The following is a 72,089-nucleotide window of genomic DNA, read 5'->3' as shown; positions in this document are numbered from 1 at the left end:
TTTCCATCCAAGTCGACTTTTTTGTGTTTTCTTCCTATAAATTCTTTTTTTAAAAACAAAAAGCTTTTACTCTGAGACTTTGAGCTTTTCTGAAGCTAGAGGGGTGGGGTGGGTAGACATCTTTGGCCTGAATTTTGTTGATGTGCTTTCAAAAATTCTAATTATAACTCTCTGGGGAGTTGCTCTGCACAGGGCTATAGAAGAGCTGGACGGGTGGCCAGACACACTGGTAGGGATTAAACAGATATGTCACTTTGGGGCTGGATGCAGCTACCACAGCTAGCACCCCAACCAACAACCCTGGGGGCAAAAGTTTACTAGGATACACTGTTGTGTTTTCCTGCGTGCTTGGAAGGAGACCTGTGCAAGGAAGGAGATGGCAGGACCATTGATTTGGGGAAAGTTGGCTGCCTCTCCCAGCTGATTTAGGGGCACCAAAGAGTCCCCTGAAATAATTCCCCTATCTCGTTCTCTGAAAATGGTCCAAGCCTTTCATTCCATAATTAAAAGGTCAAGTGTAGAATCTAAACACCCCTGCTAAAGTCACAGTGTGTGTTTTGCACTTTAAAGTCAGAGCCTGACCTACTAATCAGGGGACTGTCATCGGAGACAGCACGGTCTTAGAAGCCCCCTTAGAAGGAAAAGCTTTGGAGAAGGGAATTTATGAATGTGTTTTTCCTGGGCCAGATCAATGAAGTTAAAATAGATTTTCATCAAGGACATCCATGGAGGAGTCTCAGGACAGTTACTCCCGCTGCTCAACTCCCACCACCCCTGCTTTACAATCCACCAAGAACACCCAGCCCTTTGGGATAAGCATTGTCTATTTCCCTGAGTGTATAGGTTCAATTGTTGTTTGCAAATGTAAGGGCTTGCAGGGAGGTGAGGAGAGCACCAGATTGCTTGTATCTTCACTTCACAAACTTTGGCTGTGTACCGGCAACATCAGCGTCACATGGGAGGCTGATGAAAAATGAAATATTGATGATTCGGAATTACAGTCTGTATTTTCACAAGATCCACAGACAACAAATCTGCATATTAAAGTTTAAGCAGCACTGACTCACACCTTATTGTAGACCTACTTATTCTAGGTTTGCAAGTTGGAAAGGCAACCGACAGTCTCTGGATGTTGAAAGGGGATAAGACGACACAGGAAAGTGGGCCTCATTCTATCCCCTGGTAGATTTACCTGAATGTCTCCATGGTCCATCAGCTTGGCCATCTTAGGCAAAACTCTCTCCCAGTTTGTCCCCGTGCCTGCTGGATCCGCATCTTCCACCCACCAGTGTCAGGGTCCCAGGCACTCCTCATTCTTGTGTCTGTCTTGAGGGTCCTGGAAAGGAGAGGGGTTCCCTCACAGACACTCTACCTGCCGCTCCAGCTGCTGCTTGGCTCTCTTTGTGTCCAATCCCTGAAGCTTTAATGCTGCTGCAGACATGTCTCCAACCACCCTCAGAGAAAGCGGATGTGTTCTGGACCTCTGAGCCCAGAGCGGCGGCTCTCTGTTGTACTGTCAACCTGGAGAGCCTTACCATCTGCTTTGTGGTCTCAGATACTCACCTTTTTTTCAGGTAAAGAACATCTTCCTCCAAGTGGCCACCTCTTTTCTGGAGAGGAGGCCAGTGACTGAGAAGGGTGGGAGAAGAAAGGAGCCTCGTGCAAGATGGTGGAGAATGTGGTTCAGCTCAGCCCCAGGTGATGCTCGGCAGTGGTGCTGAAGAAGACAGTCAGCATAGACTAGAGTTCAGCATGAAGGTGTTTTCCTGAGCCAGGCCATAGTATGAGCCTCCCTCCATTTCTCCAAGCAAATCTTTGGTAAAGTCTTCTGTGTCCAGCTCTTTGTCAGGAGAGCTGAGGTTTGAAGGACCATGTATAGACAGAGGTCAGGGTGGGGTGGGTATAGCCAGAGGTCAGGGGCAACGGGGTGGGAGTGGTGTTGAAAGGAGGCATCACTGGCCTGAGAAGGCAGAAGAGATGAACCTTTCAGTGGAAGCCAAACATGTAAGAGAGCAGTAACTATGAAAGTGTCAGCATTCCAGATCCATGGAAATCTTGGGGACATCACTGGATGTCACTGAATAGGGGATGGGAGCACTGAAAAACTGATGCTTTCAAACTGTGGTGCTGGAGAAGACTCTTGAGAGTCCCTTGGACTACAAGGAGATCAAACCAGTCAATCCTGAAAGAAATCAACCCTGAATATTCACTGGAAGGACTGATACTGAAGCTGAAGTGCCAACACTTTGGCCATCTGATGCAAAGAACTGACTCATTGGAAAAGACCCTGATGCTGGGAAGAAAGATTGAAGGCAGGATGAGAAGAGAACGACAGAGAATGAGATGGTTGGATGGCATCAATGGACATGAACTTGGGCAAACTCCGGGAGATGGTGACGGACAGGGAAGCTTGGCATGCTGCAGTCCAAGGGATTGCAAAGAGCTGGATATGACTTGGCAACTGAACAACAACACTGGGATGGGAAAGCCTGGAACAATTACTTTTTTAATTAAAGGAATGAGTGTCCCCCAAACAGACTTGGATCACCTAGGAAACAGTTACACACTGAGTATCCTTGGGCCCTTTCCTTCCAGAACACAAAGGGGCAGGTGAGTGAGAGAGATCAGGTTGAGTTGAGGCCAAGAAAGGCCACTGCTACCTGCCTGCATCTGCCCTTGAGGACTCCCTTTCTCACCCCCTGAAATTCAGCTTCTGCCCCTGTCAAGCATGTGTGTGTCTGAACCCAAAGTCTGGATAAAGTTCAAATTCCTTTTCATGGGTCTTTAGGGCCCCAGAATTATCAGTGATACTGAGTAACCCCTGACTCACAGGAAGGCTTGGAGCACATGGGGAAGATCTCCATGGGGAGGCAACCTGTCCCGACAGCTGCAGAATTCAGCTGCGCTGCGGCCGAGAGACCTGGGCACGAGAGACCCTGGGTTCATGTTAGCTGCCGCCAAGAAAACAGGGCTGGCCTTTTCTGTTTCTGGAAGTTCTCCTTTCTCCTCATCCCCAGCTCACTGCCAGCCAGCACAAACAGATGTTTCCAGGGAATGACTGAGCCTTGCTTGGCGCAGTGTTGACCCATGTGAACACGGACGGGAGGTTAGGTCACACCATGGCCAGCTTCTTTGGCTCAGGCTTATGGCGTGCATCCGTTACCCAGAAGTCCCCAAATCTCTTGCCATATCACTCTTGGTCTGTAGGCTTTTCCATCATCTCCAAGTGTCCTCAACATTTGGAGGGCGTATGAACCACCCGGGGGGACAGTCAAGGATGCAGGTCCTGGGTCCTGGGTGTGGCTGGGGTTCTGAGGCTGTGGACACCGTGGGAGAGGCTCAGCTCTAGCGCCTGGTCTTGGTCATCCGGTGTGTGAGCCCAAGCTCTCCACCCTCCAGGGTCTTCTGGAGGGAGCCATTCAGTTTTCCTTCTACATGGCCTTCGGCTCCTTAACCCCCCTCCAGGTTCCTCCCTTTTGCTTCTCCCTTTTATTGTTTGGGGCTTTCCTGATGGATCAGTGGTAGAGAATTGGTCTGCTAATGCAGGAGACCAAGGGGTGTGGAAGATCCCTTAGAGAAGGGAATGGCAACCCATTATGGTATTCTTGCCTGGAGAATCCCATGGACCGAGGAGCCTGGCAGGTACAGTCCACACGGTCACAAAGAGTTGGACACAACTGAACGACTAAACTTTATTTCATCAGCTCAGCCAGGGCCCTCTTCTTTAGTTTCCCTGATCCCTTCATTTCTTTCCCCTAAAACCCTCTTCTAGTTTTTCATAATTCCACCCTTCCACCTGCTTCCTCTCTCCACTTAACTTTCTAGAAAAAAAATCACCTTCATAATAGTCCCCTTAATATAGACCAAAAAAGCCAAAAAAAAACCCCGAAATAACACAAAACACAATTACATTTTAAAGCAAACTTCTCTTTGTCATCATTAGAATTTTTAAAACACCAGAAACTCCATGTTTATATGATTAACTTATGGGCCAGGAAAGAGCAGTGAGACGCAGCCTAGTTCAGAATTGTTGCTGGAGCCAAACCACGTTCTCTGTCAAGGTGGTGGGGGCAGGGGGACCGCTCTCAAATTGCTCTCATTGTGAGACTAAGAACCTTAAAGGTGTTGTCACTGTTCTCAGTTACTGATGGTGACTGGAAATGAAATGAGATTTCACTCAGTGAAGAAAGGAAATGTTTTGAAGATCTATATTTACTAAATGAAATTTCATTCAGTGAAAGGAGTCTGCTCTAGTAGTTTAACAGTTAACATGTAGTAAAAAAAAAAAAAAAGATTTCTGCTTTAGCAGTTTGCCACCTACATGCTTTATTTTAAATGAAAAATGAAATGTTTTGAAGATTTATATTTACTAAATGAGGGGGGAAGTAAGTTCTTAAAATATTTTGTAATCGCAGGGACAAAAATCATTTTGAGATAAAACCTGAAATGTTAGATTCAAATCACTTTTTACTCATTCAAATCCTTTTGGTAAAGGTCAGAACGCTTCAAAGGAAAGGAGAGCAGAATTAAGAATTCGACCGTTTAAAGCTTGATGAGACACACAGTGAACGATACTTGAATCATTTAACAGTTTTTAATCATCTTTTACAAATGAGGTGTTGGGTAGTAGTCCTTAAATTCGGCTTCTTTAAGAAAGAGCTATACTCGCTTTTCCTACTTTCTTTATACCTGCTTTTATAGATGAAGGAAAGCAATGGAGCTAATCTTCACTCTGAATAAAGTAGCAGAGCCCCTTAACTGGAGCTTCCCTGGTGGCTCAGATGGTAAAGCTTCTGCCCGCACGGGTTTGATCCCTGGATCGGGAAGATCCTCTGGAAAACGAAATGGCAACCCACTCCAGTACTCTCGCCCGAAAGTTCCATGGACCAAGGAGCCTGGTAGGCTGCAGTCCATGGGGTCGCAAAGTGTCGGACATGACTAAGAGATTTCGCTTTCTTTCCCTTAACCAGTGCGGTATGAATGCCACCTAGTGGCAGAATATCCTCATCACAGGCGTCCTGCCAAGCGGACGGCGAGGAAGTTGGGTGCTGAAAGCTCCCTGACTGCAGCGCTGATCTGCAAGCTAAAAGCATCAGGTGACTACAGTAAAGTTAAACTTTCTACCATGTCAACTCTTACAGCTTCTATCTGAAGGTCTATTTTTAAGAAATACGTCTTTATTGATCTAGTTTTAAAGGGAGTTATGTAAAGACATGTAAACCTTGATTTTCATTCTTAGAAAGTTTATCTTATTTCATACAGGCTCCAAATGGACAAATAATATATATCATATATATACGTGTGTGTATGTATAATATATACATTTATAAAATATAAATCCCTATGAATTTAATTCTAGCCCAGAAGGCACTCTGCGTCTTAAAAAAAAGCCCTGAAGTTTGCTGACTTTTGTATCCCTGGAATGGGTAAGGAGAGAACTATGAGCTAAGTCAGATCCACTCAGCTCCACCACTGACCTCAGGCTGGACTGAGGCAAGACTGCTCAGGTCTGATGGCTGGACCTCAGGCAAGAACTTTACCATGTGCCAACCCACTTGCCCAGCCTGTTCAACAGGGGAGTTGACGTAGGCTCTCTCCTAAGATGCTCTCCATGAAATTTCCAAGACCTCTCCTGTTGATTCCTTTCCTCCCTAAGTGATACCAAACATTTTGAAATTTTAGCTGACCTGCTCCACTCCCTCTGCATGCTCCACCCCCATCTTAATTATGGGTGATTTCAAGGCTGACCCATTTTCATAACCTAGTTCTATCCTGGAGCCTCCAGGGAAATGAGAGTATCTCAGAAATATCTAAGCTGGCCAGCTGGTTCAACAATTTTTCCTCTTTGCTATTTGCATCTATTGGTTCATACAGTAATCTTTTCAGGTAAACTCAGACCAAGAAGACAAAAAGGATTAAAATAAGGCCCACAAGATTTGAAGGTGTGTAACCTGACATGGTTTCATTTTGTTGAGTTAGCAGCTAATTTTGCAAACTGAAAAACAAAAGCTTATGTGTTCAAGGTTTCATTTCAGTTGTGCTTTCACTATTCAGCAATCAATGGAAAGACAATTAAGCATGACCTTTCTGTACAGATGGCGCCACCCTTCACAAGCAAATAGCACCATCACATTAACTCTCAAATGCAGATGTTTGCTTATTTTTGAGATTTTAATAAGGTACAGTGAGTGCTAAAGTAAAGGCATTGCAGAAGAAAGCTTAATATCATTTAATCGGCCTATATCACTTGTGAAAAAGATCGTACTGCAGTTCTAGGAAATCAGGAGACACGCAAAACAAAGCACTATTCTTAAACCACACGGACATGTGCTTTCTTCAAATTATTACAAACACTGCTCTATCTGAAGGTATGTTGATCCCTGTGATAAGCAGTGTTTGGTTCAATGCAATGGTCCCTGACTTCAATGCAAAGCATGATATGTACTGTGCGTGGGCAGGAGAGTTTCAGCAACTCTGTGGGACTGTGGGAAAGTCACAAAATCTCAAAGTTCAAACGAATCTTAAAAGCAATTTTCTCCAAACATTAAGAATCGTTTTATCAGTAGCTACAAAGTCAGAGTAAAGGAGAGAGTGAGAGTGATCTAACCCCAAGGATAAAAATTGAGAAACAGTGATAAACCAGAGTGAGAGACTTTATTTGGGGGGGCTCCAAAATCACTGCAGATGGTGACTGCAGCCATGAAATTAAAAGACACTTGCTCCTTGGAAGAAAAGCTATGACCAACCTAGATAGCATATTAAAAAGCAGAAACATTACTTTGCCCACAAGGTTCATCTAGTCAAAGCTATGGTTTTCCCAGTAGTCATGTATGGATGTGAGAGATGGACCATCAAGAAAGCGGAGCACCAAAGAACTGATGCTTTTGAACTGTGGTGTTGGAGATGACTCTTGAGAGTCCCTTGGACTGCAAGGAGATTCAACCAGTCAATCCTAAAGGAAATCAGTCCTGAATATTCTTTGGAAGGACTGATGCTGAAGCTGAAACTCCAGTACTTTGGCCCCCTGATGCAATCAGAACTGACTCCTTGGAAAAGACCCTAGTGCTGGGAAGGATTGAAGGCAGGAGAAGGGGACGACAGAGCGTGAGAGAGTTGGATGGCTTCACTGACTCGATGAACAGAAGTTTGAGCAAGCTTCAGGAATTGGTGATGGACAGGGAAGCCTGGCATGTTGCAGTTCATGGGGTTGCAAAGAGTCAGACACGACTGAGCGACTGAACTGAACTGAAGAGCACATGTATACCTGCTCAGTCACTAAGTCATCTGACTCTTTGCAACCCCATGGACTGTAGCCCACCAGGCGCCTCTGTCCACGGGATTCTCCAGGAAAGTATGCTGGAGTGGGTCACTACTTCCTTCTCCAGGGAATCTTTCTGACCCAGGGGTGGAACCTCTGCTTGGCAGGAGGATTCTTTACCGCTGAGCCACCAGGGAGGTCCGAATAAGAGCACACTTCTTTCTAATTTTTTAAAAACGGGTTTTCAACTTCCTATTTCCTAATTATTAAAGTGGTATTTTATATCTTAGAAGATATACAAACAATATTAAGAAGGATTTAAGAAATTGTATGTAATTTCACATATTCATAGCTGTTTCCAGCCTACCTTTTGGAAAATTTCCTACATTTCCTTCTATCAAGTTTTTCTTTGAATGATTAGTATTATTTGTATATCTATTCTAAAGACTCCCTTGAAAACTGCATTTTTAAAGACTATATAAAAATCCACTCCATGGCTGGGCCATACGTTTCTTAACTATTCTGTTAATAATAGGCGTTTAGGCCTGTCAGTCTTATAAGCTGAAGATTACTGTATTATTATTATATTTGTCTATTGTATACTGGAGTGGGTTGCCATGCTTTCCTCCAGGGGAATCTTCCCAACCCAAGAACTGAACCCAGGTCTCCCTCATTGCAGGTAGATTCTTTATCATCTGAGCCACCAGGGAAGCCCAAGAATACTGGAGTGGGTAATCTATCCCTTCTCCAGGGGATCTTCCCGACCCAGGAATCGAGCCAGGGTCTCCTGTGTTGCAGGCAGATTCTTTACCAGCTGAGCTTGGAAATTGAAAATAAACTGCTAAATGGCCAGTTTTCATACCCAGAGCCGTGCATAAAAATGTTCCTTTATACCAGAGACATTGAACGTTGGCTTCCTGTAACCATGCAGAGCTGATGAAACACCGGGAATGGGCTTAGGCGGAGAACACAGGGCAGACACAAAGGAAGAGTGGGTGCAGCATCCCGGGTGAGCGCTCCCCGACGTCTACTCACTCTGATCACTCACTCCTCCTGGAAGAGGCGGGGCCTTAGCCTCTATCCCTCGCATCCTCCACGGTTATTTCTGACTTTCCAGAAACATTGGCTTACACGTGCAAAACCAAGTCTCCTGATCCACTCTTGGAGCCAAGGGTTTTGCCAAAGCCCTTTAGCCCTCGTCCTCCTTAAGGTTGCTCTATGTAGCACAGGACTCCACCTGCTCCCCAGAGCACCACTTTTGGCTAAGCCAGTCTGGCTCTTTGAAGGCAGTTAGTAAAGTGGACAAAAGCAGGTGAGAGGGCTGGCTTTTGGATGCTTTTTAGCTTTCTTGTTAGGTAAGTGACTTTGCATAACTACCTTCAGTGGATCTGTGGTATCATTGTTTATTGGATACTCTTGATACGAGGAAAAAACAAGCTTGAGGTAGACCAGATGGACCCTTTTGATGTTTTGGTGAGACAACATTTTGTTGTGTGTTGTGTGTGTGTTGTGGGGGGGGTGTGTCTCATGCACTAATGCTCACTAGATGCCAGTAGTTCCCCAAGTTGTGAAACCAAACCATGTCTAGATGCTGCCAAACTGGATGACAAAATTGCCCCTGTTGAGAACCATAGTTTTAAGGCCTATGGACCCTGTATTAGGATTCTCCAGAGAGTCAATAGCATATGTATGTATATATCTACATATCTGTCTATATCAGTATCTATTTATCTATCAAACTATCTATCTATCTATCTATCTATCTATCTATCTATATATATGAAGAGATTTATTTTAAGGAATTGGCTCACCTGATATTGGAGGCTGGAAAATAAAAATCTGTAGGATGAGCTGGCAGGCTGGAGACTCCAGAAAATTGATGTTCCAGTTTGAGTTTCAAGATTGTCTGCTGTGGAATCAGGGAGAATGATGTTATGGATGAAGTCTGAGGGTAGTCAGCTGGAGAATAGTCTTGATTTTGTTCTGTGCAGACCTTCAGCTGATTAGAAGAGGCCCCCCAAATTCTGAAAGCACTGTACTTTACTCAAAATCCACCAATTTAAATGTTAATCTCTCTTTAAAAAATGCACTCACTAAAATACTCAGAATAATATTTGACCAAATATCTGAGCAACTTGTTGCCCAGTCATGCTGACACAATCAATTAACCATCATAGATATATAGCTCACATGCATATGAAGACAGAGATCACATTCTGGGCAGTGACCCAGAGGGTAAACAGCGGTTTCAGTTATTGATCAGTGGGTAGCACACCACCCCAAACTTAAAACAGCAGCCACCTTATCATGTGTGTATGTCCTTAGATCTGAAATTCAAACGGGGAGTAGAGGGGAGGGCTTATCTCTGTTCTTCAGTGTCTGGGACTCAATTAGTAAGACACAGATCCCTGAGACTGATAGCTGGATGGAGGCTGGGGTCATCTGGAGGTTCTTCAATACTGTTTGGAACTGGGACTGAGATAGCTTGAGTTGGGTCTCCTGGGACTATAAACAGAGCACAGTCAGGAAGCATGGCTTCTCCCAGCGTTACTGCTGGGCTCCACAAGGGAACACTCTGGAAGGAATGTCTGGAGATTGGGTGTTCGACGAGACCAGGCTGAAGCTGTGAGGCTTCTGATGACCTCCCCTCGAAAGTCAAGCAGTGTCACCCCATCCCATGCCTAGCTGACATCTTCACTTGTCTGCTTTGTAATTCTCAACAACTAAAATTTATCTCTATGTAATATTTCCCAAGCAACTTGGAGCCCACACCATGGGTCTACTGATCTTATTTTTTCAGAATTTTAAGTTACCCAGGAAACCATGTTTTCTCTAGGAGTGCACTAGGAAAGTAAAATCCAACATGTTTATATTCTTCCTTTCCCTTTCAAGAGAAAGCTCCTTTTGTTTGTTTCTGGCTTCCTGCTCTCCTGAGAAAGGAAAGGGATAGAGTGAATTTTATACCTTGATGTTGGTGAGTTATGGCTACATGCTTGTGTGCGTCAGTCGTATCTGACTCTTTGTGACCCCATGGACTATAGCCTGCCAGGCTCCTATGTCCGTGGGGATTGTCCAGGCAAGACTACTGAGTGAGGTTGCCATGCCTTCCTCCAGGGGAATCTTCCTGACCCAGGGATCGAACCCACGTCTCCTATGCCTCATGCATTGAGGTGGGGCTGAGCCAGTAAGGAAGCCCAAGTTATAGCCACTTACAGACAGCTTTATCCAACAAAGAATCTGGTACTGCTTATCTAGACAAGAGAAGAAAATGAAAGGGTCCCAGTTAATTCACATGACGTTTGATATTGATCACACAGTTGTGGCACAGAACACAGAGATGGTGGCTTGAAATAAAACTCCAACTGACATAGTTTTAAAAGCAATGTGGCAGCTCTGAGCTTGCCACGGGGTTAGAAAGAGAATGAGAAGCCTTCCTTTTGGAAAGCTGGCCTGCAGCCGAAAATCAATGGTTAGTTCTTTCTTCCTCTACTGTTCCTCTCTTCCAACTTTATATGAAAACAATACTTTCTTCTTTTTCATGAGTGGAAAGAACAGCCAGTAATAAATAGAGGGAGGGTCCCTCAAGCCCAAGCTATGGTAACCTCAGTCCATGGTAATCCCATATATTGTTCCCTTTTCCAGAATGTGTCATTTACTTCCCACCAACATAAATGATGGAGAAGAGATCATGCTTGTGTAACAGTTAATCAACCAAAGGAACCAAAGGACCATTCCCCTAGCACTCTGAAGAGCATGGGTAGAGTTGCCATTGCCAGGTAACCAGGTGCAAAGCAGCATTGTGACATTTGAGCTTTCCATAGAAAAAAATAGATTAGGAAAAGATTTAAAAGTTTCTTCAACCACATGGAGTCATTTTTTTTGAAAAACTTCAGAGTAGTCCCAAATGTTAGAAATCTATTTTTCTAGTAAATAAATTCAAATCTGGACAAAATAACTCCCTGAATCCTCTTAATGAAAACATTGATGATTAAAACGTGATAGTCATCCCGACGAAGGTTGATAAAGAAAATAATTTTCCGTTGAAGAATAAGATGTTCCAAAATTGTCAAAACAGCTCAAGACTGTTTGTGCCCATTTCTATGTCCAATACAGTGTGGAAAGAACTCAGTTCTATGAATCAGCATCATTGAAAAGAGAATAATGAAATAAATATGAAGTGAGCTATGTGCTTTTCAAAAATATTCTTTGTGCCTGTTTGGAAGGTGTTTGAAAGCAAAAGTTACAGTTTCTTTAATAAATATATATACATGTTGTTGCTATTATTTAGTTGCTAAATCATATCTAACTCTTTTGTGACCCCATGGACTATAGCCCATCAGGCTCCTCTGTCCATGGGATTTCCCAGGCAAGAATGCAGGAGGGGGTTGCCATTTCCTTCTCCAATGCATGAAAGTGAAAAGTGAAAGTGAAGTCGTTCAGTCGTGTCCGACTCTTAGCGACCCCATGGACTGCAGCCTACCAGGCTCCTCTGTCCATGGGATTTTCTAGGCAGGAGTACTGGAGTGGCTTGCCATTGCCTTCTCTGATATATATTTTTATATATTTATAATATATAATTATATATATAATATATTAATATATAAAAATATGCATATATATAAATATACAAATATATGTAAGCCAATATGTAAATTGGCATGTGGCCAATTTAATATAAAAAATTACAAATATTTTATGACTGTTCAGCTTTTCATTGAAACCATCTAGTGATGCTGTGGGAACTGGTCTCCCTACAATGCTTAATGCCAACTCAGTGGAGCATGGGGATGGTAGGGATGAGAGAGGGTCCTGGAGAACATGGGATACGGGACCCAAAAAAGTATGATACAAAGTCAAAAGCAACGGATGGGACAGCAAGATGAGAAAGGGAGAGGGGAAGGAAGAGTGAAAAGGGGAAGACAGGCATCTTAGTGAAGGCTACTACTTTCCTAAAAATTAAAAAGATTAAGCGAAAGGAAAACCAGAACTTGCTAAAATGGGATCAGAATAGATACTAAAACCCTGAACAAAGAGCAGTAGAAAGAGAACAGGAACTCTGCCCGACTGTCGCCCTGTCTCTGCAGTGTTCACATTCAGCGGCTCCCTGCCCAGGACGGGCCTCTGTTCCAAGTGGACACTGTGCTTCTCTCTGAACAAGCTGTAGCTAAAAGAATTTTAACTATGGATGTACCACTCATTCCTGTGTGTTATCAGAGCTTACCAGGCCATCTCTAGACACACAGGAATCCCTCCCCAGCAGGCAGGGTAAGTCACGATCTCACACAATGGGGATGAGTAGAGGCCGGAGGGAAGGCCCAGGGGAAAACTAGAATAATGTCAGGTACAGACTGACCTCTTCTTGCTGGTGGTGGTTTATTCACTCAGTTGTGTCCGGACTCTTTACAACTCATGGACTGTTGTCTTTCAGGCTCCTCTGTCCATGGAATTTTCCAGGAAAGAATACTGGAGTGGGTTGTCATGGCCTTCCCCAGGGGATCGGGGTCTTTTCAACCGAGGGATGGAACCTGGGTCTCCTGCATTGCAGGCAGATTTTTTAAACAATTTAATTAATTTATTTGTGGCTGTGCAGGGTCTTCGTTGCTGCCTGGGCTTTGTCTAGTGGCAGTGAGTGGGGGCTACTCGAGTCGCGGGGCACTGGCTTCTCCCTGCAGTGGCCTCTCTCGGGGTGCAGCGCAGGCTTGGGGTGCAGCGCAGGCTTGGGGTGCCAGGCCTTCAGTCGTTGCAGTGCATGGCTTTAGCCGTTCTGCAGCACGTGGGATTTTCCTGGATTAGGGATTGAACCTGCGTCTCCTACATTGGCAAGTGAATTCTCTACCAACTGAGCCACCAGGGAAGCCCTTCTTGCTATCTTGATTTCCTATAAAGCAGTCTCCTCAACCTTTAAAGCACTACAGAGTCAGCTTAGGGATATTGTTCAAATGTAGATACCGGTTCAGAAGCGCTGGGATGAATCCAAATGCTACATTCTTAGAAGCTTCTGGTGATGCTGCTGGTCTTCAGACAGCACTGGGAGGAGTGATTTATAGAGCACCCTGACGAACCCTGATTGAGTTGGGTGTCACAAGAGGAAGGGAGAGAATGAGAGAGAGACTCTTTCCTGCAGGTTCCTACAGAGAGTATGCGGGAAGCAACATATGTTCTTTGTCCCCTTATTACAGTACTCTGTCCACTTCCCCAGGATTCAGAGTGATGACAGTTTCCCTTTCGAACTTTTAGGGAGCTGGCATGCTCTACCCATGAGACTGGACACAGAGCAATACCAGGTGTGAGTCACCCAGGGAAGGAAGCGGAACTCAACGATTCTGGGAGCTCTAACCTGTCCTCTGAGCTGGGCACCTGGCTGCCCCCCTGCAGCTTCTCTACTTTGTTTGAACTTAATCCTTCTTCCCTGGAGGAACAATAATTATCTCTGAATCATGCTCAACCTGAACATCAAGCATATGTTGAAAAGCTTGAATGATGGAAGCAGCAATATTGAGAAAGTGATAAAAATCAGACTTCAGGACAGAGGCTAGACTTCAGGACAGAGGCTAGACTTCAGGACAGAGGCTAGTGGTTCAAGTCTGATTTCTTTACCTCCTTGAAAGATGTTTCTGACCTAGAAGCTACCTCCATGCTCCTGTGTGTGAGACAGAAGCAGGGGTGATGGAATGCATCCCCTCCAAACAAGAGGCAAACAGCATTAAGAAAAATGATGGTTTGGCCTCCTGAGGAGAGTCGGAATTAATACTCAATCTCAGTTGGAGTACTTTCATCTTTATTTCCTTTGACAGTAACTGCGTGTTGCGTGAGGCAGTGTGGGTGTCCTCAGGGGTGGCTACCTAACTTTGCATGTTTCCTGACTGACACAACACTCCTGCCAGTGCCTAGGGGCCGGGGTGGTGAGTGTCAGTGGGAGGAGTAACCAAGTTTCACTTCCTTGCTGGTTGGAGACTTGCAGCCACAGCCGGCTTGGGTCTCACCAAGGAGGGGAGACTGTGAGGAACAGCAGAGCCGTCCCTCTCTGCCGCTTACCCAGAGCACCTTGGCAGGGGCTTTGTGGACGTGAGGGGCGTGAATGGGCAGAGCAGACTATCTAGAAGGGAAGATGAGCACCCAGGATCCTTCAGATCTGTGGAGCAGGTCGGATGGAGAAGCGGAGCTGCTCCAGGACTTGGGGTAAGAGGGCAGGTCCCCTTCTCCAGGAGGTTCTTGGGGGAACCTTAACTCATGGCTCTGACCTGAATGCTCAGCTTGATGAGTGATTACCTTAGTACTGTCTCTCTCTGCCTGCCAGTCTTCCATCCTTTTTACTCAAAGGACCGTAGATACTCATCTCTGTGTGGGGCCAGTCCCACTGTGAAAGCATGTATCATCTTTGCAGATCTAAAAATAAGGAGGTGGAGAAAATGGGACAAAAATAAAATATTGGAAATTCTTTGAGATTATGGACAGAATTGGACTGTGGTCACTGATGTTGCTGGGTTTCCTTGTTGTTATTGATCTGGTTTATAAATAAATGTGCTGTTAAACAGTTCTGAGCTCCAAGCTGTGAAATAAACAGAAAGCCTAGACCCTGCCATAAGGGAGAGGGACTTTTTCAAAAGAGAAAGAATGAGGAAGTGTGTGCAGCCGTGTCCCATATGTGTTTCTTTCTCCCGACACTACACTTGTGACCTCTTGTATGCATGCATGTCTGGAAGGACAACTTTGACCCTTTCAAATACTAACAAGTCAGGAAGGGGATAAACTTTCTGCCCCAAACAGGCTGTACATTTAGGTAGGTGAAGTCATCGTAGTCCTGTCTTTAGAAAGGGACCAGACGAGACAGTTCCTCAGGATACTTAATAAAAGAAGCAAGTATTGCACAAGAGAAGGGCAGGGGATTTCCTAGAGAAACTGCTCCTTTCCCCGGATGCACCAGGAATAGACGGCAAGGCTGGTTTTGACACCTGTGATTCCAGAGAGGCAAGCCTTGCACCTGCTGTCCTACTAAACAGCTCTGATCTTCACAAACACCCAAGGACAGAGGACCTTCACTCATCTCCATCTTACAAAGGAAGGAAACAAGTACCAAAGGGACTGAATAAGTTCCAGCAGTCACCAATCAATTACGAGTCAGGTTTCTAATCTGCCAGGTCTGTGTTCTTAATCAGAGAAAAACTGGGGATGAACTCTCTCTCCTTGAAGACCGCAGAGATTGTATCTTTTGGAGTTGTATTACTATAAGAGTTCTCAACAAGTCCTGTCTTTATTAATAGATTTTAAGCTTGAGGTCTCAGAATTGAACTCTACCTTCATAAGGTAAATCAGACATAACAGCCAGATTTTTCAGTAAAGGAAACTCCCCTTATGGGGAGTGGAGTCGGAGCTCCAGGACACTTCTAGCCTCCTGGACCAAATCCCCAAACAGCAGAGGTCAAATGCCCCCTGAGCATCCAAAACAGTCATCACAGAGCTGAGGCATGAAAGCAGGAAGCTGGGCTCTCACTTAGATCTTTATTAACTTATTAAACTATCATTCTTTATGCGATGAGTTATCTAGATTCCCAGCCCACAATTGGTAGGAAGCCCCAAAGGAGAAAAGACAGAGGAAATACTCAGCTCTGCTCCCTTAATTCAACAATCCTTGAACTGAAGCTCTGTGATTGAGTACCCTTGGCACTCACTTCAGTGACAAAGATGAGCTAATGCTGTCTCTTCTCCCCACCTTAGTGCCCATAGCAAGAAATGACTACAGGTAAAACCCACCAGGAAACAGGTGTCTTTCCTCTACATGTGGAGATGGACATCCACTGTAACGCCCAGTTACCCCCAAAAGGTGCTTTTATGTCCAGACCTCTCTATTTCAGGAGGCCTGGAAATGTCTTTAACATGGGAGGATGGTTTCTGTAACAACAGGCCAGCTACAGTTGTCTAGGGAAATTGCTCTACAGTTGTGTTTCTTAACCTTGGCCATGAACTAGTATAACCTAAGGAGTTTCAAAACATTCCCTGCCCATGCCACCCACCAGACAAATGACATCAGTGTCTTGGAAGGTGAGCATTTTCTTTGTAAAGTTTCCAAGTGATTCCAGAGGGAGACTGAAGCTGAGAATCCCTGCACAGAACAGAAATCCGTCAGAATCACTGAGTCAATGTGGCCTTGTTTTTCATTTGTTGAGTATGTACATGAGGAATCTTAAAGCCATGAATAAATAGATACTGATATTTCATTTGTGGGTTTGGGAGCATTTTTTTTACCAGTTTTTTACAGATATATTTAATAGATCATAGAATTCACTCATTTCTAGTGTACAGTTCAATAATTTGTAGTGGCTTTAAAGAGTGCTACAACCATCGCCATAAACCAATTTTATAACATTTTCATCATCCTGATAAGAAGCCAAAAGAGCATTTTTTTTTTAATACTCAGTGTTGGGTAAATATATCACCTGGCTGGTGGATGGCCCTGTTTCCCAGGTATAAATACTCTGACCATGGGCATTTTCAAGCTGCCAAAGGTTTAACAACAAGCTTACAAAGTCCCTGACAATTTAATAATGGACTTGAGCTCTTGTCCCTCTAGGACAATCCTGATACACTTCTCGTTGGTCATAGGATCTGAGAAAACTTGAAAATGACTTCTTGTCTCAGGCGGAATTCTGCATAAAGTGAAACTTCTTTGAACCTATAAGCTACTGGTTAGGTAGAATCTACCCCCAAATAGAATGTGGAGGCTCAATGATGTCTGACTCTTTGCAACTCCATGGACTGTAGCCCACCAGACTCTTCTGTCCTTGGAATTTTCCAGGCAAGAATACTGGAACAGGTTGCCATATATTACTCCAAGCGATCTTCATGACTCAAGGATCAATCTAACCTGTGTCTCTTGCATCACCTACATTTGCAGGCAGATTCTTTACTACTGTGCCACCTCGGAATCCAGCTACTCCTAAACTTCTAATTAATTCAGTTTTTCAAATGTTCCCTAAAAACAAAATGATTTAAAGCAGTTGGTAGATAAAAAGGGGCTGATTTTATTGCCTTCATTTTAAAGTTGTTTTTAAAAGGATTATTTGAATAGTTAGATAGATTCTTAATGTTTGTATTTTTGATATAGACAAATAGATAAGGTGATGGTTAAATGGAAGATATGTTATGCATTTTTGTTCTTCGGTCCCTATTTTCCTCCGGGCTCTGGAATCTGTCAGCTCTGTAAATTAGACCCTGAATTGCAGCAGCTCCATCCCGTGCCTTTCTAGGACACACATGACTTGCACAGAAGATGCGTTTATTCTCTCTAAAGTACCTAAATCAAGCAACTTGGATGCATTTCTGCGTCTCATTTGTCGAGTGTCAGCCTAAAAACATTTTTTTCTTCACCCTAAACGTATTCACGCAGCCAGAAGCAAAGGGGAAATAACACAATCTGCAATGGTCGCTCAGCCTCACTTACACACCGGCTGAATGGGGGTGGGGGAAGGTGGGAAGGGAGGGGCAAGGGCCGTGGAGGATCCGTGTGAAGGAGAAGGTGGGCAGGGAACAGAGGGCAGGCTGTGTGAGGCTTTCAAAATCAAGTGATGGGGAAAGGAAAACAAACAATGACGATTCGAGACACCACCTAAGGAACAAACTAGGCTAGAATGCTAATCAGTGTAGTGTTGTCCAACTCTCTGGGACCCCACGGACTGTAGGCCCGCCAGGCGCCTCTGTCTGTGGAAGTTTCTAGGCAAGAATACCGGAGTGAGTGTTCTCTTCTCCAGGGGATCGTCCCCATTGAAGGGCTTCCCTGGTGGCTCAGACGGTAAAGAATCTGCCTTCAATGCCTGAAACCCAGGATCGATCCCTGGGTCGGGAAGATTCCCTGGAGAAGGGAATGGCAGCCCAATCCAATATTCTTGCCTGGAGAATTCCAAGGACAGAGGAGGAGCCTGGTGTGTTACAGTCCATGGGGTTGAAATGAGTCAGACCAACAAAGCGATTAACAGTTTCACTTTCATTTTAACTATTTAAAATTCCTGCAATTCTTTTATTATAACAAAAGTTCCTACAAAACAGTGTAGGAATGGTGTAGGTTAGTAGTTTGTTTAAAGATGCTCCCTTGCAAACAGTATAACTACAGACACAAAATAAAAATATTTTAGGATATTTTAAAACTAAATATTCATGGGGACTTCCCTGGTGGTCCAGAGATTACAAGAGACATGGGTTTATCCCTGGTTGCAGAACTGAGATCCCACATGCTGTGGGGCCAAAATGTAAAAAGAAAAGAAAAAATTATTCAAATTATCTGGTCATACATATTCCTTCAAGTGAGAAATATAGTAAATATTCCTTTAAAAAATATTCTTTTGTTATATATATACTTTCCCAAGCATCAAATTTGATAAGAAAGTATCTGTGTTTGGCTGTGTTGGTCAAAGTCAAGAAAGTAGATTCTAAGCTCTGGATATTAAAATAAATTCATTAAAAAGCCTCTCACTTCTCACCTCTAAGAGAAGATTAGACCAGATGAAGGGTCAGCAAACATTTTTGTCAAAACCCAGGTTATAAATATTTCAGACTTTGCAGGCTTTATGACTTATGCTTCAGCTACTTACATCTGCCCTTGTGGAGTAAAAACAGCCATAGATAACACAAAAATAAATGACTATGATGGTGTGCAAACACAATGTTATTTAAGGACCTACCCTAAAATTTGAATTTCATATAATTTTTATGAATCACAAAATATTCTTTTTTTTCCTTCTAACTGTTCAAGTATAAAACTCCACTTGGCTCACAATCGAAACAAAAACTTGTACCTTGGCAGGAACTGGCCCTCAGATGATGACTTGCTGACCTAGGGAATGAGTAATAACAACTAAAGCAAGTTCTCACGGCAAGGGCAAGGCAGGCATTTTGCATACACTCACCCTGGTCTTTGAATGATACTGATGCTCCAGCTCTATATCCAAGGAGACTCATCAGCAGAGCAATTAGACTGCCTGACATCCTAGAGAATCTGGGTCCCCAGTCCATGCTTATCCCAGGGAACCAGGTTGTTCTCCTGTTCTGAGTCATGTGCCAGCCCCAGGCCATTCACATCATTTGACCTTCCCAATACCAGCATCAGCACAGTGTGATTATGCTCATTTCATAAATTCAGGAGGTGACTTCAAGTCAGTCAAGTGAACTGTCTCTAGGTCACAGACCTCAATGTTGGTGCCCTGACAGTGCCTAGGAACTTGCTCCAAAGCTGCTACTCCTTCCACGAGATGAAAGAAGGCAAATGTTCTAAGAATGGCAATTAGTCATTGCTGGATGCTCACCATATACCAGGCATTATTTTAAGTCCTTTGCTTGTGTGAATTTTTAAATTAACACATCACTGTGGATAGATACTACCACTTCTGTCATCCTTGTTTGCAAATGGAGAGATGAAGGACAGAGCTTTTATTATCACATGCCCAGGTTTACAGGCTCACAAAACTTTGAATCCGGGAGTTTGGCTCCAGAGCACACATTTTTCTCCACTAATATGCCTTCCTAATTTCTGTCAAACTTCTCTCTTCTTATTATACCTGCACTATTAGTGCTGGTGAGAATTGAGAGAAAAAAAAGTTCTGTGATGACTACCACCAAAATTTTTTTTTTTTTTTACTAAAAGACATTATTCTTTCACATTCTTCATATAATAAATATGCACACAAAGCCAGATCAATACCCTAATTCACCAGAACTTTTAAAAATTGAGGGTAGATTCCTTTCTTCTAGGCTAGACAAATTGAGTAAGCTAAGAAAAACATGGTAGAGTCAAAGCTTTAAAGGAACCTGTTTACTTGATACCAAGTAGAGCAATGAAGCTTGTTCCTCTTCTGGCACAATTCTGTAATCTTGGACTCTGAACATGAGGGTGATTCTCTTGTGGCTGAGCAAGAGTATGTAACTTGCAGTGCACAGTTCGATCTCCGCTTGAAGCAATTGAATTTCCTCTTTGCTTGTTGTGTTTCTGTTCCTCTATGGGTAACGGTGACTTCCTCCCACTTACATGTGGAAGTCTGGCCACACAGGTTCTCCACACTGGGTGGGGTCACTTTGTTTCATTCATTCTCCCTTCTATTCCTTCATAGATCCGTCTGTTGAATGATGACATTAAGCAAGGCAGTTGTGGGAGATGCTAGCAGTAAGTGGCTATCCCCTGGAGGAGTTTACAGTGCAGAGGACAGGGCAAGCCGGTGTGGGTGGAGTTAGAAGGTAGGGTAGAGGGGCTGGGGTCATCACTGCGTCTACACAAGGCTCACGGCAGATGGCCAGAAGCAAGGAGATCCATAGAGTTTCTGTCAGTTGAAGGCAGAGAGAGAGACATTTTCTAAAGAGAAAATGGCATGAATAACACAGTAGAAGGGGGAAAGCATGTGGATATTCAGAACATGAAAACCATCCACATGGACTTGGACCCTCCCAGCCCCTGGGAGGGTCATTACTCAGCCTTCAGCCTGACTCTGGTCTTCACCTCTGAGAGACCCCACCTTCGCTACATTCTTTGAGAACGTTTCCACCTGGCTGTCCTCTTCTGGTTTCTAGTTTCTTACCCCCCATTTTTTTTTTCAAACCTGGGTTAATTTCTTGTTCCCACCAATTCCCTCCCACAACTATCCCATCAGCTAGGATAAATTCCTGGTCTGAGCCCACACACTCCGGCTCCCTGATGTGGGCCCGTATCTGAACCCCACCGCAGCTGGGTAGCTGAGTCTTAGCTGTCGCCTGGTCATCTTCAAGTTCCTTGTAGCCCTGTGCTCCCAACTCCCTGCCCACTAGTGTCTGCTCCCATTCTGCCTTATTTAAAAATCTTTAAAGTTTAAAAAGCATAAAGGCAAGAGTTCAATTTGTTTTGAGAAAAATATAGCTATGTCAGACAAGGTTGCCTTTTGGAGGCACGTGCTGAATTACTTAAGATTAAAGTGCTGTGATATCTGTAATTTACTTTTAAATGTTCACTCAAAAACATAGGAAGAAAATACGGCAAAAAGTTAAAAATGATTTTACCTAAAATATGAATATTATTTAAATATGTGGGTATTATTTATACTATTTTTCTACTTTCTTATATATCTGATATTATTCATCACAGTTTAAAATAATAAATGCATTAATTATTGAAAATTTGGGAACAAAGAAAAGCACCCAAAGTGACCCCCCAAATGACATATTATTCAACTTCTCTCCAGTCTTTTAAAAGCAGTTTTCTGTAAACACACACAGATGGAATTGTGGTCATACCATGTATATAATTTTGCTTTGGCTTTCTGGTACCGTGTATCTTCATCTATTTTTAGTTCTTTCTCAAAGGGGATTCTGGGTCTGGTCTTTCCTCAGCCAGCCTGTTTCTCTATTTTAAAATCTGAATATTTAGACTGGTTCAAATTCCAGAAAGCCTTAAATAGATTAGGAGTTTGGACTTCGGTCAAACTTCATTTGACAGTATGGAAATATTGAACATTTTCAGGAACGTGGAATTGTGTGGCCACCATGCTTTGTTTTGGGATAGATTAACCTGGGAGTTGAGCGTGGTGCATAGCAATGGGTTCAGAGCCAAGAAAGCTAACAAGTGAGGGAGTTTACAGATCTGTGAATAAGAAACTAGAGTGAGGATCTGGGAATAGTAAGGAAGGAACAGGGGTGGATGCCAGTAATTCCTCTGAGCTAAAAACATAAGGGATTCATATCCAAATAAGAATGACTTCTGCTTTTGTATAGTTTTTCAAAATGACATAAAAATTTTTTGACAGTCCTAATGTCATGAATGCCTTCTAATTCATCCATTGTTTGCTCTATCATTATAAAAATCTAAAGGTGCCTGAGTCTCATTTTACTTCTCATAGCATTCTGACTCACCACCAGTCTTGTCTTTGTTTTGGATTAATTCTCCACATAGTCTTAGAACCATTTCCAGATGATGTCAGTCCTAAGGCCCTCAGAGGTTTGGACATCTGCTCCAGGCTGAGCACTGAGTCCTCCTTTTGACAATGAGCAACGTAGGGGCAGGGCTGTAGGTTACACATCTTGGTCTATTCCATCCAAGCCCAGCACTTGACAAAGAGCAGATGTCTAAATATCTGAATTGTCTCAAGTTGGGTCAAAATCAAGACAAGAACTCAAGGTCCCTGACTTCAGTTTTCCACACCAACACTGGTGATGTACTTGTATATATTACCCCTAGACTCACTCAGTCCTCTTAACAAATGGTTTACCTGCTGGGAAAAATTGACCTCAGTTGGAGGCACCATCTAAATAATGAAATAGACAGGAGATAATGAAACAAGGATCTTTCTTTTTTTACATTCCCCCAAAGTTTGGGACCTTTTCCTATAGATGTAGCTTCCTGAAAGTGGCCATCTCTGTCTCCTGTCCCAGCCCACAGTGGTAGGTTGTCAATGGCAACTACAGTCTGAGGACAATTATCCACTCTGAAGCAGCACTGCATGATGTTTAGGTTGTAAGGGAAACCAGACTAAGTGCAGAGTCAAGCTTGCTTCCACTCAGATATGAGCCTTCTTGAGAGAGCCTCTGGTTTGGAATGTCTGCCCAGTCATTCAAGTCCCCCTCGAGCTCTTATCCATGAAATAGTTTTTCTAGCCAGTCTCTGAAATCTGGTTCCAGGTCCCAATCACACATTCCCTGACCCCCAGCCACGGGGAGAACAATGATGCTCTTTCGGTTTTACAGCCGTTTATGCACACTGCAGGCAGCCCTGGGGACTGGACAGAATCTCCGCTGGGATGATATGCACTTTGCCCTCATTCCCCACCCTCCCCATTCCTGGTGGCTCTGCCCTAGGGTCTCACGTGTCTCCGACCTCCCTGGGTCCACTGACCCAAGTCAGGCTCTGTGGGTCTGCATCCTTCTGTCACTTGGGGTTCTCCACTTCTGTGTCTGGATCACTCTGGGTGGGTCTCTGTTAGTCCCTAGGTGTTTCTGGCTGCCTATGTGAGCCTCTGTGTGTGCCTTTCTCGGTCTCCAGGTCTCTGTGTCTCTCTTTCTATAGTTCTTGGCTTATGTGTCTCTGACCCTTTGTTTCCCTCTGTGTCTCTGGATTTCCGGGTCTCTGGCTTTCTTTCTGTGTTTCCACCTCTCAGAACTTCTTGTCTCGCTGCTCAGGCTCCTTCAAGAACAGGTTTGGCCTGGTTTCCGACTCCCACAGAATTATCACACCTGTTCAGTCTGTTTCCTTTTAGCTGGGCCTTGGCTCCACGAGAAAACACTGGAGGCCCCACCTTCAGTGCATTGTGTGGCCAGAGACTACCCTGGCTCTGCCGTGACTCAGGTGTGCTTCCTAAAGCCTGGGGCAGCTGGCCGCCCCATCTAGCTCTGCTACTATCATTTGTAAACATGGGCATTTAGAATGCCAATGGACAATGCCTCGGACCAGCTGGTTCCATCGCAGAATCCTCCTGATGGGAGACTGTGGTGAGTCTTTCTACAACTGCCCCATGTATCACACTATGATACACAGAGCTTTCAAACTTCTTTGCCAAGCCTCTGCTTGGTTCTGTTTATTTGGATGGGATCCTTTGCTATGATCAACAGAAAGATGAGCCCAAATCTGTGAACAGCGGACTTAACATGCTCATGTGGACAATACCACATTGTCACATAAAATATGCCACAGCCTGACTATGGTACCAATTTCACTACTGACATCTTCTGAGCTGATAAGACATTTCCTTTTCCTTAACCCATGATTTCTGATGGCCGAGTGCTTCATTTTTTCAGGAAATCAAAGTATCTAACACTGCTGCTGCTGCTGCTAAGTTGCTTCAGTCGTGTCTGACTCTGTGCGACCCCGTGAAAAAAAATGAATACAAAAGCAATCCCATGGAGGGACTCAAGCACAGAGGATGAAGTAGCCTGAGTTAAGATGGCTTAGGTTGGGATTGCCTAATAGATTCATTTTTTTGTGTTGTTCTATCATCATTGTGTTCAGAAGATTCTGAGGGCAAGCATAAACTTAGCAAGGAAGAAGACAGAGAGCGCAGAGACTTCCCTTGTGGTCCTGTGGCTAAGACTCTGCGCTCCCAATGTAGGAGGCTGGCTCTATTCCTGGTCAGGGAATTAGATCCCACATGCTGCAACTAAGAGTTTGTGTACTTCACTAAAGATTTCAGATGCTGCCACGAAGACTGAAGATCCTGAGGGCCTCAACTAAGACCTGCACCGCCAAATAAATTAAAAAAAAGAAAAAGAAAGAAAGAAAAGGGGAGTGCATCATATGTTATGAATTTGCCATCTTCGGTCTAGAGCGTTCAGAAAGTATGTCAGTGCCATTCAAAAGTGAGAATAATTTTCAGAACTGTTTCTTTTGCATTCTAAAGCTTCTCAAATATAATCTATTTAAGTTTTTGATTAAGAAGGCTTGCCATCTTACTTTTAGTCTAGAAAAGAAAATGCTTGTCATGAACACGAAAAAAAGTGAGCGTAATTTTGAAAATGAATAAAAAGTGAAAATTCTCTAAAGAAGAGTGCTTTTGTTGGCTGTTCAACTCCAGAGCCTATAAGCTGTTTTCACACAGGCAGGACTTTCTGTTATTGTTTTGGGTTAAAATATATGTCCTCGTAAGTCTGAAGGGACAGAATCTTATTTCTATGTCACTTCTCTTTGGCAGGAAGGGGGAAAATAGGTATTTAAATATGTAAATAATCTGTAGACGTCAGTTAGGAAGAAATTTTCTCCCCAAGATGTATATAACCCAAACCGGATGTATGGCTCATGTTTTAATATGTAAGAGTGGTTTCTGTGTCCACTTGTTCCTCCAGTGTTATTTTGCATTGTTCCTCAATAGAGACCCTCTGTTCCAGGTAGGCATTGTGTCTTCTATAGACCCGTGCATGCGTCAACCCCAGTGCCTTTGCTTATGCTACCGCTCCTGTTGGAATGCTCTTTTTTCTTTTACTTAATGAATTCTGTATCTATTCTTCAAGTTCCAACTCATGGTCTTCCTCCTCCATGAAGCTTTCCTTGATCATTTCATCTCCTCAGGAGCTCCCCCTTCTATATCATTTATTGTCCGTCTCACTAAGATACCAGCTATCTGGGGACTTTTTAAAAATTAAATCAGCCACAGGCCCTTCTCTTTTCTTCCTAAGTACTGTGAAGCCACTTAGTATACTCTTTGCTTTCTTTGTCTCCCTCTTTAATGCTACATACAGTACACTCAAACCGTCAAGACTGTTGAAGTGAATTAAAGTTTTTAGGACCAAGAGTCCTTCAACTCTGTGCTTCTCAAACTCTAAACTCATACCAATCATGTAGAGCTCGTGATGAAAACAGATTATAATTCAGGGGGTCCAGGAATGTGAATGTGCCAATGTGAATTCCTAACAAAATCGCAGGGTTCTGAATGACAAGACTTCACGTTGTTTTTCAAACATTGGATACAACCCAAGCACATCCTTAAAGTTAATTTAGTGTATCACAATCAATACTAGTTGAAAAGAAATAGAAAAGAAAATAGTAAACAGCATTTAAAAGGATAGTATTGTTTCCTATAACACTTTTGGGGTTTTTTTGTATGTATGTTTATAATGTAACTGTGTATACACACACACACACAGATGCAAAATACATTTTATGCTGTTGGTTAATTCAAAGAGCTTGAAAGCTTCTCTCTCAAAGGACAGAGCAGAATGAGAAATAATTGTATCAACAAATTAAGTTAAGACAATTAAACTCAAAGGGATAAGAAACCATGAAGACTCCAGTATGGTGGGGCAGTTTCCCAGAAGGCTCTAGCACAAAGGTCACTGGAATGAGAGAAGAGGCAGAACTGAGGATGGGGTTTCTGGATGGAGCTCGTCTGTTTTGTCTGTGGTTGAGCTTATTTCCTGTATCTCACTGAGAGGCAGCTATGAAAAGTCTTTAGTGGGTGGATGTTTCCTAATTTGTTAATGTATCATGGAAGGGATAACACCACAGTTTCCTTCAAGGCCAGGTGTGGGTTAGATAAGCTAGTAAGCCCAGTACAAATATTCTTTGGAAGTTTGGTAAGCTTTTGTTGACTGTATTACCCTTGAGCCATTTATGATAACATGTGGACCTTGGGAGAAAAGAAAATAAAACATTGCTTCAAATGTGTTGTTGTAAAGAGTAGTTTCTGGCTCTTTTTCACTTCTTCAGGGACAATGAGACAAAACTTTTTTTTTTTTTAAGTTTCTGGAAAATGAACCTTATCCCAAACAGCAGAGGAGTTGTATTCCCAGCAACCAACACAATGTCTAGAATATTCATAACTGTTGTTCAGTCGCTCATTTGTGTCTGACTCTTTGCAACCCTATGGACTGTAGTCCTCCAGGCTCCTCTGTCCATGGGATTTCCTAGGCAAGAATACTGGAGTAGGGTACCATTTTCTTCTCCAGGGGATCTTATGGACCCAGGGATCTAAACCTGCACCTCCTGCATTGGCAGATGGATTCTTTACCACTAAGCCACCAAGGAAAACCCATGTATGTTGTATCAGTTGCAAAGATTGTATCTTGCTCTCTTCTGCAAAAGTTAAAGAATCATATAGGAGGTTTATTAAAGAAGTCAATGTTCCAGCATGAAAATAAGAGAGTTTTCCTACCAGGTGTTATTATTAGTCACTTTGACAGATGAGAAAGATGGAGGTTGCTACTTGCATGGAGTCACAGCCAATGCGTCAGAGGTCACTGGGGCAGATGGACTCATCGCTGAGGAAATAGGTGAGATAAAGGCGTGCTCTTGCCTCACAAAATTTTCGCGGCTACCGCATGGGTGTTTGTGAGCCAGGTTGACTGTGTATTAGCATTCTTTTTCACTTGGCAGTTCCCAGCAGTAAAAAAGGTTTTTTATTGCACTAAATTCTAAAAACATCATCTAATGCAGCTGGCGGAGATGTGGGAGAGCCACAGAGGAACAGGACTTGTTTAGGGGTTTTAATCAGCAGCAGGTCCAGAGTGAATCAGCAGTGTGATGCAACTGTTGAAAAACGACTGCAATCTTGGGTTGCCTTGCAACGTACCCGACAGCTGGAAAAAGGAGAGCCTCTGGGCTTTTGGGTTACATATCAAATCTTACCTTGAAGATAGATTTTAAATATTTGGAAAGTATTCAGAGGAGACAAGCTCTCTGGGTGATCAAGGGACTAAAAGTCTATCATAAAAGGAGAAGTTGAAGATGATGTAAACAAAAGCGAGAACATTTTAAACACTTTTAACTATCTGTGTAAGTGACATCTATTTAACTCCAAGAAGTAACTTTGAGACCATCTGTTGAAAGCTGTACATCAGGGAACAGTAGACTGATGTAGGCAAGGGTTTTCTGGCTGTAAATCATAGAAGTGTGTACAGGTTTGCCTGTATAAGCAGTGAGTTCCCCGTTACTAGCAATATGTAAACGAAGATTAGATAAGAATCTTACTAGGGTTGAGACTTTGCCCACACATTGTACAAAAATTAGAAATATAAACCAAGCTGTTGGTGATTAGAGATTAAATATAGCTTTTATTTACTAAGTCAAACATTTCAATTGTTTACTCTAAAAAAAAAGCTGATGTGACTTTTGTAATCACCAGAAGTGAGTTTACTGTGAAGTCAATGAAGTTTCATCTTCAGGGCCTCTGTCTTGCACAGACCCTACTGAGGTAGTTAAAATAAATGCATCAGTTGGAAAAATATTTAAGATTAGTCCCTGAGCATTAAAATTTTAAATACCTTTACAGCTCATTTATGAAAAGAATTTGATAGAGGTTCTCAAATTTTCCAACAATCCTAAAAACTTCATTATCAACATCACATTATGAAGTTGAAAATAACTTTTCTCTGCTATCTATAATTTAAAAAATTATAGGTGAAAGACTGAATTTTTCTGTTCTCTCTATAGAAAATTACAGTAAAACATTGTTTTACATGAAAAAATAAAGATGATATGGCCAAAAGTGTAGAGAAAAAAGTATGGAGGTGTATTAAACAGGTATTTAATGAATATAAGTTGTTTTCTCAGTTTGTCACCTTTTTATTTTTTTAATTTGTGATACAATTGACATATAACATTATATTTGTTTCCGGGATATAACATAATGATTCAATATTTGTGTATATTGCAAAATGAACACCACAATAAGTGCAGTTAACATCCGTCACCACATGGGTAACAAAACATTTTTTCTTATGATGAGAACTTTCAAGAGGAAATTTGTACCTTTTGATATTCTTTATCCATTTTACTACCCCCTCAACATGCATCTCCAGCATTCACCAATCTGTTCTCTATATCTGCGAACTTGGTGTTTTGTTTCTTTTTTGTTGTTTTATTTTTTCTTATTTTTCATAGCTAAATGTTGGTGTATTTCATTCTTTATTAATTGAAATATAGGTGGCACAGTGCTAAAGAATCCGCCTGCCAATGCTCAATCCCTGGGTTAGGAAGATCCCCTGGAGTAGGAAATGGCACCCTTTATTCTCCATTATTGTTGCCTGGAAGATTCCATGGACAGAGGAGCTTGGTGGGCTATGGTCCATGGGGTCGCAAAGAGTTGGACGTGACTGAGCGACTGAACACACACACATATAGCTGACATACACCATTATGTTAGTTTCAGAAGTACTACATAGTGACTTGATATTTGTATACGTTATGGAAGGATCACCACAATAAGTCTAGCAACCATCTGTCCCCTACAAAGTTCTTACAATATTATCACCGATATTCCTTATGCTGTATATTACATCCCTGTGGCTTATTTATTTTATAACCAGACGTGATCACCTACACCTGATTCACACACAATCCTTTCCTTTCTGGAAACTGTACATTTGTTTTCTGGATCTATGAATCTGTTTTGTTCTGTTTGGTTGGTTGTTTTGTATTTTAGATTTCCCATATAAGTGATATCATACAGTATTTGTCTTTTTTCTGTCTGACATTTTGTTTAGCACAAGGCCCTTAAGGTCCACTCATGTTGAAAATGGCCAGATTTAACTCTTTATGGCTTAATAACATTTCCCTTATCCATTCATCCATCAGTGGACATTTAGGTTATTTCTGCATCTTGTCTACTGTAAATAATGCAGCAATTAACATGGTTTTTCTTAAAACATATATGTTTTCTAATTAGTGCTTTAATTTTCTTCAGATAAATACCCAAAAGTAGAATTGCCGGGTCATATAGCAGTCCTATTTTTAATTTTTTGACAAACCTCCAATCTGTTTTATATAGTGGTTGCATCAATTTACATTCCCACCAACCTTTTTTTCCACATCCTCACCAGCGCTGGTTAGTTCTTGTCTTTTTGATGACAGCCATGCTAACAGGTGTGAGGTGATATCTCATTGTGGTTTTGATTTGCATTTCCCTGATGATTAGTGATGTATCTGTTGGCCATCTGTCTTTGGAAAATGTGTATTCAGATCTTCAGTCCATTTTAATATTGGATTGCTTTGGGTTGTTTTTTTTTTTTGTTTTTTGTGTTTTTTTTGCTATTGAGTTCTTTATCTAGTCTGAATATTAACCCCTTATTGGATATATGATTTGCAAATATTTTCTCCCATTCAGCAGGTTGCCTTTTCATTTTGTTGATGTCAGCTTTTAAAATTTGCAATTTATTATGATCTCTTACTCTAAATAATTTTTCTCTTTTGATAAATTAACATTAATTTTTCTTAAAGAGACTTCCAAATTTTACAAGTTTCAAGTCCCTTAAAATTTGAATCTTCCCTCTAAAGTCAGAATAACCAAATAAAAACACTTTAAACACAGCCCCAGTTACAGGAATTTTGACCCAAGCAATTAGTACTCTATGTAATGAGCTGTTGTGTATGCATTTTAAGCCATAAAAAGCTCTGTAGACATCAGCCAAGGAACAGTCAGCGTCTAGAGCCAAGCATAGGATAGCATCAATATCCTCCCAGCTTCATCTCACCATGCCTGGCTGCTGCCCTTGGGCACTCACCTGGATACTGCCCACCCCACTATGCAGGGCTCTGACCTGATACATACCTGGTGTCTGCCTGCTTCCTAGCCTTTGCTCCTGTTATTCCCTTTGCACAGATAGCTCCCTGAACAATTGTCGCTCCAAATTCCATCAGACTTAAAATAGAGAAAAAGTCTCCTCTCCCTCTCTCCATCCAAGTACTGGATCACTTCCAGAATTCAACTAACAGTAGTTGAATAGGTAAATAAAATAAAATAATTAAATACAATAAGCATTACCAGGGCCCTGGAGGTTGGATTAAGGTAGAAATACTGTCTTCTCTTTCAAATTTTAGTTACTCAATTAATATATGTATGTATTTTTTTTTATTAGAACAAGCTGAATTAGGAAAACTTAATGAAACTAAGGACTCTTAACACTACTCTCAATCACGGTTCTTTCCATTAAGGACCGTTATTGTGAGTTTGGAGTATATTTTATCAGCTTCCTATTTTGTGCTTTTATGTGCTTTTATATGTGTATGTATTGTATTATTTGGAGGAGATGAGAGAGATTTTTCCTTAAGCGGTTTCATACTGTACCTGATAGTACGTTTTGGGATCTGTCGGCTCTGACATGTGTGGACCTAAGCATTCAGTGTTTTCCCACAGGGGTGCAACTGGCATTCTGAGCGGGACAGTTCTCAGTTGCTCAGAACTACATCCGTCTTCACAGGGTGGCAAGCATTTTGGCATTCCCTCAAGGAGTGCTGGTTGCACCCGACCTTCTGCTCCCAACATTTGGTGACCAACACGCTCTCACCTTTTCAAATTCTGATTAAATTTTTTTTTCATAGCTTTAAAAAAAAATAACTGGAGGATAATTGCTTTACAACGTTGTGCTAGTTTCTGCTGTACAACAATGTGAAACAGCTATAAGGACGCATATATCCCCTCTCTTGAGCCTCCCACCGCAATCCCACCCATCTGGGCTGTCACAGCGCCAGGCTGAGCGTTCTGAGCTATTCAGCCGCTTCCCGCCAGCTGTCCATTTTACACATGATAGTGTATACATGTCAGGGCCACTCTCTCAGTTCACCCCACCCTCCCCTTCCCCACTGTGCCCACCAGTCCATTCTGTATGTCCGCATCCCTATTCCTGCCCTACAAATAGGTTCATCCGTACCATTTTTCTAGATTTCATATATAACACATGTGTTAATATTAGATACCTGTTTTTCTCTTTCTGACTTACTTCATTCCATGAGACAGACTCTAGATTCATCCACATCACTACAAATGACCCAGTTTCGCTCCTTATCTGATTAACTTTTAACAAAATCTCATCCTCTGAGCACTCAACTTTATCATCTCACTGTTGGTGGAAAATTAGGATGGCTCCTAATTTTTATTCTCGCAAATGCTCTACGGTAAACATCTTGATTCACACGTCCTTCTGTGTACTTGTGAGTGTTTCACTAATCAGACATCAGAAGTAGAGTCACTGGTCGTGTGGGCATGTCCAGTTACACTAGATATTTAAGTTCCCCTCCAACTTAAACACCTGCCAACAGTAGATGATAATATCTGTTGCCCCTAAATTCTCCAATACTTGATACTAACCGGTCTGGTGGATTAAAAAAAAATACTACATTATTGTTTTAGTTTGCATTTCTCTGATTAATAGTGAGACTATTTATTTGAAATACATATTTTCTCTTCTGTGAATGACTTTCATTTCCTCTTCTGTATATGTACATATTTTGACTTTTACTACATATTCTTTGTTACCAGAAAAAGAAAAGCACAGTTTTAAAATAACTTGTATGTTCTTTAAGGCCTGCTTAGATGTTGAGACTTTCAAAAAATGGCCTTGATCTTTACTCTCACAAAATACTTCTCTTACCCTCTTGCCTAGATTAATGGTTTCTTGAAGCCCAGCCTGGGTTCTTATTCCCTTTGACTGCCTAGTATAATGCCTTGCACAGATTTGTACTCAGTAGACAAAGATTTATAAGGTCGAACGATATAAAGTAGAAAAGGTTAACTATGGGAAAACTCCTGACTGACCAAGACTATATTTGCAATCTTTTGATCTTTTTTGAAAAACTCGTTATTTATTTATTTGTTGGTTTCTTTTTGGCTGTGCTGGGTCTTCGCTGCGGTACCCGGGTTTTCTCTCTCTGCGCTGAGCAGGAGCTGCTCTCCAGTCGCAGAGCATGGGCTTGCCTTTGCAGTGGTTTCTCTTCTTTTGCGGCTCAGGTTCCAGGGTGCTTGGGCTTCAGTAGTTGCAGCGCACAGGCTTGGTTGGCCCACAGCATGTGGACTCTCCCTGGACCAAGAATCAAACCCACATCCCCTGTGTTGGCAGGTGGATTCTTAACCACTGGACACCAGGAAAGTCCCTAAACTTTCACTCTGTATGAACACAATCTTGAACCATCCTTACCAAAGATGGACATATTCCTGCAAAGGATATGTAATGCTGTTTGGCTTTATAGTCACTTCCCTGAGAGATAACCTGATCTAAAGTTTCTGGGAAATGATGCTTAACTCAATGAAGAGAGGAAGTTTAGGCATTTGTGAAAGAGTTGTTTGGGGAATGAAGATCCTCATTGTCATGCAGACATGGTGAAGTGTAGGTTGGCTGCCTGGCAGGCTCTATCTTAGATTTGCCTGGGCCCAGGACTCCATGAAACCTGGGATGCCCATGCTGACCCTACCAAGCTGCTACCAAGAAATTAACGACTGCTGCGATGTTCCAAATTACAGCACAGTGTAATGCTTTATATTCAAGGATTTCTTATGTGCTTATGATATATAGTTACTGTTTCAAAGATTACTTTAAAAAAGTTCTCAACTGGGACTTCTGTGGTGGTCCAGTGGTTAAAAGTCCGTGTTGCCAGTGCAGGGGATGCAGGTTGGAATCCTGGTCAAGGAACTAAGATCCCGCATGCCTTGCAGCACAACCAAGGGATTAAAAAAAAAAAAAAAAAAAAAAACCTCAATAAAAACTGCTATCAAGCTCTAATTATCAGAATTCTATAAATGCTTTAAACAGACATCATTAGATCTTGTTGGAAAGAATGCCAATGTCCAGATTCTTTATACTTTAGAATTTTGTGGCTTCAGATAAGTAATCTATTAACTTAAACTGAAATGTCCATTCAAAATATAATTATTGCAACATACATTTAAGAACTTGTGACTTCATAAAGATTTCATTTATCAAAAAAATTAGTATTCTGCCTGTAATCAAACCTGAAGTTTTTGATAGCCTCACTTTTAGCTCCTCCAATTTTCCTTTTTCCTTTTTTTAATTCAAGTATCATTGACAAACAACATATTAGTGTTAGGTTCCAACGTTTAAAGAATTTGATGCTGAGAAGATTTGAGCACATTTGGGAATTAGTCCAATGAAGGAGTAAATAACTCAATGGGATTTCTTATAAAAATGCTTTTCCTTGCCATTGTTTTTAGTTAGCAAGTACATTTCTAACTCAGGACTGAGGCATCTCTGCCACAAAGAAATGTGCTAAAGAAGCAGACATTAGGACATGCTGATTTAGAAAACAGATAGCTCAGAGACCTATGTAGAAACTCCCTCTGCCTTTGGTCTTATGTTTAATTTTTATTATCAGGCTTAAATATCATAGCACAGGACATCCCAGCAGATCCATCACTCTCAGAGCAGGGCACTTCCTTGTACACCATGCACACCTCTGTAATAGTACTGAGTTCACTGACATTATCAGCAATATTTGTGTAGCAGCTCCTGTCTCCTTCCCTTTTGCTGCCCTGCCCTATAGCTCCTAATAGCAGCTGCTACCCACCATGACCTAGCTTCCCATATCTGAAAGAAGCTGAAAGTAGTCAACAAGTATATCTGAGCAACAAGAAAATCACACCTCAGAGGCAACATCACAAGTTATGGCTCTGGGGATCTCAACGGCTTCGTGACAGCTAATGTGTTCTGAGCTCAACTGTTTGCCAAGACTGCTTTGACCATAGCAAGCAGAACTTACTGCAGGCCCATGAGGCACTGCTGTTATTAATTCTGTTTTAGAGGTGAGAAAACTGAGGCTTAGATTGGTTATATAACTTGCCCAAGGTGTTACAGCTATAAGAGGTTTCACGTGGATCAGGACTCTGGCAAACTGACACCAGAGACCACAGTCCTAATCACCACACTGAACTGTCTCTATTGACTTATTAAAAAGAACGGGAAAGGAAAAAGGAGCGAGGTGCCTGGGATGCTCTTGTCTCCATAGAGCTGGGACTGGGGACATGCCTAGATGCCTCTGGACACAAAGGATTCCTCTCAGGAGGAAGCACAGAAAATGGGTAACACTGGGGTCCTGTGAGGAAAGGAACAGGGGTGATGTGGATGAAAGGGGAGAAAAAAAAGCTTCATTTTCATTATGCCTTCTTTCGAACTATATAGATTTTTTTCTACCATAGATATATGTTACCTTTTCTAATGTGTTTTTGGAGTTTATTTATTTTTTAAACACATACATTAGTCTGAATATCCTTGGGACTTCCCCAATTCTGCAGGTATTTGTGAGTTTTAAACAATAGTGAACAGAGCTTGCATCTCTGTATAAAATGTCTGAATTCCTTGTGTTCAACTTCATTTCCCTCATGACAATGGACTCTGGGATAACAGCTCAGTGGTTTTACATGTTACAAAACACGGTACCACACTTTTAAAAGAGAGCATGATAGATCAAAAGAAAGAGAGAAAATTGGCCCAAGCCTATTCTTATGGTTATTTTTGACTTGAAATTTTAAAAATCTTTCTGTCTACAAAGTAATATGGGTTTGTTTGCTAGGACTTGCATGAGTAAGTACCACAGAATGGCAGCACTTTAACAGAGGATACTGATTATCTCATGTTCTGGAGATTAGAAGCCCCAAATCAAGGTGTTAGCCCCAAGGAGGGTTGGTTCCTTCTGGTGGCTATGAGGGGGGATCTGCTCCAGCTCACCCTCCTTGACTTACAGATGGCCGTCTTTAGGGACAGTGTTCACAAGGCACACTCCCTGTGTTCAAGTCTGTCTCCAAAAGTCCTCTTTTTATGGTCCTATTGAATTAGGACCCACCTTGAAAATGGAAGTGTTAGTCACTCAGTCGTGTGTGACTCTTTATGACCCCATGGACTGTAGCCCACCAGGCTCCTCTGTCCAAGGGATTCTCCAGGCAACAATACTGGAGTGAGTAGCCATGCTCTTCTCCAGGGGATCTTCCCAGCCCAGGGATCGAACCCAGGTCTCCTGAACTGCAGGCAGATTCTTTACCATCTGAGCCACCAAGGGAGGAGACCCCTAGGACCCACCTTAAGAACCCTCATTATAACTTGCTAAAGACCCTGTCTCCAAATAAGGAAGCATTCTGAGGTACTAGGGCTCAGCACTTCAACATAAGAGTGTTCAGGATACAGTTCAACCCATAACACGCTGGGATAAGGCAAATCCCTCCTTTCCCCTTCAGCCTCATCCAGCAATTTTCTTTTCTTGATGTCTTGGCTCAGAGTTTGGCCTCAGGGCTACCAGGGTGGAGAATATTGCTGAGGTAATCTCTGAGAGGAAAACCCAGTGCAGGAAGAGTCCCCCCATAGTTCACTCTGAGTGAAAGTGCTGCTCTGTCTTCCCCAGGTGGTACCATGGCAATCTCACCCGCCATGCCGCTGAGGCACTGCTCCTCTCCAACGGACGTGATGGGAGCTACCTTCTGCGGGACAGCAACGAAAGGATTGGGCTCTACTCCCTCTCTGTGAGGTAGGGTTCATAAGAACTCTATGAATTTAGTGGGATCCCATTTCTTACTTATATGGGCACTGACTTCAGCATCACATGCAGATTGCCAGAAGATGGAATTCGCTTGATTCTTGTTACATCAGCAGGTCCAAGGATGCCAAGCTCTGAGTGGTGAGACTGCAGAAAACATGCCTGCTCCTTCCATTAGCAGGGGAAATATTATTAGAGCTGGGACCAAAACAAAATGTTAAAGCTGAAGGAGATTTTATGAATTATTTAATCTAAAACTCTTGCTGGACTGAGGAAGAAACTGAAGTGGTAAAGTGTCTTCCACTCAATAAAAGAGTGCTAGAAACAGCACCAGAATCCTCATCCCTGGAGCCTGGCCTGGTACCCTTTTCACTGTTGTTTGCTTTCTCTGGAAAATCAAAATGACTTATGGCTATGAAACTTTCATAACCACAAACTCAAGCAGGCAACATGCAACTTTTAATTTTTTTCTATAAACAGGATTTCTCAAAGTTCCATTTCCCCCCACTGTTAAGAAAGTTAATCTAGTCCCCACCGGATATGCCTGGCTCAAAACAGTCACTGGCCAGCCCTTTCAGGGTTTCTCTCGCACATTTTCTCCTGGCTGACTTCCCTTTCAGAGAAGGTGACCTAGCCACCTGATAATCAGGGGGAGTCATTGCTTATCTGTTAGTACCTGTCACCTTGGCTTCCACTGACATATAGCAAGTTTCACTGGGTTCACAGGCAGTTGCTAGGATATGAGGACTCCATGAAATTGCCCTCGGCCACCCACCCATTCTTGCCTGGAGAATCCCAGGGATGGAGGAGCCCGGTGGGCTGCCATCTATGGGGTCGCACAGAGTTGGACACGACTGAAGCGACTTAGCAGCAGCAGCACCCACCCATTAACCTCAAACCATTATTGTTTTATTTTGTTTATGAATTTTTCTAAACAACATCTTTGGGAAAATTTGTAATCAAAAGTGGAATTCTGCTTGAAGTAGGAATTCAGCTCTGGGTTGAAGCAGGAATTGTGCTTTCTCGAATCAACAGCAAATGTTAAAATTATATTTAATGGTTGGATTGTTGATCCTTTATTGCGTGGATCACTCCAAAATCTCAGACAAACCTGTGGAATTGTTGGCTCAAAGAAAGTTAACTTTTCACTTTTACATGTTTCATAAGCCTTATAAAGAGATAACACATATATTATTACATCTATATACAAATTTAAAATATAAATTGTTAATTTCCATTACAAGCACTTGGAAATGCTTTAAAAACTAATAACCACCAGCAAAAGTGAGATGAACCAAAGACCAGCTCAGGAGAATGGTTGTTTTTATTCATTTGTTCATTCACTTCCTTAATAATATTTCAGAGCATCCACTCTATGCTTACCACTTTGATAAGTGTTGTAGGAGATTCAAAGACCTTGTCTTCAGCAAGTCTAGCCTCACAGGGGCAATGAGGCCATATATAAATACTTTACTACAAAGGAGAGTGCTGTAAATGATGTGAAAGACAGCAAGGTAAGTGTATGAATTGTTGAGAAGAGAAAAAACAAGTAACTCAAGCTGGAATATCATGCAATATTTGATAGAGTAAGTGGCATTTGAACGGACACAATCAAAAACAAAGCGGAAGAAGTCACAGGTGAAGGGAACAGTACAAGTTAAGGGACAAAGGCAGAAGCTCCTAGGAGAACAGTACAGCTGGTTGGACGATGGCAGTTGCCAAAACGTGGTCCCCAGACCAGTAGCACCACTTCAGAGCCTGTTAGGAACACAAGTCTTGGGCCCAGCCCTGGACCTACTGAATCAGGAATTCAGGGGGTAAGGCCCAGAAACTTGCACCCTCTAGGTGATTCTGACTTCTGGTTTTTGCTGAAGGTGGAAAATTACCTGAAAGAGAATAACAGTGGAAGTGAGGCCATATGTGTATGTGTGTGTGTGAGTGTGTGTGTATATGGTTATAGATATAGATATATATAAAATTTAATTTTTTGCCTTATTCCAAAAATGGCACTGAAGGAAAGTTGGTATTTTATTCAGCATGGAGTGAAACAGGTGTGGGAGGCAAAGGACTGGGCTCACATAACTGATTAAGTGAAAAGAGGCAGAATTTGTACTGACTCCCAAGTAAGGGAGGAGGACCAGGCACAGAGGAGAATCTGGGGAGAGGGTGGCCTGCCATTTCTATCATCTCTCTTCCCGTCTCTCTTACACTTATGCCTCCAGCAAAATACAAACAATCCATTTGAAAAATGAGCAGAAGACCTTAATAAATGTTTCTCCAAAAAAGACATACAGATAAGCGCATGAAAAGATTCTCGACATTACTAATTATTAGAGGAGTGCTCTTCTTTAAATGCCAGCGGTTTTGGTGATTGTGTCATAACTCTGTTTTGAGAAGGGTTTCACAGAGATACTAACGCCTAAGGTTACATTTACCTTCAAAAAAGATACTTGTTTCTTAAGTAGCATTAAGGTTTTTTTTTTTTTTTCCTTTTTTTTTCTTTTAGAGCCAAAGACTCAGTCAAACACTTTCATGTTGAATATACTGGATATTCATTTAAATTTGGCTTTAACGAATTCTCGTCTTTGAAGGATTTTGTCAAGCATTTTGCAAATCAGCCTTTGATTGGAAGTGAGACAGGTAAGCTATGCACATATAGTTGACCTGAGAGATATTATTTCAGAAGAGAGGGGGGACAAATGGATTTCAAGTAAATGGTTGTCACTTCTAGTGGATTATGTGCATACTATATACAACTGGGTATGCTTAGAAACATATTTTTTCAATTACTGTGCCATATGCTACATAAATAAATTATATGTATATATATATATATACATATATATATATATACACACACACACACACATTTCAGTATTATCTTTAGGAGAAAACAAAATGCTTTGTACAAAATAGGTATTTTTCTCAGGATATATTATTTAGTGGATTGACTAAGAGCACACATTTTTAAAAAATGGCCTAATGATACATACAATAAAGAAAGAAAGAATAAAGGAAAGAACGACTTTTTGATTCATCAGAAGTTTAGGTATGGGCAGTTTGCTTATCTGGGAGACACAAAATGGTCATTTTGAACAGTTTTTGAGCATTTTTAAAAATGAAATTTACACTTAAATTTCCCCAAAGGTCATTGAATAGTGAAAATACTGACTAAAAATTGTTCTCCTAAGTCTTGGTTTCTCGTAAATTTTTAAATGGGGCTTAAGTATGCCTGAAAAAGTTTGAAATTTCCTTTTCGGGTGGTTAGAGTCAAACCAGAAAATTCAAATTAAAACCAAAACACACTATCATGACTTTTTAATTATCTAACTCATTTGTCTATACTATTTAAAGTATGTAAAGATTTCCTTTGTATTTGTGTTAAAAGAATCACAATTTTGTATGTCCTAAATGATGATAATTCTCAGTTAATCAAAAGTTGGACAATTCCAAGAATCAAGCACAAAAGGAATTCAAGCATTAATAACACAGTCAGTTGCTAAGAATTTGTACACACTCATGTTCATGGTAAACTCGGTTAGCGGGCTTTTTGTTAACCACTCTGGGGAGAGATACGATTGCCTTTTCCTCTTCTGCTATTTCTGTGGCCCGAACAGACCCTGATATGAATCATACAGTGTTGAGCAGAGACGGAAACCACAAAATAGTTGCCTTACCTTATACTGACCGTGCAAGGTCTTTAATTGAATATTCCAAACTGTAAGACTGAAGTGATCTTTTTTTTTCTTTTTTCTGGTGAAAATCCTCCTAATAAACCCTGAAAATTACCATTTAACCAGCAGTAGTTCTCATAAATAAAGGGCAAGTGGGGATGAATTGATTTCCGTTGCCACCTTGGCCTGTTGTTGTTCAGTTGCTAAGTTGTGTCTGACTCTTTGTGACCTCATGGGACCGCAGCAGCCAGGCTCCCTGGCCTTTCACTGTCTCCCAGAATTAGCTCAAATTCAAGTCCACGGAGTCAGTGATGCTATCTAGCCATCTCATCCTCTGTCGTCCCCTTCTCCTTCTGCCTTTGATCTTTCCCATTCCAATGAGTCGGCTCTTCCCATCAGGTGGCCAAAGTATTGGAGCTTCACTTCAGCATCAGTCCCTCCAATGAATATTCAGGGTTGATTTCCTTTAGGATGGACTGGTTGGATCTCCTTTTAGTCCAAGAGACTCTCGAGTCTTCTCCAACACACTACAGTTCAAAAACATCAATTTTTTGGTGTTCAGCCATCTTTGTGGGCCACAAACATCCCTAAATGACTACTGGAAAAACCATAGCTTTGACTAGACGGACCATTGTCAGCAAAGTGATGTGTCTGCTTTTTAACATGCTGTCTGGGTTTGTCATAGCTTTCCTTCCACGAACCAAGAGTCTTTTAATTTCGTGGCTGTAGTCACCGTCTGCAGTGATTTTGGAGCCCAAGAAAATCTTTCACTGTTTCCACTCATTTCCCCTTCTATTTGCCATGAAGTAATTGGACTGGATGCCATGATCTTAGCTTTTTGAATGTTGAGTTTTAAGCCAGCCTTTTCATTCTCGTCTTTCACCTTCTTCAAGAGGCTTTTTGGTTCCTCTTTAATTTCTGCCATTAGACTAGTATCATCTCTGTATCTAAAGTTGTCGATATTTCTCCTGGCAATCATGATTCCAACTTGTGATTCATCCAGCCCAGCATTTCTCATCATATACTCTGCTTATAAGTTAAATATGTAGGGTGACAATATACAGCCTTGATATACTCCTTTCCCAATTTGGAACCAGTTTGTTGTTCCATGTCCAGTTCTAACTGTTGCTTCTTGTCCTGAATACAGATTTCTCAGGAGACAGGTATAGTGGTCTGGTATTCCCATTTCTTTAAGAATTGTCCACAGCTTGCTGTCATCCACATAGTCAAAGGCTTTAGCATAGTCAATGAAGCAGAAGTTTTTTTGGAATTCCTTTGCTTTTTCTATGATCCAATGGATGTTGGCAATTTGATCTCCAGTTCATCTGCCTTTTCTAAATCCAGTTTGTACATCTGGAAGTTCTTGATTCATGTACTGCTGAAGCCTGGCTGAAGGATTTTGAGCATTACCTTGCTAGCTTGTGAAATGAGTGCAATTGTGTGGTAGTTTGAACATTCTTTGGCAATTCCTTTCTTTGGGATTGGAATTGAAAACTGACCTTTTCCAGCCCTGTGGCCATTGCTGAGTTGTCCAAATTTGCTGGCATATTGAGGGCACTGCTTTCATAGCATCATCTTTTAGGATTTGAAATAACTCAGCTGGAATTCCATCACCTCCAGTAGCTTTGTTAGTAGTGATGCTTCTTAAATCCCATTTGACTTGACTTCACACTCCAGGATGTCCAGCTCTAGGTGAGTGACCACACCATGGTGGTTATCAGGGTCATTTGGACATTTTTTGACTTCCTTGGAAGTCACAGAGTCAGCACTGTGACCTATGAACAGTTCTTCTGTGTATTTTTGCCACCTCTTCTTAATCTCTTCTGCTTCTTAGGTCCTTACCATTTCTTTTCTTTATCATGTCCATCCTTGCATGAAATGTTCCCTAAATATTTTCAATTTTCTTGAAGAGATTTCTAGTCTTTCCCACTTCCTCATTCAATCATTTTCCTCTATTTCTTTGCATTATTCACTTAAGAAGGCCTTTTTATCTCTCCTTGCTATTCTTTGAAACTCTGCATTCAGATTGGCTTATCTTTCCCTTTCTTCCAGAGAAGGCAATGGCAGCCCACTCCAGTACTCTTGCCTGGAAAATCCCATGGACAGAGGAGCCTGGTAGGCTGCAGTCCATGGGGTCACTAAGAGTTGGACACAACTGAGCAACTTCACTTCCCTTTCTTCCTTGCTTTTTGCTTCTCTTCTTTTCTCAGCTATTTGTAAACCCTCTTCAGACAACCACTTTGCCTTCTTGCATTTCTTTTTTGGAGGGATGGTTTTGGTCACTACCACCTGTTCAATGTTACAAACCTCCATTCATAGTTCTTCAGGCACTCTATCAGATCTAATCCCTTGAATCTATTTGTCACTTCCATCGTATAATCGTAAGGGATTTGATTTAGGTCATACCTGAATGGTCTAGTGGTTTTCCCTACTTCCTTCAATTTAAGTCTAAATTTGACAATAAGGGGATCATGATCTGAGCCACAGTCACCTCCCAGTCTTGTTTTTACTGACTATATAGAGCTTCTTCATCTTAGGTTGCAAATAATATAATCAATCTGATTTTGGTATTGGCCATTTGGTCCTATGCATGTATGGAGTTGTCTCTTGTGTTATTGAAAGAGAATGTTTGCTATGACCACTGTATTCTCTTGGCAAAACTGTTAGCCTTTCTCCCGCTTCATTTTGTACTCCAAGGCCAAACTTACCTGTAACTCCAGGTATCTCGTGACTTCCCACTTTTACATTCCAATCCCCTATTATGAAAAGGACATCTTTTTTTTGTTTTTTTTCCTTTTCTTATATTAGTTCTAGAAGGTCTTGGAGGTCTTCATAAAACCATTCAACTTCAATTTCTTTGGCATTAATGGTTGGGGCATAGACTTGGATTACAATGATGTTGAATGGTTTGCACTGAAACAAACCCAGATCATTCTGTCAGTTTTGAGATTGAACCCAAGTACTGCATTTTGGACTCTTCTGTTGACTATGAGGCCTACTCCATTTCTTCTAAGGGATTCTTGCCCACAGTAGTAGATACAATGATCGCCTGAATTAAACTTGCCCATTCCTGTCCATTTTAGTTCACTGATTTCTAAGATGTTGGTGTTCACTCCTGCCTGGAAAGTTTTTAAATTTCTTAAATCTCTTCCCTTCAGGCTTATTTCCTACTTGTGTCCCAACCTACACTTATTTTTGCTCAATTCTTGGGCACTGGCAATGGACAGTAGATGTTGAAGCTAAGGACTCTGTTTCACCTACTTTGATTTTTGTCCTTCTCTTTGTCCCCCAGGTGCTGGGACAGTGAGTGATACTTTGGGCGAGTGAATGAGTGAATGAATGAATGATGAGCTGCAGCTCTTTGTGTCTTTCAGAGCCAGTACCATTGTTGCTTTCACCCTGCTTTTTTCTTTCCTAGCAAAGCTGACTCCCTTCTTTTAAACTCTCCCTCTAGATTCTATTTTCAATCTCTTTGGTCATTCTCCATGCTCCTGTCTGGATTTTCTCCAAGTTAGGAAAAGGTACATATTCTGCATACCAGCAGATTTCAAAAATCATTTTTTTAAAGTTTTTTTTTTTAACTGAAGTGTAGTTGATGGATAATACTATATGTGTACATATAGTGATTCACAATTTTAAAGTTTTACTTTGTTTATAGTATTATAAAATATTGGTTATATTCCCTGTTCTATACAATTATCCATGAAGCTTATTTTTATACATTATAGTTTATACCTCTTAATCACCTACCCCTATGCTGCCCTTCCCCTTTCCCTCTCTCCACTGATAGCCACTAGTTTGTTCTCAATATTTGTGAGTCTGCTTCCTTTTTATTTTATTCACTGTGGTGATGGTTTAGTCGCTCAGTTGTGTCCAACTCTTGAGATGCCATGGACTGTAGCCCACCAGGCTCCTCTCTCCATGAGATTTTCCAAGCAAGAATACTGGAGTGGATTGCCATTTCCTTCTCCAGGGGATCTTCCCAGCCCAAGAATCAAACCTGGGTCTCCTGCATTGCAGGCAGATTCCCTAGTTTGTTCTATTTTTTAGACTCCACATATAAGTGATATACAATATTTATCTTTCTCTGTCTGACTTACTTCACTTAGCCTTATGCCCTCCATCCATATTGCTGCAAATAGCAAGATTTCATTTTTTATGTCTAAGTAGTATTTCATTGTGTGCATATATGTGTGTCTTATTTGAAATGAATGTGTTGCAGTACTTTCTGGCTGAACCTTCCTGGCACTGATCCAATCACTAGGTGATTGAGACAATGTTGGGACATTGGGACAATGTTAAGCTTTTCCAGGAAATACAGTCATCTGAATAAATGTCTGTGGCTAACACAATAAGGATTATAATAATTTGTAACCCAGATTCCTATAGTAGATTTCTCCAAATCTAAAGCTTGCTGTATCTTTTGTCATTACTGTAATATTTATTTTATTTATTGCAATAAAACTTGGGAAACTGAGATTTTCATCCTTTCCATTGCCTCTCCTCTCTTCTATTCATTACCAAGTTGGGAATTTGCTGCTATTTAAACCTCTGCTATAGACTCCAGGTGGTGATAGATATCCACTTGACAGTCTGGCTTCCAGCCCTTGAGTTATATTCCAGTAACTATAAATGTTCCTCTTATCTGTCCCTGCCAGCTGAAGGCAAAGCCACCAAAGCTGGGAACAAGAGGCAAAACCCATAACTTATGAGTGTTCCTATTTTGTCCTCTGGGAGTCATAGGCCTCAGGAAACAAGATAACATGCACCACGTGCAGAAGCTGTGATGGCTCTTAAACCCAGATGATCCTTGGAAGTCACAGAGTCAGCATTGTGACCTATGAACAATCATGAACAGAAACTGGGATTCCAACTCCTAAAAACCAAACTCTTGTTCATTTAAGAGCTGGCTCCTGCAAAATTGTAATTCAAGAAGATACATGTGCCCTATATTCATAGCAGCACTATTCACAATAGCCAAAACGTGGAAATAACCTAAATGTCCATTGGCAGATGAATGGACAAAGATGTGATATACATGTATATCACACACACACACACACACACACACACACACACACACGCAGGAATACTACTAAGCCACAGAAATGAAGCATTGCCATTTGCAGCAACAAAGATGCAACTAGAGATCATCATACCAGGTGAAATAAGTCAAAGAAAGAAAGACAAATACCATGTGATATCACTTACACATGGAGTCTAAAATATGGCACAAATGAACCTATCTATGAAACAGAATCTGACTCGCATAAGGAACAGACTTGTGGTTGCCAAGGGCAGGGGGCAGTGGAAGAAGGGTGAATTGGGAATTTGGGGTTAGCAGATGAAAGCTATTATATATGGAATGGATGGGCAACAGGGTCCTACTCTATATCACAGGAAACTAATATTTCCTGTCCTGTGATGAACCATAATGGAAAAAATATAAAAAGAATATAGAACCATAATGGAAAAGAATATAAAAAAGAATATATATATATATATACACATATATATGGCTGAATCACTTTGCTGTGCAGCAAAATTAATACAAATTGTAAACCAACTATACTTCAATAAAAAAATTTTAAATTAATAAAAAAGAATTGGCTTCCAGTGATCACGAGACCTCCACCTAATGATTCCTTGCTCACTATCAGATGAAGTGCAAATTCTTATTAAAATTTTTGCTCGGTTAAGGATCACCTGGAGAAGCATTTTCCTGCATTGTAGATGAGACCCTGTCAGGGTCCTGACATCCAGATCTCTGGAATGGGAAGGACCAGAGCTGGGTATTTTAGGCCTCTCAGCCCAGAGCCCATTCAGGCCAGCCTCACTTGGTAGGGTCTGGGAGTAAGTTTATTTAAGAGAGACTTTATCTTTGATGGCAATGGGACAGATAATTAAATAACCAACAACTGTAAGCTTTTGCTTTACAGTTTTCTGTCTATATAATGTCTTTCATAGAGTGAAACCAGAATGCTTGGTTCTGGGTCATCAGAAAATATTTGTACTCAAGATAGGTATAAGTGTTAACCTATAGGGATGTATACTCTTTTAAGATTATTTCCCCTATTTTATTCTTATTTTCTTTTCTTTAAACTCCCAGGATTTCTGTTTCCTTAATAAAGAATGAAGATTCTTGTGAGTAAGATCTAACCCTCCTAATAACTTCAGGATTCTATTATTCTTAAATCTCTTTTTCCCTTGTTGTAATCTCTCTAATCTCCATTAAAGTTTCTGTTCACTGTAATTTCTTCTTATTTCATTCTTAAGATACTTCTCCTTCTCAAAACCCAATCATCTCCCAAGTATATCATACAATTTACCCAGTTGCTTTTACTGTATTTGATAGCCCTTTTACCTTTAAACATATTTTTATAAGATATTTCAATTGTTTGATGTGGGCCAATTTTTAAGTCTTTATTGCATTTACTACAGTATTGTTTCTGTTTTATGTTTTGGCCGTGAGACACGTGGGATCTTAGCTTCCCAACCAAGGACTGAACCCACACCCACTGCATTGAAAGGTGAAGTCTTAATCACTGGATTGCAAGGGAAGTCCCTAACTATTTTTAACCCACTTATTTTTTAAACATCTTCACATTCATATATAAACTCTATGAGAAGAAGGATTCTTGTCTTTCTTTCCCCCTGTTATGCCCCATCACCTAAAAGAATAAATGCTAATCATGACCCACAGCATTCCGTAGACAGTATACCAGTACCAACGTCCACATTGCAGCTTTTGGGACAACACAACAACTAGCAAGCTGCTGGCAATTTTTACTTCCAAAATATGTACAAAGCATAATTTGAAAATGATTTGTGTTGTATGCATGCTCAGTAATGGTTAAATTCAGACTCTACCTTTCATTTGTAATAGTACAGTGAAGTGGCTCAGTCGCGTCCGACTCTGCAACCCCAGACTGTAGCCCACCAGGCTCCTTTGCCCATGGGATTTTCCAGGCAAGAATTCTGGAGTGGGTTGCCATTTCCTTCTCCAGGGGATCTTCCAAATCCAGGGATTGAACCTGGGTCTCCCACGCTGCAGGTAGACTGCTTATCATCTGAGCCACCAGGGAAGCCCCATAATAGTAAGATGTTATGTGAATCTTCTACTCATATTTGTACATGGCTTCTAAATTCAACTCAAATAGATTTGAAAATATGAGAATTTTTTTTTAGTATGGACATGGTTGGTTCATTATTAATTTTTAATGAATCCTCTGGTATTTGACTCCAGAGAAGACAATGGCACCCCACTCCAGTACTCTTGCCTGGAAAATCCCATGGACAGAGGAGCCTGGTAGGCTGCAGTCTAGGGGGTTGCACAGAATTGGACACAACTGAAACGACTTAACAGCAGCAGCAGCTTGTATTTGACTAAGATTTGTCTTGGAAAATGTACCCGGCATTTATCTTTATGCTTACGTGTCCAAATAGTATTAAAATAAAAATTGCCTTTTCCATTACCTTTTCTCTATATTGCAATACTTTTGTACATGAAATTGTCATGTACAATTTATTATAGAAATTACTGTGTTGTGACTTTAATCACCTAACTAGCATGAAAAAAAGAATAAGTGCTGTGTTTGTGCTTACCCTTTATAGTGATTGGTTCTCAGTTTTGAAGATCCTATCTGGTTGTTTGTTAAATGTCAAATTTCCACTTCTCTTTTTGTTCTGATATGGGGATTCCCAACCTTTTGATAACTGCTATAGTTATTATTATTTTATTTTGTGACTCTAGCCATTCCATCCAGGTGACATTTTAAAATAATTAAGTTAAAATTAATTTTAATTTGAGACTTATGTGACACTTCTGAAAAAAATTGGTGATAACTTGGAATATTGTCAAATCACAACCAGGAGTCACTTCTTTTTTTTTTTTCTTAACACTTATGTTCATTTATTTACCTTTGGCTGTGCTGGGTCTCCACTGCCGCTTGGGCTACTCTCTAGCTGCAGGGCGCAGGCTTCTCACTGCACTGGTTTCTCTTGTTGCAGAGCACGGGCTCTAGGGCATATGGGCTTTAGCAGCTGCAGCACGTAGCCTGGGTAGTTGCTTACTCCTAAGCTCCGGAGCACAATAGCTGTGTGCACAGGCTTAGCTGCTCCAGGGACGTAGGATCTTCTTGGATCATGGGTTGAGCTGGTGTCTCCTGCATTGACATGTGAATTCTTTACCACAAAGCCACCAGAGAAGCCCAGAAGTCACTTCTTTAGTTTATGTCTGCCAGAAATACAAATCTTCATTTGTAGATGAGGCATGTTTGGAAAAGTAAAAAGCAGGCAAGGAAGAGAATGAAACAAACCTTTGCAGACTTTTACTAAGTTCCAGGCATGCTATTAGATATTTTCACACATACCAAGGTATTTAATCTTCTGGACCACCCACAATAGTGGGTAAAGTCGTCCTATTTTCAGATTAGGAAATAAAAACTCAGAGATTTTAATTTATTTGTCCAAGCTGCAAATATAGAGAACATTAGCACTGAGATTGGAATCCAGGCTAACCTGTTTTTAAAGCCTGTGTGCTTTCCACTCACTTTGTGTTCTCCTAAAACCGGTGTCCCAGTGACACTACAGGCAATACTGCCACAGCAGAGCATGGCTTTGACTGGATTAGGATGGCGAGTCCATACCACGTGATGCACAAAATGCTCGTAGGATATGGCAGGCCTACAGTACATTGTTTAGTCCTCAGTCTCCTTAAAGCCTATAATAATATTTCTGATATGATATAAAACCCTTGTTCTAAAGAATATGACTCAATTTGAACTTTGTGTTTATTGTTATTCTTAATTTATTAACATAAATTTTTACTGGAGAAATTATTCTAGAAAATCATAAAACACAAAAAAAGTTGACTAGGGCTTCCGTGATGGTCCAGTGGTTAAGAACACACTTTGCAAGGCAGGGGACATGGATTCGATCCCTGGACGGGGAACTGAGATCCCACATGCCATGGGGCACAACTACTAAGCCCACACACACTAGGGTGCATGCTCCGCAACAAGAGATGCCACTGCAAGGAGAAGCCCACGCTAGCAACTAGAGGACCAGCAATAAAGACTCAGTGCAGCCAAAAATAAAATAATCAAATACATTAAAAAAAAAAAGTTGACTAGAACACATCCCCCAAATATTTAGGCCCGTCTCATGCATGCCTCTCCAGAAAGAATATAAAACAGCCTATGTAACTATAGTAAAGTCAAATAAAATTTAAAGTTTGAAGAGAAGGGGGAGGAAAAGAAAAATGAGAGGCAAAAATAAAATGACATCAGAAGTGAAGTATATCAGATGAATATTGCACATTCACTGAAACAGGATAAACCTTTGGTTACTATGCATCCTAATATTTCTTCACTTTCAGTTGGGCTTGTGCAGTTAACTAGATTTATGCAATGTTGGAATTGGAAGGGAGCTCAGAGACCATTTAATTACTCCTTTACAAATGAAGAAACTGAGGTCTGGTGAGAAACGTTGAAGTAAAAACTCTCCTTTTCTTTTCTTAAGCTGCTTCTTGAAGAATCCATTTCATCAAATTTTAATTGATACACGTGATTCTCTTGTCCACAATAACCAAAGTACATTTCACATGCCATAGAGAGTTTCCATGGTGGTGATTATCACCAAGGCTAAGAAAAACGGACGGTGTGATGTGTAAACATGTGAACCTCCAGTCTAACTCCAGCCTTTGCTATGTACCAGCTGTGTTTCTTCAGGCAAATTATGTAACCTCGCAAGCTTCAGTTTCATCATCTTACGAAATTAAGCTGATGGTAATAGTTGATACCTTAATGACTTGCTGTGAAGACTGGATGAGATTAGGCATGTAAGATAGTGATATTTATAATAATTCTTAGCATGGCAGAAATAATCATTATTAATTTTATTTTAAGAGGCCCTTTTATGGTAATTCATTCAATAGTTATATGCTAGAGCTATATAATTTTTGACATATCATGAAGCATTGGTTTAGGAACGATTGGATTAATGTTTACTTAAATCTCTGTGACGTCTTCTTCAAATTTTAAGTCAGTTCCATAGTGCACTCATATGAAAGGTAGAATCAAGTACTCCAAAAAAAGTGACCTGATTTGCCTTGGATATTATAACAGAATCTTCTCTTGCCCTGGCTGTCAGGTCCGCTTTACTTAACTCAGTGTATTTCTCTCTGTGAGCCTGCTGCTGCTGCTGCTGCTGCTGCTGCTGAGTCGCTTCAGTCGTGTCCGACTCTATGCGACCCCATAGAAGGCAGCCCACCAGGCTCCCCCGTCCCTGGGATTCTGCAGGCAAGAACACTGGAGTGGGTTGCCATTTCCTTCTCCAATGCATGAAAGGGAAAAGTGAAAGGCAAGTCGCTCAGTCGTGTCCAACTCTCAGCGACCCCATGGAATGCAGCTTACCAGGCTCCTCCGTCCATGGGATTTTCCGGGCAAGAGTACTGGAGTGGGGTGCCATTGCCTAACTCCTTCATGTGTAAACAAACGTGATTTTACCAGCACCATTTTATGATGAGTTCAAGTCCATTTGCAGAGCAGCTAGCAAAGAAGAGAACAGAAAGACCGTCAGTACTCTTGTAACTCCCCTGGAAGGCCACCCTGTATTAGCAGGAGGGGATGGAGGGATCTGCCATGCTTATGCAGCAGGAAAGCTTGTTTTCTGAACCTGAGGGCAATAATGAAGCATAGATGGATATGATCTTATTTTAATTCATAATTCATCATCTGTATTGAGAACCAGCTGTGAGCTGGGCACTGCTGGCCACTGGAAATATAGTGATGAAACAGGTATTGTCCTCGCCCTCCAGCCATCTTCCAGTCTAGGTGGGGAACCTGGGGGCAGCACTCACTTCAGTGGAAAAAGGAAATATTCTAAACAAGGTTTCCTTTTTAGGAGCTCTGTGTGCCCTGCACTATACTCTAGTTTAGATATCAAACCAGTGCCTGAGGCTTGAGACTGTCCTTATTTATTTTCGGAATTCTTGCTGGAATATAAGATAAGGAGTCTTTCAATGCAGTCTCATAGTACTATACACTGAGTAGGTGTCTGTAAGTTACAGTTCAAAAATATTCCCCCACCAAGAGTTTCTGATACCAGGTTTCATGTCAAAGGCAGGAAACAACAATCTCCTTCATGTAGTTCAGAAACTGAAGTGAAACACAGCCAGGGTTCCAACCTGTAGTTGCAGAGCTTTCTTCTCTCTCTACCAGCCCCTGCCTCCTGTTTGTTGCCCTTTGTCAGAATCTTCTAACCAAGTCCTGGAATTTGTTTGGCCTGAATATCACTAACCCAGAGTTCTTCCTTATGAAGTCAGCATGCTATCATGAACCTTGAATCTTCTAACTTAATAATAAGTCTGTGATGTCTACATTAGATAAGTTTCTTTTAATTGCCAATGACAGAAACTAACCCTAGCCAGCTGAACTTCTTTAAAAAAAAAGATATGGGGAGAAAAGTGGGAACTTTTTGGAAAGATATTCGTATTCCCATTCAGAATTTAAAGGCAATAGAAACAGAAAGAGACAACAAGGAATCAGCCAAGTGATCATGAGGCTACTCTGAAGCTTTCAGCACACTGAAATACCTGCCTTCCTCATGCTCTGATCAACTCAAAAGTGTGCCTTCATGGAGTTGCTTCTGAAACCAGCTTTCATGTCAAAGGCAGGAAACAACAGTCCCCTTCTTGAACTCAGAAACTGAAGTTAATGAACCGTCTCTCCAGAGAAGTGACTAAGCAGATCCCTGGGTCGGTCCAATGACTGAGTACAGGTTAGGTGTCTGTGGAGGAGGGCTAGGATCTCTGGGGGTCTACCTCTGTGTAAGGGGTTGGGATGGTGTTTAGAAAAGAGAAAATCATTGTAAGCCTGGAAGCCGTGCCAAGAAGTCCATATATTGGCACTTCCTTGGGCAGAATGGTTGGCTAAGGAGACATGTCTCTCAGGAGACCAGATTTTTATCAGTGGAAGCTTGAATTTTATAAGTAGCTTGCTATTTTCTTCATGACACCATTAAAACTAGCCTCATGCATGGTCTTAGTAGTTAAAATTAATATGTCAGTTCTGCTTTCCTGGTTGACTCAGTATCATTTACCTTAGTTTAGCTATTCACTGATTAAACTTCAGAGGAAGTTTTCAAAATAGAATTTGAGTGTTCCCAGTGGAGATATGGGTCTTCCTGGTAGCTCAGCTGGTAAAAGAACCTGCCTGCAGTGCAGGAGACTCCAGTTTGATTCCTGGCTTGGAAAGATCCCCTGGAGAAGGGATAAGCTACGCACTCCAGTGTTCTTGGGCTTCCCTGATGGCTAAGTTGGTAAAGAATCTGCCTGTAATGCTGGAGACCTGGGTTCAGTCCCTGGGTGGGAAGACCCCCTGGAGGAGGGCATGGCAACCCACTCCAGTATTCTTGCCTGGAGAATCTCCATGGACAGAGGAGCCTGGCGGGCTACAGTCCGTGGGGTCACAAAGAGTCGGACATGACTGAGCGACTAAGCACAGCACGGTGGAGATTTGGAGAGCTGAACTTGGGCTTGTTGTCCTGTCCTGTCCTTGCCCTGGCCAAGTTAACTGTGGACCTGGAAGCCTGGTTCATTTCATGTTCTTCCCTGCCTTACACCTGAATTACTGCGGCATTTGTGCACTCATTCATTCACTCATTAAGCTTTCCCTATGTCAGAAACTCTATCAGGAGGTAGGAATACAAAGATAAATTTGACACCATACCTGCTCTGAAAGGACTCACAGGGCTTGGAAATGTGTGTGTTGGAAAAGCAACGGCTTTATGGTCCCAACTGATTACAGCGCTGCAGGCTCAGGCAGCAACCCTGGCCCAGAGATCCTTAGACTGCAGCACAACGGGACCCTCTGGCTAAGCTCACCACCCAGAAACTGATACTGTAGTAAACAGGATCATGACACCTCCCCACTTCAAAGGTTCATATCCCTCCCTGGAAGTGTAAATGTTACATGGCAAAAAGGAATTCTGACTTTGGGATGCAGAGCTTATCCTGGATTGCCCAGGAGCATCCACTGTGATCACAGTGGTCCTTATAAGATGGAAGCAGAGAAGACCTGGAGAGACAGCAGCATGAGAAGGACCTGACCCACTGCAGCTGGCTTTAAAGATGGAGCAATGGAGCCGCCGATCAAGGAACGCAGCAGCCTACAGAAGCTAGGAAAGGCAAGGGAACGGATGGTCTCCGAGAGCCTCCAAATGGAAAGCAGTCCTGCCAATACCGTCCCTTTAGATTCATGAGACCCGTTTCAGACTTCTGACCTCCGAACTGTAGGATAATCAAGTCAAGTTACGTCACTATGTTTGTGATGATTTGTTACAGCAGCAGTCAGTTCAGTTCAGTTCAATTGCTCAGTCATGTCCGACTCTTTGTGACCCCATGGACTGCAGCACGCCAGACCTCCCTGTCCATCACCAACTCCCGGAGTCCACCCAAACCCATGTCCATTGAGTCGGTGATGCCATCCAACCATCTCGTCCTCCGTCGTCCCCTTCTCCACCCACCCTCAATCTTTCCCAGCACCAGGGTCTTTTCAAATGAGTCAGCTCTCTGCATCAGGTGGCCAAAGCATTGGAGTTTCAGCTTCAACATCATAGGAAACTAGTATAGGCAAGTATAAACCTGGGTGATGCTTGGTTTTATGCAAAAGGACAGAGGATTGACCAGGGGCATCTTTCTAGGGCATCATTTAAAATAGTATTTTCATATTAAGCATATGAATAGGATGATAATTTAGCATCACCTTTGAATTTGAATGGCAACCCACTCCAGTATTCTTGCCTGGAAAATCCCATGGACAGAGGAGCTTGGCAGTCTACAGTCCCTGGGGTTGCAAAGAGTTGGACACAACTGAGCGACTTCCCTTCACTTGAAGATGAAGCACAAGATTTCACTTTTTTCTTTTTTTTCTAATTTGTGCGCTGCATTGAGCCCTGAGCTCTGGTCTTCTTCTCCTCCACTGTCAGACACGGAAGTATTAAGAGGCGTCTGTCTGAGTGCTACAGTCAGTGACAATCTAGACTACTGCCATTGTTATTCTTAGCACATAGTTACATTTAGGTCTTTTTTACCTAATTTTAAAATCCATGTTCCCAAAGATGGTGCTCACTGGAATTTCACTTAAGAATTTAAAAATATATCAGAACGTAACAACATCTAACATTGTTATAATCCTTTCTCAAGCCCTTCTTTATTTGGGGCATAAAACAAATAAGCTTCATGAAGAAAGGGTAATCATTCTCACTTGTCAGAGGAAGAAAGAGAAGCTTGAAATAGAATGTCCAAAGTAACAGGGGCTAAGTGCCATGGCGGCTCTTTCCGCAAAGCCAGGGTGGCTGCCAGAGAGTGTTTCTCTCGGGTAGGTCCCTGGGTAACCAGTTCCCAGTTCCCCAAGCATCTGCCGTGTCACAGCTGCATCCAGACGGCCCCTGGGCCTGCACAACGGCTGCTCTGGGTTTAGGTGTTGCTGCTTTCATTATGACTATAAACCTGTAACCGGCCCCTTGTCCCCATATGACTGGATCTGTTCTCATGAAAGAATTGCCTCAACAAAAAGGAGTGCAGGCAGTGTGCAAGAGCAGGACTGGGCCTTCTGAGAACTGCAAAAGCCACTTTTCACTGTGATCCCAGTGCTCCCGAGATGAGCTGGGTGCAGAGCGAGAAGGAGGCCACTGTTTGGGGGCCAGGGCGAGTGCGCCTCTTTGGCTGTTCTCAGTGACCGTCTTCACTTTCCAGCAGGGCCTTGTCTGGGCCCCTGGGTCAGAAGGCATTGTTCTGTTTTTGCAGTCAATTCACTGTCTCTACTCAAACCTCATAGAAAGATTTTGCTTGGTTTGTAGGTTTATCATTATTATTACGTTTTTTTTTTTTTTTTTTAACTGCAGGGGAGGTATTTTCCTTTCCTTCTTGCGTCTTTTTCACTCCAATTCAAAGTCTATACTTTCTATGAGATTTCTGTCACCCCATCAAAGAAGATTTCCCTGGCCTGATATAAATACCACGCTACCCAGACCCCTTTCTCTTTTCACTCTTCATTTCTTCGCTTTGCTTTGTTAAGGTTTTCAAAACAATTCTCTCACCTGACTTCTGTTTTTTTTTCCAAAATGTTTCTGTCTCTGCGGCCATGAGAGTGAAAGCAACGTCTCTTTGGTCTGCTGCTGTATCCCCGGGGCCTCCCCAAGTGCCTGGCACTCAGGAGAGCTCAGGAAATATGTGTTGAATCAACTACTGAAATCTTTGCATCTCACCCAGTGTCTGGTACAATCCTGGACCTTCTGTATGAAAGACCCAAGTGAAATTAAAAAAAAAAACAAAACCAAGAAGCCAGAGCAAAGGGGAGAAAACCCTTAATTACTCTTTTTGCAGTCACTTTCTAGTTTCTGATTGACTGATTGATCATGGTAAGGGAAAGATGCAGAAGGGGGAAATATCAGTGTTGAGTTGAAATCTCTCAGCCCCCAATACCTGGCCCCCCCAGACTGGGGTTGGGGTGGGCTTTTTCTGCCTTCACTTGGAAGTGAAGGTAATTACACAGTGGCCTCAGCCTATTCACTTCATATCCACCAACGAAAAGCAAAGCCTTCTTTCCTTTGGCTGTCAATGGGGTGGTAGCAGACAGGAGGGAAAATGCTATAAGCTCATATTTTTTAGGTCCACGGATTTGTTACAAGCTGTTCTGAAAATCGTGCAAAGTAGAACAGTGGAATAAATCCTCCTATACCTGGTACATTGTGTGGTTTAGTCTGCACAACTTTTGTAAAGCCCACCTGGAAAACCAGCAGTTATTGCTAAGGTCTAATGGAGTCTAATGGTGTCGCCTCCCCTAGGAAAACATTTCTAAAGCATTTCATAGAACTGCACTTCTTATGCATGATCTTTTTGCCTCTGTGATACTTTTTATACCCTGCCGCCTACAGACATCTCTCCTAGAAAGCAGAGCTACCACATGCACAACCAGCATGCTTGGTTCACACTGCCAATGGTGGTCTCATCACCCTGTTCAGTTAAATGACTATATTCATGGCTAATTCTGTCCTAGACTAAGAGGGCAGAAATTATCTCACAGAGCTTTATATCTCCAGTTTCCAGTTTAAGAGCCTGGAATGTAGTTTGTACATGATAAATATTGAGACAGTGAGTCAGTGAATCCATGAAAAACAAGAAACTTTATAATCCAGGCACAGTGATCTGGTGTTAACATTTGGACTCTCTTTCTGGGGCTTATATTTGACTTTTTTTTTTTTTTTTTTTTTGGTCTACATGCAGGCACTCTGATTGTTCTGAAACACCCCTATCCCAAAAAAGTGGAAGAACCGTCCATTTATGAATCTGTCCGGGTTCACACAGCAATGCAAACGGGAAGATCAGAAAATGACCTGGTGCCCACTGCGCCTTCTGTAAGTGGCCATCCATCTGCCCACCGGGCTCACTGTCTAAAAGCAATAACATCCAATAAGTTACACACATTTTACAGTACTTTTGTTCACATAAAATTCACCCTTGGGATATAAAACTGGAAAAGGAACGTAAAGTTCTAAGCCTATGGCTCATCTGGTCCAGGGTAAATTGTAAAAAAAATAAAAATAAAATTACAATGCGATAGTGATAGGATTTTAAAGACTTCAGAAATAGCACTTAAATCCTGTCCTTACTTCACCAAAAAAGTTCATGGTAGAATATGCGAACAATGTTTATGGTCACACAGTTGTCTAAACGGTTATTCTACAAATTCATTAAATTTTTTTTAAAAAGTTCTTTTACATTTCAATTTTCTCTGGAAGAAAAAGATTCTCCACCTTTACTATAATTTCTCAGGATATTATTTTTTTCCCTGGTCTTTTTATTACTTATGTTTTTCCTTCATTGAATGAGGGTCCAGACAGAAGACATTTGGACCCCTTGCAGCATGTGCGCCACTGTTCACTTTCAGCGCAATGGGGGCTTTCATTGCTCTCCTTGGAGTCCACTGACGTTTGTTCTGTGAGCTGTGACCCTGCAAAGATTCCTCTGCAGCACCTTCTTCCCTTCACTGTGCCCCGGGCGCCCTGATTCTTTTCCTTTTTCTCATTGGCTCCATGCTCGCGTATAAAGTATCTGGCTGTGTCCTCATGATAAAGAGGATCACACCTAAATGAAACGTCAAGCACTAGTTCTAGATAGCAATCATTATACTTGAAGATATTTAGCTACAGATTAAATAAAAACATGCATGACCTTTTCGTCTCTGTGGCCGTACTTCTTCTACCCTGCCACCAGAGACATCTCTCCTGAGAAGCAGATTTATCGTGACTTCCAGCTTAACAGCTTTCGGCGGATGCCCACTGTCTTCATCCTCCTGGATCCTGCTCTTCTCCCTGGCCTGACCTTATACTTCTCTCCCACATTCACGCTGGAGGACCCCAAGTTTCTGAATGCTTCTCCTCTCCTCCCTGCATCTGAAACCCTGCCAGTATCTCTACTGTTTTCTCATCCTTAGAGGCTTGCATCTGGGATCAGTCTCTTCCAGAAAGCCTTCTTGACCCCTTCTGCTGCTGCTGCTGCTGCTGCTAAGTCGCTTCAGTCATGTCCGACTCTGTGTGACCCCTTCTAGCTTCCTCTAACACCCCGTCCTCTGTGCATGCTCTGCTCACCTTTATCCTAGAATCATTGGACAGGAGGCTGGCTACCTGCACGGAGTCCGCCCTTCCCAGGAGTCTGAGACTTTTCCCGGAACTGGAATCATAATCAGTAGATTTATAGGCTAATCAGGTTCACGACACATTACACTGTTACTACACTGCTGCTGCTGCTGCTAAGTCGCTTCAGTCGTGTCTGACTCTGTGCGACCCCATAGACGGCAGCCCACCATGCTCCCCCGTCCCTGGGATTCTCCAGGCAAGAACACTGGAGTGGGTTGCCATTTCCTTCTCCGATGCATGAAAGTGAAAAGTGAAAGTGAAGTCGCTCAGTCGTGTCTGACTTTTAGAGACCCCATGGACTGCAGCCCACCAGGCTCCTCCGTCCATGGGATTTTCCAGGCAAGAGTACTGGAGTGGGCTGCCATTGCCTTCTCCGTGTTACTACGCTACGTCCACTCAAAAATAAAAATCCTGGAAATTGGCTGAGGAAGATGTTTTAGCTTTTTTACAAAGGGACGTAGAAGACCTCTGAACTAGAGAAACTTAGGAACGCAAGACAGTAAATAGTCTCAAGTCAAAACAGACCAGAGAACACATCAAGATCTAACCAAGTCTTTGTTTTCCGGTCGGCTGTACTCTTCCTGTCCTTCCTCTTCACCATCCTACCCCACCACCAATCGCTTCACCATCCTTTTCATTTGTCCTCTCAGTTTTACTCTACATCTTCTCTGTTACCTTCCCCTAAAGATCTCCACTCAAGGTCGATCAAACCAGACCCTACTGTGTGCGTTCTTTTTCAATAGTAGAATGCAGATATGACCGAACTGGTGGAGCTGGTGTGAGCATGAGGCACGGGGCATACTTAGGTAGAAACAACCTTCTTGGGATCAAATTCTGCAAGCTTTATTGCTTGCCTCCTTCGCCCACTTCAAGTGTTGGATGGATTCACCTGCCCAAGGATCCAGCAATGAACATACGCAGAAGGTTCTGCATAATGGCACTTTAAAAACAGTGGTGGAATTCCTTGGGGGTCCGGTAGTTAGGGCTCAGCCATTTTCACTGCCCAGGCTGGGTTCAATCCCTGATCAAGCAACTAAGATTCTGCAAGGCAGGGACAAGGCCAAAATTAATTTAAAAAAGTGAAACAATGGTGAGTGGTAAGTTGAAAATATCTTCACTCACACTGTGTAATGAGAAGTCCATGACATTTATTCTGCATTGATATGGACAGAAAACTAGAAAGATTTTCTAGTGGATTCTTGTGTCGCAGTACTCCTCACTATGAATGGATGGACCAGCCAGCTGGGGAACAGTTACCGTCTTATCAGGGACTCTCCTCCCCTGGCTGAACACAGCAGCTCACAGCTTTGATTGAGGGCTTCTGGACTTCTGCCTTCTCTTGTGGAGATGCCCTTCTTGCACAAGCACTGGCAGTGGAGGAAGGGGATTAAGTACTATTTACAGGAAAAAGAACTTCTTGCTTGAAGTGAAAATGAAAATAGGTGTCCTATCACCCAGAAATGTAGATGCTTCTGTAAAACTGTTTACCATCCTTTGGCAACTGCATTTGGGGAAATGATTATTTATATATTTTGTACACAACATAGGATTGGGCTTCTGAGATAGGATGAATTTAATTAATTCATTTGCTTAGCAAACTTTTTTAAAAAGTGCCTACGATGCACCGAGGCCTGTTTTAAGCACTGGAGGGTTGGCAATAAATTAGGCAAATGCTCTGGTCTCATTGAGCTCACACTGTATGTAGTAGGGGGATCATCCCAATCATCAAAAGAAGAATAAAAACCCAGGTTCTAATAGGAAATTGGCACTGATGCAGTGCCACACTCCCATCCGCAGATCTCGTTTAGGCGACAGTCATCGGTTTTCTTAGTAAGGCGCCTCAGAGCATAGGGATGCGATCCAAAATCACCAGTTGCCCTTATCTGTCCTGCCTCTTGAGTAGGCTTCATTCTGGAATACATCCTCAGTTTGTCCCACCTGATGGCTTTTGACTAAAATTAAGGCAGGCAGGGCTTCCCAGGTGGTGCTAGTGGTAAAGAACTTGTCTGACAATGCAGGAGACATAAGAGATGCTGGTTCGATCCCTGAATCAGGGAATATCCCCCGGAGTAGGAAATGGCTACCCACTCCAGTATTCTTGCCTGGAAAATTCCATGGACAGAGGAGCCTGGAGGGCTACAGTCCATAGGGCTGCAAAGAGTTGGCCATGACTGGCATGAGCACACACAAGGCAGGCAGATAGAAAGGATGATAGGCAGGCTAATGCTTTAATTTTAAAATATTTAGGTTGTTTTCAATTTGGGGCTATAAACTCTCTTCTTCTAGATGAGAAGATTTAAAAAAATAAATCTGCTGCTATACAGATATTTCCTTTCTTACCTCCTGAGACCATGAATAAAATTGGTATTCTCAGCTCTTTTCTCTGCAGCCTTCCACTTATCTATCAAAACCTTAGAAAAGTACTAGATTTATCATATATTGTTTGGATGGAAGTAAGATGGAGTCAGTAGCATGATTTCTTAGTGTGATTTCAATTCTATCAGTATCTTCTACAAAATAACTTATCTTTATTTTGCCTCTGTAGACTCAATAATCCAAAATGGTAATTTTTTGTTTCCATAATATAATATCCAAAATCAATTCAGTCAGTTCGTTCTTTTAATGTCAAAATGAATCAAATTGATTATTCAATATCAAATTCACCAATGCTATAAATATTATTTAAATGAATACCTGGGAGTTTCATTGTTATTTCAATGCCCTAAAAATTTTAAAGGAAGTGGTCATAGTCATATGTTATTTCTGGCTTTAAATCTTTATTTTGATGGTTGCTGTTCCTCTTTTTCCTTGGTAGGGAGAATTCATCTCAGGAACAAATACTGTGGAAACTCCCGTGAAAAAACATTGACATCAACCAAATCATTTCTCAATTTTTATTCATTTTTTTCTTACTAATATAAGATGTATTATGATATCATAGAACAAAATAGCCTACCACGAATCTAATTCCTTTAGGAACGTATGAATTTTGACATTTTTTCACCTGAGGGTCCTGGTTTTATGCAAATTGCTATTCATACTGTTCCCCACCATTCCTTATACTTCATAGGTGCCAGCTATGTGTCATATTGTTACCCTTGAATTATTGATAGGTGAGATGAAATGACTCATTCTCACTTTAAATCCCTTCTAGATGAATCAAGTCTAAGTAGATAAGCACTCTTGAGAGTCTATCCCATGGAATATAGGTCTCAAGAGATAGTCTGTGAAAAAACAAAGGGGTGGGTTTGGAGAATTATATGATAAATTGTAGAAAATGCGATTTCTAATTCACAAAGCAGATTAGCAGAATACAGACTCTGGGAAGTACAGAAATCCCTCTTCTTTGCTTTATCCAAAGTTGCCCACGTATTGACCTTATGGCAGTGTGTGTGGCCATGTTTATGTACATAACATCCCAGCAACAATCCGAACAAATGGGATGCACAGATGCCTGTTGCCCAATGCAGGCTCTTATAAATGGTATAGCTTATATAACCTGGTTGATATATAACATTGCCACCAAAGATGATGAGTGCAAAGTGCTAGCTCACGTTAGAGGAGAATCTGTGCACTGTTCTCTGTTGCTGCAAAATCACACTGGACAATCTGGTCTGAAAACAGTGTTTACCACATGGGAAGGATTTTCAAGTGCCTCGATGAAGAAGGAAAGGCAATTACTTAAAGATCAAAGGCAAATTCTTGTTTCATTTTAAAATAGGACAGAAATAGACAAAATTCAAGTTGTGATAGTTCTGGGCTTCACTTGAGTGTTTCTTTCTTTTACAGCTGGGCACCAAAGAAGGCTACCTCACCAAACAGGGTGGTCTGGTCAAGGTAAGGAAGCGTGTGGCCTCCAGCATCAGCCACAAAGAGAGAGAATGCATCCTGGGAGCTCAGTCCTCATTTTGACTTTTAAAAAGCAGAACCACCTACTCATTTTGACCCAGTTATAACATTTACCTGTTTACAGAATTCATCTTGATGGCTAATGTTAGTCAAAATTCTATAAAATCACTTGACTATTCTTTGGCAAAGTGACATGTATGAAAATAGCCTATCATTGATAATCAAAACTTAAAATCCTTTTGATGCAATAATTGAGGATTAAAGTGGCAAATTAACTCCAGCACATATCTTTTTATATTCAATAATTTTTTTTACCATCTTAATCATTTTTTAAACCTTTAATTTTTTATTGGGATATAGCCAATTAACAATGTTATGGTAGTCTCAGGTGAACAGCAAAGGAACTCAGCCATTCATATACATGTATCCATTCTCCCCCAAACTCCCCTCCCATCCAGGTTGTCATATAACATTGAGCAGAGTTCCATGTCTAGTACATACCTTTGCTTTTTTAAATTTTTTTTTAGTAAAAAAGAGTCAAAATCTTATGAAAATTTTGTTAGGTATGTCTACCTAACAGTAGAAAAGAAAAAAAAAAAAAACATCTCACCGGTACTAATGTAACTATCTTATAAAATCCCAAAGAAAACAAAATTTGGGACTTTACTGGTTGGGAGGTATCCAGCTGTTTTCTGTTTATGCGACTGTACCTTTAAAGTTATTCAATTTCATATTCATGGGCTAAGAAGACATTCACGGAGTGTCTGTTCTTTCTCATTTAAAGTGGCAGGGCACTGAATCTCTCAAGGGTACTGGTCTGCTTGAATTTAACCTAAATATTTAGTTATTTTGTCCCGACTCAAGTGTATTATTCGTGCGAAGAGGAAGTATTCATGTTCGTAGCATTATTTTTAAATCCATTGTTACTTCCTTTAATTGGGAACATTGCCACCAAAGATGATGAGTGTTCTGTTCAGTTAGTACAGAAAAAGGAGACAAAAAAAAAAAGGAGACAGAGGGTAACAAGACAGTGGGTAACATTTTTCCACCAATGCCCTGGAATTTCTAGGCAAGGTTTAGAATAGCATGTGGTTTGAGGTTCCTAAACCTCAGTTTGTTTGTTTGTAAAACAAGAATAATAATATTTGGCATTGTATGAGGGCTGTCTATAATGTATATAAACCTCCAAGGATAGTATGAATTTTCAATAGGTGCTCAAAAATTATATCTATTCTTACCATAGTTTTATTAAGCTTATTAAGTCTTACTAAGATGGAAATTTTAGTGGTTTATTGTAATGCAAATCACCTTAAATATTTATGATAGATTATTTCTTTTCACTTGCTTAAAAATGTTAATGATATCCTTGCCTCTGTTATGAGCTTAAGGCATGGAATCATTTTAATTTTTTAAACTGTAAAATTTTAAGGTTCACTTTGAAAGTTTTTTTTCTCAGAAATAACACCACAAGAATATTTCATTGTATCTAATCTTTTAGGTACTTTTATAAGAAAAGGAAATTATCCGGTCCAGATTTTATAATCATGTATGCAAAGCCTATGTTCCATTTTTTTTTTTTTTCAGACCTGGAAAACGAGGTGGTTTACTTTGCACAGGAATGAACTGAAATACTTCAAAGACCAGATGGTAAGAAACACAATCATATATTTTCCCTTTAAAAATGAGACTCTAAATGAAAGGAATATCTGCCTTTTAAAATCCCTGAAATTTATGGGACACATCCTGTAAATGACTGGAGATGAGAGTTCTGGATTCCTGATACGAGCAGAGCTTTCTTGCATAAATGAGACCTGTATAGCAGACACTGTTCTCAGTCTGGCTAACCTCTAACTCTCTGGGGCATGCCACCCTCTATGTTTAGAGCAGTGGGATTGTTCCCTTACCACATTGGGTGGACTGTCTCGTAGCAGTGTTCTCTATTAAAAATATGTCCATTTATCAGGTCTAACTCATTAAGCAAATTTAAAATTATTTCATCTCTTCTCATTTTTCCTACACAAAATTTCTGAGAAAGTGGATGTCTAAAAACACGGGAGAAAAATATGCCTCCCTTCCACGTGTTAAAAATCCATCTCCACCAAATTTGAATTGACAATGAAAGTATCTTTCTAATGTCCAATTTCACGAAAAGCCAATCCCCAGACAAGCATGTGGCTTCCCTTAGGAAGTTTTATTATCAATTCCTGTAGTGGAAGTAAAGTTAACAGTCACTCATAGTGGAGACTTGTTTGGAGAATAAGTGATAAACAGATGTGTGTGTGTGTGTGTGTGTGTGTGTGTGTGTGTTTTATGATGACATAGTTTGTCCTTTTGTTTTAAGTCACCAGAACCAATTCGGATCCTAGATTTGACTGAATGTTCAGCTGTACAATTTGATTATTCACAGGAAAGGGTAAACTGCTTTTGGTAAGTTGTTTTATAGAGGAAATGTGTTTTTTTTTAATCTTCTTGCCAGATACTTATTTTGGCAGAATAAAAAATTGTATGTCTAATGTGTACAGATGTTTTGACCTGAGGCGGTACATGCATATTAAGAGTCCTTTCAGCTGAATGTAACATAAAATTTCATTTGTTGTTGTTCAGCCGCTAAGTTGGGCTTCCCAGGTGGCAGAGTGGTAAAGAATATCCCTGCCATGCAGGAGAAGTAACAGATGGGGGTTCAATCCCTGGGTTGGGAAAATCGCCAAGTTGTATCTGACTCTTTTGTAACCCCATGGACTATACCCAGCAGGCTCCTCTGTCCATGGGATTTCCCAAGCAACGATATTGGAGGGAGTTGCCACTCCCTTCTCCAGGGGATCTTCCCAACCCAGGGATCAAACCCACAGCTCCCGCATTGGCAGTCAGATTCTTTACCACTGAGCCACATGGAAGCCCTACACTCATTTAAAGTGGTATAAACAAATAAGCACTTCTGCTGGGTTTGATTCTTTATGTTGTATACTGCAACAAGTATGATGCACACGACAGGATGCCAGTCACATGCTAGACAGCTTTCATTCCTTTGAGATGTTTTATTCAATTTTAGTTATAACTTTGTTGACTCCAAGAATGAGTGATTTGTGAAATTATGACAATTCTTGCAGATGGCACAAAAATGTTTTATTCTAACACTATCAGTGTATCATGATAATTTTCTAACTGGGAGGAGTAAAGTGTCTTGAGAAAAAAGTGTTTTATTTCCCACCAACATTTATTTTAAAGTTTTAAAACATACAAAATTTGAGGGACTTACATGGACCTCTGCTCAATGTTATGTGCCAGCCTGGATGGGAGAAGGGTTTGGGGGAGAATGGGTTTAAGTACATGTATGACTGAGTCTCTTTGCTCGTCATCTGAAACTATTATAAAATTATTAATCAGCTATACTCCAATACAAAATAAAAAGTTTGAAAAAAAAAATGAAACAAGTTGAAAGACTTATATACCTATATACCCTTCACCTAGATACATCAATCATTAATATTTTGCATATTTGCTTTATCTCTATCCGTTCACTTTCTTTTGTTGAACCAATTGAAAGTAAGTTGCAGACATCATGGCACTTTCCCCGTGAATATTTAAATTTGTATCTATTAAGAATAAAAATGTCACCTATAGAACAATATCATTGTCCCACCTAAGAAAATTAACATCAACTATTGTTAATTAATGATTGGATAGTATCAGCCAATGATGGAAATCTTCTTTAAATTCACATAAAGATACCGTACACACTAACAGGGGGTTATATTTCTCATATAACAAGCAATCGGGAGGCAGACAGCTACACTGACAAGGTCCTGTCCAATGTCTATGTAGTTCTTTTGGTCTTTTCCTCATGCTTACTACTTCAGAGTCCAAGTGAAATAGTCCAGCTGTAGGCCTCATATTTTTATGTAAGCCATGAAGAAAGATGCTGGGATGGGATGAGCCAGGTCTGCCCTTTTTATCAGGAAAGCAGACATTTTCTCAGAAAATCTTCTATCATATTTTCCCTCCTATCTCATTGGCCAAGACTGCAGCCAATGGCCATCAGCAGCAGCAAAGGAAGCTAGAAAAGGGTACTAGTATGATCATGATTGGGCTTCCCAGGTGGCTCAAGTGGTAAAGAATCTGCCTGCCAATGCAGGAGACACAGGTTCAGTTCCTGGCTCAGGACGATCCCCTGGAGGAGGGCACAGCAATCCTTTCCAGTATTCTTGCCTGGAGAATCCCCTGGACAGAGGAGCATGGCAGGCTGCAGTCCGTGGGGTCGCAAAGAGTCGGACACGACTGAGTGATTGAGCATGCACATGTGATAATTGGCTCCAACCAGTTGTAATTTATTGCCTGGGGTTCTGTTAGCAAGAAGAAAGGAAAATGGTCTGTATTAACAGGTAATTAATCATGTCTCTCACAAGAAGTACCCAACAATGACAATTCCAGCAATCAGTTTTGTACAGTGTGTGCACAATATCACACCCCCTCCCCAACTTCCCCTCTGTCTACTAGTTGCCCAACCAGACTTCACATCAAGATTTCATACACAGAGAGTTACCTCTTGTCTATTCAACATTATTCACTGGTGTAAACAAGATATGTTACTTTGGTTTTAGGGTATAGAAACCCTTCTGGTTTCAGTTCAGGCTTTTTTTTTTTTTTTTTTTCACGAAAAGGACAAAAAAATTTTCTAAACTGTTTTGTGTCTCAACTGTTAGGACAGGAAATGTGGGCAGGATATAAATCAGAAGATTTTTTAAGTTAATGAATTAGACTGCTTCGGGTCTTATTTATGGCACATGGGATCTTTTACCTGCAGCGTTTGAACTCTTAGTTGCAGTATGTGGGATTGAACCTGGGCACCCCCTGCACTGGGAGCTGGGGGTTTTAGCCACTGGACCACTAGGGAAGTCCATGAGTCAAATGATTTTGACTCTATAACTCAAGACACAGTCAAAGGAGGAGTTAATTCTGTTCCTAGAACAGTCTTTCATGCCAGTAGGCAAGTTTGTCTTCCCTTCAGCAAAGATTAACTCACAGCAAGAAGGAGGCCAAGTGAATAGTTGAGGAGATTTATTGTCTCCTTTCCCGCTCTGAAAAGTTAAAACTGCTTTCATCCACAGAGGCCACTGTCCTCCTTGTTGCAGCCAGCTAACACAAATGAATTCCTTCAGCAAACTCTTTTTATTTATGTTGCTTGTTCTTTGAATTGTAGCACAAGTTCTGAGTCATTTAATGAATCAGCGGAATAAACACACGTGTGTATTCAGCCTAGATCATGAACCATAAAAGGATCTGGGTTTGACCTGGACCTCTTCCCCACGTCTATCCCACCCTTTGGACCCATTAAAATATACAAATCTGCCTGTAAAAATAATAATGTGAATCAACAACATCCTCAGCACTTCTGCAGTTTGCCAGCAGGACTAGCTGTCTATATACCAACTCCTGAGGTTCTTACCCAGGTTCTACGTCAATTCTTTTTCCACTTGGAATACTTTAATGAGTGCTCAACTAATAGATGTTCAACGGTCTGGAATATCTTACATTCTTTCTTTTGTTTCATCAGCTTAGTATTTCCATTCAGGACGTTTTACCTCTGTGCAAAGACAGGAGTAGAAGCTGACGAGTGGATCAAGATATTACGCTGGAAGCTGGTGAGTTATTCGTGTCTCTGAATGCCTAGTACTCCCAAATCACGTGTTGACGATTTCAAACTTACTGCTATTGGAAGAGTCAGGGAACCCCTGAAAACCTACGGGAAGTCAACATGCAGGCTTGTGGAAGAGTCTGTTCATTCTTCTTGAACATGGAAGGGTTGAAGAAAGGAGTAAAGATAGAGGAATGAGGCTGCACTGGGGTCTCACTGCCAGAGCCTAGCCTAGTGTCTATCAGACTTCTGATGTCTATCAGACTTCCTGTTAGTGTGTGGGTGGTCCAAGATGGCCTGGAGGAGGACGTGTGGTACCAGAAGGACAGATAGAGGAACGCTGACATAACTCTATAGTAGAAAATCCTTTTATATTGTCTGAGAAAGTGGACTTGCCAGAAAGACTTGGCTTAGTGTCCTGTGTAATTATTACTTTGTGCAGGTCAAAGCCAAAAGGTATTTTAATTTATGTTTTCCATATACCTCCTGGGAGGAAGACAAAGTGCTTATAAGAACATTCCAGTCTCATGCAATTTTTGTGCATGTGTGTTTGCAAGTTAGTGAGTTGTTAGCCAAGAACTTGTCAAAGCTTTCTCAAATTTCATATAAATACCCCCTTGAATCCCTTGATGTCTTCAGCTATAGACAGTAATCTCCAATTTTCGAAATGAAATTAGCTTATATTTAGAATCTTACTGAATAGTCCTTTCTAAACACTAGGATTTTTGCTTTTGGTTCTTTTCAATTTTAGATCCAAAGAACTAGAGCCCTCCTTTTGAGATAGTTCCACTGTATCTGATATTCAGTGGGGAAATCCTTTGCCATATGCAGTCTTTGCTCAAATATGAATTATTTTTTATTGTTTCTGTTTCATAACTTTGACACATAATCATTATAGAAAATTTAAAGTAAAAACAGCAAATGAACATTTCAGATTTCTCCCTTTGCATATAAAACATTTAAAACAAAATTTCATCATTCTGTAGTATTCTTCATCTGCTCACTTAACAATATATCATGAACATTTTTCCATATCAATAAATTTAATTTATATCTTCATTTTGATTCATTAAATAGTGTTGCTATTACTAAAAGTGCTAGGCCAGTTCCCAATTTGTGCATGTTTTAGCAACTATAGTATTTCTCCTGAGAAAAAAACAGAAAACAAGAATAAAACTTGGGGAAGAGGGGATATGATAATTACTTGTTGTTGCATAGTTTTCTTACCAGTCAGCATTTCATATTTAATATTTGTTAAAAGCCAACATTTATTATCTTAAAGTTGCTCAATAGTCCATTCAGGTGGGTGTGCTTTCTTACAGTCTCAAATAAGAAAACAGCTCGGTCAAGGGGATGGCGCAGTCCGATCTCGGTCATTCATCTTTCAATAGATCTCCCTCGGTGAGGGAGACGCTGACGCAGGAGCAGGGTGGAATGCTCCCAATGCTGGGGTCCACGGCACATTTCACATGAAAACTGACTGAGAGTTTTTCTGTAGAAACAAATCAAAAGCAGATGCAGATTTGGACCATCCAGAAGACACCACATTTGCTGACTCATGGACAACTGCTGCCCTTCAGGATCCTGCCATCTCCCTGAGACTAGCGAAGCGTCCTCATTCTGACGGGAATGGACAGGCCACTGCAACCAGGCGTGCTGGCTCTTAGAACACGCAGTAGGAGATGGCTCTGTAATCCCCCATTGTCGTCCCCAAGCTGGTTGACATTGGTTACCCGGAGTCCCACTCTGCATCATAGTCAGCTCATCTGAGTCCCAGATTGTGCTATTAACCAGGAAGCAAATGGCTATATATGCAGCCTGAAGCTTAAGACTGCTTCTTCAGAAGGTATATTGGGATAGCAGACGTCCAAGATTGGTGGGAGGGCAGTGTTTTTGTTTTTAATTTTTCCCCTCATTTATACAAAAAAACAAAGCAATTTCCAAAACAAAAATGGAAAATATTTGTAATATTTATTTTCTCTTTGTAAACAGCTCAGATATCTACTGGGTCCTGTTTTCCCTTCTAATGATAAACCCGTGAGAACTAAACCTCCTGTGGGCTATGAGGCAGAATGATAAAGGTAACAGGAGGTACAATCTTAAAAAAATCATCTCTTTTAGTCATTTTGGGGGAAACGTTATAAAGAATGAGAAAACAAATAGAGGAAGAGTGATAAAGTCATAGGTAATTTCTAGTTTAATAATAATCATGAGAATTATTATTGTAACAATAAGAGAGGACTTGTAAGCACTCAGTTCTTCATCTCACACTTCTCAAACAGCCTGAAAGAGACTAATCAAGCAGAGTGTGTTGTAACAATGCCTGCCAGAAAGTGAGCGGTAGGTACTGGCCCAAGAGAAATAGGATGTATCCTGCACTGCAAGGAGCATCCTACACCTTATTCAAGAGTAATTTCTTTCGCCTACTGAGGGAGCAACACTAATCCACATATGGAGTGTAATGATGTGTTCGTTACACAGCATTTTCAAGCCAGAATAAGGGGGTTGAAATTGGGAGATAAGATACCATCATCCATAGCTCCTAAGTAGATTCTAACTCCTTCTAGAGTCTTTATTAATAATGCTTTAGTAGGCTGAAGTTTGAAGGGAGACGAAAGTATAGGAAGAAACCAAATAAAAATGTTGTGGGGCAAAGCTATGACATTGCTCTTGCAGTCCAAAGGGCAACTTTGTTATTGAATACGTTTCTTCTGTTATTTGAACATCTAAGTCTCACAAATTACATATGTTTCAACAAGGTTTTTAATGTATTTTGTAATATTTGTATCATATGAGATAAAGCAAATGTCAAGTTAAAATGTATTGTGTCAAGTTTGCAAAATAAGAAGTTAGACATAAATGTTCCCCGAGATGTAGTTTCATGTTTTGTTTTTTTAGATCCAGAAGTGTTTGTGTAGGTAGCATTGTTTCTATTTTTTGTAAAATATGTTATTTATATCCTTTGGTTGTATCAAAAAGAGCATGATTTTTCTGTCTGTAATATTTTGCTATTAAAGTGTCTTTAGTATCTAATTTAAAAGAAATACAATTGATTAATATCATAAATAGCAATGAAGAATCCACTTTGGTTAGACTACAAGTTACTAAGGATTGAAGGATTCAGAGTTGAAGAAATAGTCCTTGTCCTCAAGTTTTTAGTTGAATACAGGCAAGATAAGAAATACATGCATAATAATGCATAAAAGTAAACGCGATAAATGCTGAAAGTGAGGCAAAGCTAGATATGGGGTGTGCTTTAGCAGCACTGCTGTTCAGTCACGAAGTCCTGTCTGACTCTTTGCGACCCCATGGACTGCAGCACGCCAGGCTTCCCTGTCCTTCACCAACTTCAGGAGCTTGCTCAAACTCCTGTCCATTGAGTTGGTGATGTCATCCAACCATCTCATCCTCTGTCATCCCCTTCTCCTCCTGCCTTCTATCTTCCCCAGCATCAGGGTCTTTTCCAATGAGTCAGCTCTTTGTATCAAGTGTTCAAAGTATTAGAGCTTGAGCTTTAGCATCAGTCCTTCCAATGAATATTCAGGATTGATTTCCTTTAGGATTCAGCATGGAGGAAATCTTTCTTTGGGAGGATTTTGACATGAAAAGGGCAGTCTAACACACACTATGTAATTGGTGTGTGTTTACCTGCTCTCAACAGCCCTGGAAAGTGGTCGTGATTTCACCTCCTGAGAGAGCTCAGGAAAAGGGCCTCAAACAAAGGAGGATATTTCATGCCAAAGGCAGGCAAGTGGGGTTGTTTTAAGATAATAGCTGCCTGTGTCAAGCTCTGTCACTAACAGTACGTGCTCATTGTAAAGGAAGTACCTCAAGACCCAGCCGAAGTATCAGCAGTTGTTCTCAGAATTCCTCTGGGGAAAATCTTGCCCCACAGAAGCACTGTTGCCTCTGGATGAGGGGAGCCCCCCTCAATAACGGGAATGGCGGTAACTGCCTCCAGGGAAACCTGCCCTTATTCCAGGGCTGCTGGGCAGAATGCTCAGTGCTCAGAGCCCTCTCCTCCAGCCAGGCGGCACCCACAAGTGGGCTCTTTGATCCTCTCCTCTCACTCACGCTGGGAGTGCAGCTTAGGGAGTTACACTGTCAGTTTCAGGAAAGAGCAGGAGAATTATCACAAGGTGAATATAAATTCTGCTCCCCTCTACTGCTACTTCAGGTCAACTGCAGCAAACCTTTATTTCTGCCCATCTTTCCAGCCACATCCAGCCTTACACACTGCTTACCATGGATTCAGGAGTTTAAGTTATCTGTGGAAAAGGGCCAGATTTTTTTTTTTTTTTTACAATCACTGGGATTTTGTAAAATCTAGTTAAGTTACTAGAAAACTGAAGAAACAAATACAACTACCACAATCCCATTTTTTTAAATTAAATTAAATAGACTTGGGACTTCCCTGATGGTCCGTGGCTAAGACTCTGAGCTCCCAATGCAGGTGGCCCAGGTTCAGTCCCTGATCAGGGAACTAGATCCTACATGTTGCAACTTAGATGGAAGATTCTGTGGGCCACACCTAAGACCCAGTGCAGCCGAACAGATAGCTATTTTTAAAAATTCAATAGACATAGTGTACCTGCTGTTTTTTTATACCCTTAACTCTCAACTTCTGTTAACTTCTCATGTACTAACAAACAGAACAGCCCAGTCTGTGGACATTTCAAGTAGCTCTGGCTAGTGGACTGCTAAGTAAAACAGACCAGAGCCTTCTTGAGGAAGAATTCATCTTGATGTTGCTACGAATGAGCTTAATAACATCTACAGCCCCTTGAATTTATATAAAAGAGGTTATCCTCCATAACATGTGCAGGTCTCATTCAAGCAGTTGAAAGACCTTAAGAGCAAACCTGGGGTTTCCATGGAGAAGAAATTCCCCCTTTAGATGACAGGCTCAGCTCCTGCCTGAGATCTTCCAGCTTTCTGGCCTGCCCTACAGATTTGAGGTTTGCCAATTTCCAAAATCACGTAACCAGTTCCTTGAAATTAATCTAGTTCATATATATCCTACTGGTTGTTTCTTTGGTGAACCCCGAGTGATACAACTTCCTTTCCCAAATACCTCATCATTTTATTATATATTGTATTGTTTGCTAAAATATTTCATTATTTTTGAATAGTTAAAAATTTAAGAAGTGCAATAAAGTTTACAGTGAAAAGGGTCATTCCTTGGATCTGTTTCCCAAGTATCCAGTTCCACTTCATGGAGGTTATCTATGACACCCCATTCTGTGGATCTCCATGGACACCATCATATCAATACAAGCAAGTATCAATATGCACACG

At 41.3% G+C, this 72,089-nt stretch overlaps 1 protein-coding gene across 1 annotated transcript; it reads left to right on the top strand.

The window, feature by feature from the left end:
- Positions 1 to 14,336: 14,336 nt before the first annotated feature.
- On the top strand, positions 14,337 to 68,182 carry DAPP1 (dual adaptor of phosphotyrosine and 3-phosphoinositides 1). The gene is made up of 9 exons (XM_052642247.1): positions 14,337 to 14,437; positions 35,805 to 35,927; positions 38,443 to 38,576; positions 55,899 to 56,029; positions 61,100 to 61,147; positions 62,744 to 62,806; positions 63,501 to 63,586; positions 66,711 to 66,798; positions 68,114 to 68,182. The coding sequence occupies exons 1-9, from the start codon at positions 14,337 to 14,339 to the stop codon at positions 68,180 to 68,182; spliced, it is 843 nt and encodes a 280-aa protein (XP_052498207.1).
- Positions 68,183 to 72,089: the final 3,907 nt, after the last annotated feature.

This window comes from Budorcas taxicolor, chromosome 6 (genome assembly GCF_023091745.1).
Source record: "Budorcas taxicolor isolate Tak-1 chromosome 6, Takin1.1, whole genome shotgun sequence".
Classification (NCBI taxonomy): Eukaryota; Metazoa; Chordata; class Mammalia; order Artiodactyla; family Bovidae; genus Budorcas; species Budorcas taxicolor.
This window is presented reverse-complemented; position numbering and strand designations above follow the sequence as displayed.

Coding starts and splice junctions, on each gene's coding strand:
- DAPP1 (XM_052642247.1), top strand. CDS start 14,337: ATGGGCAGAGCAGACTATCTAGAAGGGAAGATGAGCACCCAGGATCCT. Junction 14,438..35,804: donor GAGCTGCTCCAGGACTTGGG/GTAAGAGGGCAG, acceptor TGTCTTCCCCAG/GTGGTACCATGGCAATCTCA. Junction 35,928..38,442: donor CTCTACTCCCTCTCTGTGAG/GTAGGGTTCATA, acceptor TTTTTCTTTTAG/AGCCAAAGACTCAGTCAAAC.